A 60,948-nucleotide genomic window follows, 5' to 3' on the forward strand; every position below is an offset into this window, starting at 1 on the left:
TCTATGCGCACTGCCTTGCTGTGCAAGGTGCGGCGGGTGTAATACTCTTCCGCTAACTCTGCTGCCTTGTTTAGCTTAACCTCCTTTAGCCTATCTTGCAGCCAGAGCCGGACATCCTCATCAATGCAACGGTAGAACTGCTCCAACGCGATGCATTCGACAATTTTGTCGCGGTCGTCGTAAACCTCTTCGCCCTTCAGCCATTCCACCAAGTCGGCTTTTAGACGAAACGCGAAGTCAACATTCGACTCCTTGCCCTTTTTTGCATACCGGAACCTCTGCCGGAAAGCTTCGGGCGACAATTTGTACTTCCGCAGTAGCGCTTCCTTCACATCACTGTAGCTCTCAAACGCCTCTTTCGATAAGCAAGTTATTACGTCTGATGCCTCCCCAGGAAGCAAGGCTAACAGATTCTGTGCCCAAAGGGATCGCTCAATGCTATTCCGTTCGCACACGTGCTCAAATTTCACGAGGTATTTGGCCATATCCTCTCCGACGACAAAGGGTGGAAGTTGATCGCGTATTCTTGGAACATTAGAAGTGAGACTAGGCGCTGGCGAGCTATTTCGGGTCTCCAACTCTTTCATTTTAAGCTCGTGCTCACGAATCTCTCTCCTTTCCTCCTTTTCCTCTTCGCGACGTTCCTGTTCTCTCCTTTCCTCCCTTTCCCGACGTTCATTGATACCCGCCAAGGCCTCTGCGGCTTCCTCAGCCGTTACGTCCCCAGTCCTCATGACCTCAAGGATCGCATTCTTTCTTTTGGTTGAGCCCAACTCAATCCCCAACTCCTCACAAATTTCGAGAAGTTCCTTCACCTTGTACTTCTCCATCGTTCACACTGTCCTCCTGCTGTTTACCCTTTTTGAATATACCTGCCGTACGCTACTATAACACTACTAGTAAGACATATGCAAGTATATCACACACTGCCCCGTTTTACCCCCTCAGCATCCCCTGGTTTTCAAAACACTCTTACTAGGCTTGAAACACACAAGGTTATCACAATGCAACACCAAATCCTTCCCTAAGCTACTATAACCTGTGTCAGAGAAAGTCTGGTGTTTGAGGTAAACTTCAGGCACTCACCGCGCCGAGGTAGCTGATGCCGGTCAATCCCGTAGCTGCCATCCAGTGTTATGACATCCCAACCGGTGCCGCCAGTGTTACGACATCCAACCGGTGCCAGCAGTGTTACGAACTTGTACCGCTGCACCACGATTACGGCTTAGTGGTCCCGTAGCGCTCGTCACCCGTTTCGTGACAGAGCGTTGGTAGCGAAGACTCCGAGCCTGGCGTCGATGAGAATAACAAAAGGGACTTTATACATTATATACAGGTTATCATACAGGACATGAACGGGTCGGCACTGGGGCCGAGTGCTCACAACAAACGCGACTGTTCTCGCACGACGACGTCCGGCGAAAACGCGTGACACATCTCACCCCAGTCGGGAGCGACACTCTCTCCCGGTGGGGACGGCGGATCCTGTTTTTCAGGCAGCGCGTTGCTGCTTTTATAATCCCCGAGCACCATTGTCACTCAAACGGCCCAATACAAAGTCAGCACACGACGGTCGTCCGAGGGGTCCAACCAGCGACCGCGCTGGCCACCCGGTTCAAAGTTCGCGCGCGCGGTGACCTCCAGGCAAAGGGAGGCGCGGCGCCGGGCTGTCTGGCACACGCTGACACGTCCAAACTTGCGGCTCGCCGAGGCTTCTCCGCTTCTCTGCAGGACACCGCTGCCTGACGGCTCAGCATCTTGCCTTTTCAAGGGAGAATTAGGGCGCTCGCAGGATAGATTCTGCATCTTGCAGATTCGGAATCCGGGCTTGTGGTAATGGCACAACAGACGGCAATTGTCGAGGCTGTTCGCCGCTCTCTCCGTCGAGAAGGTGGCATCGCTCCCTGAAGTCTATAATGGCGCCAAACTATAGACGCGATGGACGCAAAACAAAAGGTCGTCCTCAAAAACACCGACTCAAGTGAACTGCACGCTAGCATAAGACATATTTCTGAATTCTCCAATATCTCAGTGCTTTTGGACGAAGTTTATTCGCTAGTTTTCGATTAGTTTTACCCGTTCTTTTCGTTTTTCTCTAATGCTTTTTCGCCGGCATTTGCATGGTGCACATCCAACAAATTTACCAGCAATAACTACTGGCATCGAGAGCATTCTGGGTATACATGACTAACTCTTGAGTTTTAGTTGGTGTCACTTGACGCAGCTACATCGTGCCTACTACTTGTTATAACTGCACATTGCGGGAATAGGAAGATACGGGTTAGAGAAAGGACCGGACGTGTGGAAAAGGATCCGCCCAAGCGAACGCGCATGCGTAATGTTCATCCTCTATTTTTCCTTTCCCTCTATTTTGTGAGATAAATTTGTGTTTTGAAATCAGCCTTTGTCCTGTCTTATCATTACCTCATGTCATCGTATTTTTTTTTCGTTTTTCGCACTATGCCGCTTTAACATGCAATCATACAAACTCTCCCAAACTTGCGTACATTTAGATAATACGTATAGAGACAATGCTTCGACCATGCTCTTAGACTCTGGGAACTTCTTCCTGCTCGTTCGCATTCTGTCCACCGATGTTTACCCATGGTAATACAACTGTGCTACACCAGTTGTAGGTTCTAGGCGGAACATGAAAAAAATAAATATGTAAGATGGCGCGTCCTGTTTATGCATAAAGACTGCGTGACTATAGGGTGCTAGCCACAAAAGAAAATCGGAGAGTGAACTAAAATATGCCAATTAACTTTAGGACAGATGTAATTGTGAAATTGAAGCCGAGGAGTAGTTTAGCTATGTTTGTTTAGCAGAACTCTTGAGACTAGCAGCAGCCCCACTTTGCTCGCAGCTGAGTACGCAGAAGAAAACGCTCATCACCTAATTGCAAGGGTGAAAAATATTGTTACGTCCAAGCGCGTCAAAGGGACGCGGGGATCAAGAAGAGGGAAGAAGAGAACAACGAAGACTGTGCAGCGGCCATTCCTGTTGTTCGTAGCCTGCCGTTCCTGCTCTCGCACGCCTAAATAAACCCCTTTTCCCCGTGCTTGTAACAAATTGGTGGACGGTGCGGGGTACACCTCGTAACCACGGAGCCTACGCTGCTACAACTTCGCCGAAGCCGTCGACTTGCCGGACTTCCGCCACCCTCACCTGACATGCCTGAATACGCCTGCCAGACTCCCGAAGGATCTGACGCGGCTTCTAGGCCAGCACCTGGTGTTCCGTGGCAATACTACAGCGTGCCACTCACTTTCGGAGGAAAAGCCGGAGAAGATGTCGACGAGTGGCTCACGAACTACCGAAGGGTGAGCCGGTCTAACGGTTGGAACTCGACCGCACAGTTGTCCAATGTTGTATTTTCCCTTACCGACACTGCGCTCGTCTGGTACGAGAATCACGAAGACACGCTCACTTCGTGGGAGCTTTTCGTCGAGGAGCTCAGAGCGTGTTTTGGAGATTCTAGCGCAAAAAAGAAACGCGCTGAACAGACGCTTTCGCAACGAGCACAGATTCCCGGCGAGACCTGTACGACTTATATAGAAGAAGTGCTGAAACTGTGTAAAATAGTCAACTCTCAAATGTCTGAAGATGACAAAGTTGGACATTTGTTGAAAGGGATAGCCGAAGACGTCTACAATTTTTTGATCGGCAAGGAAAGCTTGGATTCCGTGTCTGACGTCATTCGCCACTGCCGAACCTTTGAGACGCTGAAGATGCGACGGATAATACCGAAGTTTGGTCGCCTGGCTAATGTCACGACGGTGGCAAGTGTAGACCCAAGCTCGTGTGTTGACCTTCCATCCACTATACGGCAGATTGTTCGCGAAGAGTTGCTCCATCAGGAAGAGATGTACCGTTGCACACCCGGCATCACTGGCGCGTACTCACCACACGAGATGAGAAACACGGCCGTTTCGACATCATGGCAACCCACGGTGAACTCAGCGACCATCGAGTATAGGTCTACCCCACAAACGAGAGGGACCATGAGCTATCAAGGTCATGACTACGACCAACGCCCACGCCGCACGCCCGCCTCTCAGCGGCCGATGCCTAGCCATGATGAATGTCACCCACCTACTGTCTATGCAGTCGACAGCAACATGCGCGACTACATGGAAGAACATCGCAATTTGAGGCATTTGCCGGTATGTTTCCAATGCGGTGTCGCGGGCCACATAGCGAGGTTTTGCAATCGTCGCCCAACAACGTGGAATGGTCGATCCGGATCTTCAACAAGGCCCACACCTCCTACGAGGACAACTCAACAGCCGTACACCACCTCTTGGTCAGCTGGCGTCCCTTCTGGCAACGATTACTGGCAGAGAAGCTTCCGGAGCCGCTCGCCGGCATCCGACAGGAGTTTGACGACACCGCCGACTTCTCGTGCACCGCGTTTACGTCAATCTCCATCGCCAGTGCGCCGCTCCGCCTCGCCTTCACAACCGGAAAACTAGCTAGCGCGGCCGATGGGGGTGAGGTCGCTCGACACGTGCTATCGACAGAAATGCCCCCTGCAGTTGCTATGATTAAGAACAAAGTGAATGTACTTGTTGATGGTGTTGCTACAATGGCTTTAGTGGATACCGGAGCAACTGTATCCGTAATGAGTCTCGGTTTTAAAGGTCGGTTGGGGCGTAAAGTTGTATTTCGGTGGGACCAGGCTGCAACGTTTTGTGGAGTGAGCGGCGAGTCGTTGCGCCCTGTTTGTGTGTGCACTGCTGACGTATCCTTGGCTGGTGGAGTTTTCGCGACAGAGTTTGTAGTTATTCCCCGATCAACGCACGAAGTTATTTTGGGCATCGACTTTTTGCGACAGTGTGGTGCGACCGTCGATTGTCGCACGGGGGAAGTTTGCGTCGATGGCCATGTTTCGTCCGGGCTCTTAGAGGAGACTTGCAGTCAAGGTGAACTTTGTGTATCTGCAGATACTGTTGTGCCTGCGTCCACCTCTGTGTGCGTGCCGGTTGTGTGTCGCGGTGAAGTTCCAGACAGTTTCGATGCCTCCGTAGAGCCAATGCATCTAAATTGTATGAAGAAGAACATTTTTGTCCCTCATTGTGTGGTATCCATCGGCAAGGGGCGTGCTGGCTTGTGGACGGCCAACTGCTCGGCAGAACCCATCCTGCTTCCAGAAGGCTTGAAACTCGCCTACTTTACAGAATACTCGTCCTCGTCCGTAGCCGTACTAACAGATCCGCCATGTGAACCTGCTGACCTTCGCCAAGTCCCAGACAAAAAGCTTCTGTCTATGATAAACAAGTCACTCAGCACAAGGGAGCGCCATACCTTGGTGGATACGCTTTCTAAGCATCTGTCAGTGTTTGACTTTGCGCAGCCGGACAAAGCGTTCTCGTTTCCCGAGTCACGAACACGCCACACTATAGATACGGGATCTGCGCGCCCGATCAGGCAAAAGCCTTATCGCGTGTCGCCTAACGAGCGGAAGATAATCGGGGAACAAGTGAGTGACATGATGAAAAATGGAATAATACAAGAGCCCTCGAGTCCTTGGGCAGCTCCGGTCATACTTGTCAGAAAGAAAGACGGTAACTGGAGATTTTGCGTAGATTATCGAAGATTAAACGCCGTGACTAAGAAGGATGTCTACCCCCTGCCCCGGATTGATGATGCAATTGATTGCCTGCATTCGGCCTCTTATTTTTCTTCAGTGGACCTGCGCTCAGGATATTGGCAAATCCCGATACACCCGACAGACAGAGAGAAAACAGCCTTCATAACCTCGGATGGATTATTCGAATTCAATGTGATGCCATTTGGGTTGTGCAACGCTCCAGCAACCTTTGAAAGGTTTATGGACACCATTCTGCGTGGGTTAAAGTGGAACATCTGTATGTGCTATCTTGACGACGTTGTTATATTCGGGCGCACATTCAATGAGCACAATACGCGCCTGGATGTTGTCCTCGACTGCATCAAAAACGCTGGCCTGGTTCTGAACTCCAAGAAATGTAACTTTGGTGACCGTCAAACCCTTGTGCTGGGTCACCTAGTTGACAAAGACGGTATCCGGCCTGATCCCCTCAAGACGGCAGCTGTCGAGGCATTCAGTGCACCGCAGTCAGTGAAGCAACTTCGTAGTTTTCTGGGTCTTTGCTCTTACTTTCGCCGATTTATTCCTGGTTTTGCTGATGTTGCTTATCCTCTGACAAATCTGCTACATAAAGACGCATGGTTTGAGTGGACACCCGAGTGCGATTCTGCATTTCGTCAGCTGAAGTTCCTGTTAACCTCCCGACCTATCCTTCGCCACTTCAATCCTACTGCGCCGACAGAAATCCACACAGATGCTAGTGGTGTTGGTCTGGGTGCCGTATTGGTCCAACGCTATGACGACCGTCAGCACGTGATTGCTTATGCAAGCCGCTCATTAAGCAAACCTGAACGGAATTACACGGTGACAGAGCAAGAATGCCTCGCTGTAACCTTTGCGGTTCAGCGATTTCGCTCGTACTTGTACGGACGCCCATTCCAAGTCGTCACAGACCACCATTCCCTGTGCTGGCTCGTGAACCTTCGCGACCCTTGTGGTCGCCTTGCACGCTGGGCTTTGAGGTTGCAGGAATATAACTTCACTGTTTCCTACAAGAGTGGCCGAAAACACGCTGACGCAGACTGCCTTTCCCGTATGCCGCTTGCCACGACGGACTGCGACGCAGACGATTTTGATCATCTCGTCGCTTCTGTGACACCCGCTTTTCCGGATATCGATGCGTTCAAAGCAGAACAACGGACAGACACTAAATTGGAGCCACTCTTTACTTCTGCCCATTCAAGTGCAACAAGCAGCTACTGTGTACGAGACGGGCTCCTGTACAAAAGGAACTACTCAAGCATGGGTGCACGCTTCCTTCTAGTGGTGCCTGAGCGTCTGCGGCCAGCAATCCTTCAGGCTATGCACGATGACCCTACCTGCGGTCACTTAGGCACTGTGCGCACACTTTATCGCATTCAAGAACGCTTCTACTGGCCCCGGATGCGACATTCGGTTGAGTTTTATGTCGCCAGCTGCATACAGTGCCAACGTCGGAAACGCCCAACCACTGCCCCATCTGGTCTCCTTCAACCTGTGCCGCCTTCCAGTTCACCCTTTCGGCAAGTTGGAATTGATCTGTTAGGCCCTTTCCCAAAGTCATCTAAAGGGAACCGCTGGATAATTGTCTGCGCCGACTATTTCACACGCTATTGCGAGACGGTGGCTATACCATCAGCAACTGCCACCGAAGTGTCGCTTTTCTTACTTTACGCTATTGTTCTACGACATGGACCGCCTGGTGTTATCATAAGTGACCGGGGACGTCAATTCACGGCGGATATCGTGGAAGAACTTGTGCGTTTATGTAACTCGCACCTCCGGCACTCGACGCCGTATCATCCGCAAACGAACGGCCTCACTGAGCGCACTAATCGAACAATCACTAATATGCTTTCCATGTATGTTGCGTCCGATCACAAGAATTGGGATGAAGTTCTACCGTTTATTACTTACGCCTACAACACTGCCAAGCACGAGACAACCGGTTACAGCCCCTTCTTCCTTCTATATGCTCGGCCGCCCCGGTATACGCTCGACACTGTCCTCCCTTTTTACGACCACGACAATCCTACGGTCGCCGATACGCTATGCCTCGCTGAAGAGGCTCGGCGACTTGCGCGTCTTCGGACTTTGGCATCACAAGAAAACTCCAAAGCTCGCTACGACGCACGACATCGGCCTGTTACATATCACCCTGGTGATCTCGTTTGGCTTTGGACTCCCACAAGGAAGCGCGGTTTGTGTCAAAAGCTGCTGGCAAACTACGATGGACCGTATGTTGTCATCGACAAAGTCAGCGAAGTGAACTATACTCTCGCGCGCCTCACGAACACTGGTAGACGTTCTGCTAGGACACAAGTAGCACATGTCGCACGGTTAAAATCATACACGCCACGACAAGCTAGTTGACTCGCCCAGGGGGCTTTGTCTGCGAGGGGAGGTATGTTACGTCCAAGCGCGTCAAAGGGACGCGGGGATCAAGAAGAGGGAAGAAGAGAAGAACGAAGACTGTGCAGCGGCCATTCCTGTTGTTCGTAGCCTGCCGTTCCTGCTCTCGCACGCCTAAATAAACCCCTTTTCCCCATGCTTGTAACAATATGTTTCTTGTAGAGGGCCGGCAGCGCAACCATACGTTGTGAAGAAGTTCTTGCCAAAGTTTCTACACTTGCTAATCCGTCATTACTATGAACTTTATCTTGCCTAACTTCGAATTGGAGCAATGACGAGCCTAGGGCTACTGGTCTAAACAGCGATGCGTATGCCGGAAACGTAGTTAGAGATCAATAATTTTGAAATTTAATTTTAGAACTGAAGGCTCTGTCGGCACCGAGATTAATTACATTTTGAAAATGTTGCAGAGAATGCTGGAGAATCTTCCTAAACATGGCTAACGCCCCCGATAAATGTTTCGGTTTTGGGACACCCGTCATGCCAGCACGTTTTCTAAGTGGGATTCTGATTCCTTCCCCTGGCTTTGTGAACGCTGCACGTTGCATTTTTGACGAGGACAAGAAGGATAAGAGACTGGTGGCGGAAATCAAAGGTAGCAAACGACCTCATCGACCCTTAGGAAGATATTCGTCAAAATATGTTGCTACGCGCTGACTATCGAAGAGGAGTGTCCACTGCGGCGGCAAGGGTCCCCGTTAATGACGCGTCGTAATGTACGGCTCATCGTTCGCGAGCAAGTCGTATGGCGAAGAAGTAAAACGAAAGCACGTGAACAACACAGTCATAAGCACTGATCGCAGCATAATACACAAATCTGCAGCGTCACAACCGTGCGAAGCCAAACAGCCCGTGTTTATCTCCTTATTTACCTCCCCGCGCCAATTGCCCTCCACTTTTCTTCACCCGTCCCGTCCCTGCGTTCGTGTTCCGTCTTTCTTTTTGTCCCCTTTGCGCTTTCCTTGCGCGACGATGCGCTGGGCGCGCGATGCGTGCATGAGAAGTCTCCCGGAAGCGTGGAGCACGACCGCGTCCAATTAACGCCTTCATCGAGAGCCATCTGTTATATCCCCTCCGCAGATGTCTATAAGGGTGTTTCGCGACGGCCAGCCTTTCCACTTTGCGTCCATTTATTCCGTCATCTTCGGGACGAACTCCCCCATCACATCGCAACTGCATCTATGCCCCCTCCCCATCGACTGCATCCTTCTTTTTCGTGCACAAGTGTACAGCTTCGAAGACGAAACGAAAAAAAAAAAATATATGCGCGCGCAGGGCTCATGTGCGTGCGCGCTCGATCCAAACGCTTTTCGGTCGCGCCGCCTGTAGTGAGTGTCAGTGATTGCCCGATCGCGCGCGCGCGCGCGCGCTAGCGGCACATAACACGATCGCTTGCGCCCCCTGACGGCGGCTACGTCGATCCGGCCTGGAGGCTACAATTTGCGAAGCGGCTTTGCCCCGACCGGCGGGGAGGAAAATTACACAGCGCGCGCGCCACGGCGACGCGAGGCTCGTCGACAGGAGCCCTCCCCCCCCCTCCCCCCTCTCTCTAAACGCTGCCGGCGCGCCGCGAGGTCCACCCGTGTTCACACGAGCGCCGGTCGACACGCCCAACGCAACGCAGGAGTGAAATCCTAACCGCAGCGGGATTCAGCGCCTCGCTTCTGGGGCCGGAGAGGAGGGAGGTGAAAAGAAGGCGCTGGTGGCGGGCAGACGCACCCCTCTGGCTTTTGCACGCACAAACAACAGAGGCCAGCTTGTTCGCGCATTACTTTCCTTCGCGTATATTTCGTTCTGTCTTCGTTTTTTTCTTTTGCATCACAACCACTCTCTCGCTTTCCAGCCGACCCCCACATTGTGTATGTATACAACGCCTCGGACGCATAACACGGAAAACGCGTTTTTTTCGACCACTCTGCTCCTTACTTTTCACTTCCTGCAACGTGTAGTTGAAGCCTCCTGTATCTGCTTTGTCCTGTTTGACTTCCACAAACACTAAGACGCACGGACGAGTACTTTGGCAATGTGTTACCCTCTCTCATTTGGTTTCTTGATGCCACCTCCTTTGCGCAATGGAAGCGAGAGCAACAAAACAATGTGCGCGGTCTTCGGGCAAGGCTCGTTTGCGCTGACAGGAGAACAATTCACGGGCGTTTGAATATTGGCTTTTCATTTTATTCCTATTTACATGGCTTCACTGTTGTGCTTTGCGTGCTTCCCTGCCCTTAGCCGCATCCAATCCTCAATTTATCCACTCTGTTATAGGTGTTCTCATCGACACGAGGCATGTATCGGGTCAGCAAAAATAATATTATCGATTATGTTGTAGCTATGGTAAATGATTATGGTGTTCAATGCTTTAAAGTGATTACTCTGCCGCAGTATTATGCGTCTAATAATCGTTATGTTGGCACTCCGTCTACAGGATATCCCAGCAGCTTACGTTAAGCTTTATTACAAATGTGCTAGGAGATATGAAGATGGGACCAACGTTGTTTTGCTATCAATTAGGCTGCACAAACGGAAAATTTGTATGATGTCACTGATTTTCTCTTTACTCATAATTATTTCCTTTCATTTACACTTGCTTCTACAGTTGCGTAAGCTCAAATTTCAAATGGTTCATTGCATTGGAAAACATCATATTCAACGCGCCCCAGCTGGCTACGTCTGCCTGAATTATTTTTAGCATGTTTCAATGTTGACGCGGCAATTCTTGAACCGCTTGCGATTAATTTCCGTCAGTTCACGTAAAATAAAATGTGACGTCACCCCTGTGGGCGAGCATGGGTTGCGACTCCACCACTTAGCACAAAGCCTGTTCACTATGTCATGCAACTGGCCCATAATTTTCATTGCCAAGGCTGGCGTGACGAAATTAAGCGGTGACGTGAAAATCACCGTTTCCTACTCGGGAGCAGCCCCATTAGCTTTTATGGCAGTCGGGCCACTAGCATGACGTCACGGATCGGAGTGAAAAGGCCTTGTGCTACCTAGCTGGTGTTGGTTGCGAGCGAGCTCTATTGAAGGGCTAGTTTCATTACCCCCTAAATCTGAAAAGTGCGATGCACAAGCAATACTAGCAATCAATACAAATGCTTATTTTTCTTCTAATTGGTTCAGTAGTTCCTGCCATCGCCGCCCAATGCCGCTGCGCACTGCTCTACCCTCTGAAGCAAAATTACACATCTTGGATCGTATCTTGCCCAATATACGACCGAGATACGACCCAAAGGGTGTGAACTTTTTTTTAGAATGCACCACCGCCTTTCACTTTCATAAGCGAAGGGTATTCTTGGCATGATTACACCAGTTTACGGCTGTCTGTCTAGCCAAAACTATGGACGGATCCCGATGATAGCGCTGTCCAAAGTTCTGAGCGTGACCTTGCTAACGGCGCCCTGCACGGCAATTTACTTTTTCTTATTACTTCTACGGCTCTGGCAAGACAAGCCCGCGTCACGCGATTTCCTCGAGTACGACATCCAGACACCTTAAAGCGGCTACACCATTAATGTTTTAACGCGACAGCGTTAAAGAGCTGGTGTTGCAGAAAAGCCGGTGTCGTCGGCGTTGGCCGCGAGCGGCAAATCCCGGAAGGCAATTCAAAAATAAAAACAACTTGCAAGATGGGCTGGGTGGGAACCGAACCAGGGTAACCGGAGTGGGAGACGGAGACGCTACCACTCAGCCATGAGTTCGATGGTTCGATCCGGGACAAAAGCGCCTCTAGTGAATGTGGTGTTGCCTTACAAACGTGCCGTAGAATGTTATACTGCGGTGTATATTGGTAATTATGAGCATATAAATTACAGCATAAGCAGTTAAGCGAGTAGCGAACTACGTTTCCGCTACATTTCTTCTGTGCTTGGCGCACACGCAAAGCCATCTTGCGACAAACACAGAAGACCCCCTTCTCGCAATGTACGGCGCTGCCTCGACAGGTGGCGCGCCACTCGTCCGCTTCTCCCCTGCGTCTCGTTTGAGCGCATTGGGGCCGTGCGGGGACCAGTGCGAGAATGCCCCAATACCCTAAGTTTTGTCGCTCTCTCCCCTTCCAACTTCCAGCGTGCGTCACTCGAACCCTCGTGTTTAGGCGACGCGGCTCCTCTTTCCGCTCACAGAGCGATTCCTAGGTGCAGCGTCCGATGCGGAACGCCGCTCACATGATCGCTGCGCCGTAGCGCTCTGGTGGGAAAGCGTCCCCTGCGATGTGTGCCGTGCTGCTGGCGAGGAGTCATGCGTCTGCGCGGTGCTCCCAAGCGGGATAGACGACGATCCCATCGAGGCGTCAGCCCCATGATCGCGTCCGCCTTCATGGCGCGTCGCGGCCCAGCTGTCCGTGCCGATCAAGACGTTTGGCTCGCGTAGATCATTTCTTCCTCCGAGACTCCGAGTTCTCTGGTTCGTTGCGCTTGCTCAGGCGCACGTTTCGTTGCCACGCCGAACGCTGCGTTGCTCGGCGCTCACCGCGTGTCCTTGTGTGAATTAAGAGCATGCCGAGCGAATGAGTGGGTGCTGCGAACGGGGTGCGATAACGCTATCACGTTCCACTCTTAAAGGCGATGCTTAAGCGTCCTCCAAGTTGTTGTTGTTATTATTATTATTATTATTATTATTATTATTATTATTATTATTATTATTATTATTATTATTATTATTATTATTATTACACGAGAGCAACACGTTTAGCCACACAAAGCACTGCAGTTATTTAATGTGACTCTTAAAACATACGCTGAAATGTAGGGCAAGCTCGTGCAAAGGTGTGCCGTAAAGACATCTAGTCCAGCAGTCTTTCTCACGCAAAGTACGCACTGCGAACGTAAGCAGTATATTCCCGAAAGAACGGCCGAGGGTTTCTTGGTGGTTAAGCATGCCTGGTGCCCATTCTACTGCGCCAGAGGCTATGCAGGCCAACAAGAACTTCTTATATATATGGTGGGCTTTAAACATTTTTAAAATGTCCTGCACTAATTGTGCTTGATGTGATCATGATGCGAAATATACGATATGTCGATAAACTCTCATAAAACAGTCCTTGTAAACGCCACTAATAAAATTAACACGGTAGCTTATGCTATAGCCTGTGCATGTGCCGCCCTGGCGTGCTCCCTATATTCAGAACCATCTTACATTTAGAAGACCACTTGCACCAAATATTAAACTATACATGTTCGTATTGTTCGATTCCCCTGCTTACTTGGGTATGTTTGACCGAGAATTAAAGGGTCCAGAGCCACACCTCGAGCGTTGTGAAAAAGACGCATTCTGCGGATACCATACGCTGCTGCGAACACATTTCAGCTAAATTTTTTAGTCATGCGCGGCACATGACATTCACAAGGTGGGAAGGTTACCTTTTTCCCAGACACATTCTTTTCAAATGGAGGCCTTCTGCTCACCCATAGTGAAGCTACCAGCACCTGACGTGCTTCATGGTGCGAATCCATGCCCTTATTTCCCTTAACTCTTTTAGCTCGCGCACTGCTTCTGTTTGTGCAAAACAAGTTCATTTGCATGAATATCTCTTCGACTCTTACAAGAGGTGTAACCTTGTTCCAGGAACTCTGAAGACGACGGCCCTCTACCACAACGTGGAGAAACTCACCCAAGGCCACGAACGCGTGATCTATGGTGACCCAGCCTACCCACTCTGGCCCCTGCTCCTTAAGCCTTTTGGAGGTGCACCTTTACAGCCCCATGAGGTTTATTTCAATAAGTGCACAAGCACAGTGTGGCAGACTGTAGAGTGGGGCTTCGGCAGGGTAGCAGCCAACATTGCGCTCGTTGATTTTCACTAAATTAAAGAATGACACACCAGAGGGTGGGGCGAATGTATAAAGTTACAACAATGCTGTCCAACTGTCGCACTTGAATGTTTACCAGTCAAGTGTCTGCATACTTTGGCAGTGGACCACCCTCCTTCAGATAATATCTGGTACCTTCCCAATAAGTTGCCTGAGATAGTGCTTAGAACGAGAACGAGGTGAAACCAAGGGCCAACGTTTCGACAGGTGGACTTGTCTTTTGACAGGTGGACTTGCGTGCACCATTTTCATACTCCCAACTGTGGGTTCCTGGAGCGGCAATCAATGAACGACCAACAAAAAAAATTCGACTGGGCATATTGCTGAAGGATTCCGTTACATCAGTACGTGTAAGTCAAGTGTTGGAAATTGATCGCTGCTTCTACTTTCAACAGTACTTTCTCGGTCTCTTTGCCATTCAGGTAGCTTTTTTTCGAGCACTTTTCATAGTGAAGACTCGATTGAGTGGATCAACCTCCCCACCTGGGTTCTCCTGGCACTATCAACTTCCATTGGACAGGATGTTCGGTGAGGCAAGATGGAAAAGGAGAGCGTTTTGTAATACGTTATGTTTCTTACAGGGGCCCTGAACCACCCCTCGGGCTTGGTGAAATAACATAGTCTGCGGGTAGCTTGCGCTGCTGTGAATGTGAAGTGAGTGTGAAGTTTTGCTGTCGTACGCGTTGCGTAGAGCTCACAAGCGGATTGTCAAGTCACCTTTCTCTCAAACGCTCTCTTTTCAATAGAAGGCCCTGCCCTTACTCTCTTATAGATATATTATTTCGTCATTCCCTTAGACGGCTGCTACTGGCCACTAGCTGACATCAAGCTGTGGTCTGCTACATGGCGTAGATACCGCGGCTGCTGCGGGGTGCCGTCACGAGTCCCCTGGCTAGGCGTACTGCGGCTCGCCTAGTACAACCGTGTTTGGCTTATGTTTAGTGCATCGTAGGCACCAAAGGTGAAAGTCGGGCCGTCTATCTTAGCATCCAAAATGAAATTTCAACCATGCGCAACGAAGACGTTTAGAAGGCAAAGTGTTGTAGGCACGCCCCACTGCACCGTAGCCTTCGCAGTGCAAGGCATTGAAGAAGAAATCTGAACACAGCGGAGGCCGCGTTTGATTGCCATTAACTTCGCTTCTGCTGAACGCATTGCTGTGCTTTTTGCAGCAATGTATTTCTGAAATAGTTTATTTTCTCTTCAAATGCCTTTCTCGATTTCGATAAAAAGTGGTCTGGGCCCATTAAGTTCCGTGATGCCTTTTTAAAGGCCAATGCTTTATCTGAGTAAAGTATCAGCGGCACTCCTCTCCAACCTAAAGGTATTTAAAACGCTAGGAGGAAGGCTCCTGCTGGCAGCCAACCCGTCAAATGCAGGTTTACAGCTCTGGTGGTGGCACATGTGATTAAGCAGACAGAATCCTTTGCCGTGACAGTCTGTTTGCTTCATGCGTAGTGGTCCTGCAAAGTCAAGTCTAGTTGACACCTTGGGTCACAAAGAGCTAGGAGGGATTGTGAACTTAAGGCTTTCTTAATTTGTTGAAAAGCCTGATTTGAGTGGCATTCCAAATGAAATACTAGTTTAATTTATGCAACAGCTCCATCAGTGGGTCTGCAGTGTCACAGAAGTTCGCAATGTACCCATACGAAGTTGGTCCTCCCCTAGAACTGTTTGAACTCTGTCATGTGTTGGAACCTCACCGATGGCACCGGCTATTGGAATCTCAGCGCTGCCACCAGCTGTTGGAACCTCAGTGCTGACACCCGTTGTTGCAATCGGACCGCTGGCGCCCGTTGTTGCAAATGGGTCGCAAGCCCCAAGGGTAGCGTTGGCCTGCCGGCCTGGGGCACACTGGAAGCATCCGAAGGTCCCGGCAAAGCATGAGTCGACTGCTAACAGAACAACTTGTTTATTCTAGCATCGCAAAAGAGCGGCCGGTCAGGTCGACCGAAGTGGAGAGACGGGAGGGCACGTTACTCAACAGAAGAAATCGGAGCCTCTCTCTTGGCGTCCGGGAGCAGCTGCTTTTATAATCTTGGCGTCGCGGGCAAGAAGGAAGGTCACGGGATGACACCACGTGACAGCGAGGCACGGACGGACTGAGAGACATGTAGAGACAAGGAGGTGACGCATCAGCCGGGCCGGCGCCGGTCAGACCTCCTCGCTTCACACTGGGGGAGCTCCTCTCCCCGGCTGCCGCGCTTTGACAAGCGTGGGCACACACACACACACGCACACACGAAGACACGTGGCACTGAAACATGCCGGAACGCGCTCGGCGGGGATGCGTCGCGGCCGCTCCGAACGGGCCAAAATGTCCGCCGCTTTGAACGAAGCCCCGGCGTCCGTTGAATCCGCGCCGGCTACACCGCGCGTCATAGGCGAAACGTAACAGACCGCCCCGCCGGGGGAAGGAGATCCCGATGGTCAAGGGACTGCGTCCGCTGTCCGGAGGGATGTCGCTCGATGATGCTCATAACCGAAGTCGGTCGTCCCTCGGCGGTTCTTGCGCGCAGCGCACGGAGAAGGCCTCGTTCTCACGTTCAGGTTCACACAGGACACTGCAAAGTGACTTCGGGAGAGTTGCCATTTTTGTTCTCGTTACCCAGCAAGCGTTAGAACTGCGCCGAAACTCAGCCGCTCAGTCGGCAAGCACGGCACAACCCTCACTAAGCCATGCCAGGCTCTTTCCCCTTTTATACTACTGTCTAGTTCCTTACAGTAGTCTAGCAGCATCCAGAACGCGTCCACAAATTGGAAAATTGCACTAGAAAGCACATCATCACTTTGAAACATTACACAAAAGCAATATGTTAAAAATCCTGCCTCAGGAAGAAAAACATCAGTAACAAACAATTTTGAGGCTGATTCCCACTTTAGGGGCTTCGACTTAAGCCATCGGCGTTACCGTTGAGACTCCCCTTTTTGTAACGCACCTCAAAGGAACGTTGTTGCAAAGCGAGGCTCCAGTGCAGGAGGTGGCCATTTGTGAAAGAGATGGTCTGCAGCCATTGGAAAGGGCAGTGATCCGTTTCGAAGCATGCGAAGCGGAGATCGCAGCGAGCGGCCGTACACGAGCTCAGCTGGCGAACACCCCGTAGCGGCATGCGGCGCGGTCCTTAATACGAACATCACCCCAGGCAGAAACAGCTCCCAGTAAGTTTGTTGTTCAAACCACAATGCTCTCAACACGCGCTTCATGACGGAGAGGAGCTTCTCAAGGGAATTCGACTGTGGGTGGTACACTGAGCTGTGTAACAGCTTTACCCCACACCTTTCGAGAAAGGCTGTCGTCAAAGCGCTAGTAAACACTGTGCCCTGATCTGATTGGATTTCCGCAGGAAAACCAACTCGCGCAAATATGGACAGTAGTGCATTGACTATCTCAACTGAGCTGAGTTCTTTAAGCGGCACTGCTTCAGGGAACTTTGTCGCTGGGCAGATCACAGTCAAAATGTGTCTGTACCCCGTGGCTGTTACCGGCAGAGGTCCCACTGTATCAATAACGAGCCGTCTAAAAGGCTCCGTAATGATAGGTACCAACTTCAACGGCGCCCTCGATTTGTCCCCTGGTTTGCCCACCCGCTGACAGGTGTCGCATGTCTTCACAAAGTGGTCTGCGTCCCGAAAACACCCTGGCCAATAGTACTCTTGCAAGAGACGGTCCTTAGTTTTCTTAACTCCTAGGTGTCCGGACCACGAACCCCCATGAGACAAGCGCAACAGATCCTGACGATAGCACTGAGGCACGATCAGCTGATCGAACTCCACTCCCCTGCGGTCTATATACTTCCGGTACAGGGCCCCACCTCTTTCCACAAAGCGAGCATTTTTCTTGGCGATACCTTCCTTGACAATGCAGCGTATGTTTTCTAGGCTGCCATCCTTCTTTTGCTCGGCTATCAAAGCCGACCGGCTGACTTTTAGCAACCTATTAAGTCCGTCTGACGTAGGCGCGATGAGCAAATCTGCAGATAGCTCTTCTAACTTTCCCGCATCGGGCATTTCCTCTCCAGTATCTGGTGCCTTTAACGCTACAGGCTCAATTTTATTCACTTCGGGCATGCTCTGAATATCAGCTTGCTGAGCCTCTGACCCTTTCTCATCGTTCGACAACGTCGGCCCCGCAACTACCGCCTTTGCAGCGAGCTCCCGAACCTTCTATCTGGTTAAGGCCTGAACGCTAGCCTCACCAAACAAAAGCCCCTTCTCGCGCAGGAGGTGATCGGACCTGTTCGAAAATAGGTACGGGTACTGGGGGGGGCAGCATAGATGACACTGCGGCCTCCGTCTCAAGTGCTCCGAAAGGTCCTTCAATAAGCACTTTTGCTACGGGCAGACACACGCTATGAGCTTCCACGGCTTGTTTGCTCCATGCGCACTCGCCCGTGAGCATATCGGGTTCTACGTAAGAGGGGCGAACTACATCCATCGTAGCTGCGGAATCGCGAAGCACTCGGCACTCTTTCCCGTTCACGAGGAGGTCTCGCATGTAAGGCTCGAGAAGCTTCATGTTCTCGTCAGTGCTGCATAATGACAAAAACACGACTTTTGTTTTTGTTTCTGGACACTGCGCCGAAAAGTGACCCGGCTTCTGGCACGTATAACACACGCGCACTTGCCTCGTCTCGAACCGCTTTCTGCGTTCGGCTTCGGTTGCCGCCGTCTCCTTACGTTCGGTCGGACTGCTTTCACTCGCATCCGCACTACGTGTGTCCCCCTTTGCTCTCATGGGCGTGAACTTCGGCCTCTCAAACTTGGAGCCAAATTCACCCTTTTGACCGTCCTTAGCTCCGCGAGCCCGACGCGTCACAAACTCTTCGGCTAGCTCAGCGGCTCTAGCCACCGTACTAACGTCTGGCCTATCCAGGACCCAGTACCGCACGTTCTCAGGTAACCGACTATAAAACTGTTCTAGCCCAAAACACTGCAGAACTTTCTCGTGGTCACCAAACGCTTTCTCTTCTTTGAGCCACTCCTGCATGTTTGACATAAGCCTGTAGGCAAACTCTGTATATGACTCACTTTTACCTTTCTCATTTTCCCGAAACTTCCGACGGAACGCCTCCGCTGACAGCCTGTACTTTTTTAGCAGACTCGATTTCACTTTGTCGAAATCCTCTGCCTCCTCTCTCTCCAAGCGAGCGACTACGTCGGCCGCCTCGCCGGGTAACAAAGTGAGCAAGCGCTGTGGCCACGTTTCCCGAGAGAACCCCTGCTTCTCGCACGTTCGCCCAAAGTTAACCAGGAACAAACCAATGTCCTCTCCAAGCTTAAACGGCCGCATCAGGTCAGTCATTTTAAACAATACTCGTTCTCCTGCACCGTGTGCCTGACTTCCATTACGAGCGCGTTCCATCTCTACCTCGAGACGCTTCATTTCCAAAGGGTGGTCGCGCTGTTCTTTTTCTTTGTGCTCTTTTCGTTCGCGCTCATCTTTTTGCTCTTTAAGTTCGCGCTCCTGTCTTTTTGCAGTCTCCCTCTCCTCAATGGTCTCAAGGCATTCCGACAGCTCGTCATCCTCAGCTCCTAACTCAAGAATAGCCCTTAGCAGTTCTGGTTTTCTGAGTTTGTCTGAGACATCCAGACCCAACTCTATTGCAAGCTCCAACAATTTCGGTTTGCGCAACGACTTCAAATCCATGGCTGCTCTGAATGCTGCTTCCTCTACTGGCTACTATTGTCTTGTGGCAAACTAACCCGGCAGCAACGACAACGACAATTACCAGCTCTGTTTCTGACACTAACAAAAGCCTGGCAAAACTCAGAAGAAGAAAGTCCCGCACTCACCAAACCTCGCAGCCAAGAATTCAGCGCAGTCACTCCGCTGCAGGCAACCAGTCATCACACAGGGCTCGTTGCACTGCTCCCGGATGGTCGTTGTGCTGCTCAGCATACCGTCAACCGCATATCTTCGCTGCTGGCCTCCGTTGTCGCGATCTCACCGCTGGCAACCAGCTGTTGGAACCTCACCGATGGCACCGGCTATTGGAATCTCAGCGCTGCCACCAGCTGTTGGAACCTCAGTGCTGACACCCGTTGTTGCCATCGGACCGCTGGCGCCCGTTGTTGCAAATGGGTCGCAAGCCCCAAAGGTAGCGTTGGCCTGGCGGCCTGGGGCACACTGGAAGCATCCGAAGGTCCCGGCAAAGCATGAGTCGACTGCTAACAGAACAACTTGTTTATTCTAGCATCGCAAAAGAGCGGCCGGTCAGGTCGACCGAAGTGGAGAGACGGGAGGGCACGTTACTCAACAGAAGAAATCGGAGCCTCTCTCTTGGCGTCCGGGAGCAGCTGCTTTTATAATCTTGGCGTCGCGGGCAAGAAGGAAGGTCACGGGATGACACCACGTGACAGCGAGGCACGGACGGACTGAGAGACATGTAGAGACAAGGAGGTGACGCATCAGCCGGGCCGGCGCCGGTCAGACCTCCTCGCTTCACACTGGGGGAGCTCCTCTGCCCGGCTGCCGCGCTTTGACAAGCGTGGGCACACACACACGCACACACGAAGACACGTGGCACTGAAACATGCCGGGACGCGCTCGGCGGGGATGCGTCGCGGCCGCTCCGAACGGGCCAAAATGTCCGCCGCTTTGAACGAAGCCCCGGCGTCCGTTGAATCCGCGCCGGCTACACCGCGCGTCATAGGCGAAACGTAACACATAATATGTCATTTTGGCGATGGCTTCTATATCCACGGAGTTGTTTCGCCGTCTGTGATTGTTCCAAGGAAGCTTGTACTTTCCGGAGATGAGCTTAATTTCAGATGATGAAGCATGCGTTAGGATCAGCATACAGTTGCGAAACGTTCCTTTTTGCGGTACTTCTTGCAGTACACTTTTGATGCTAGACTCTTTCTTTAGGTGCGTTCCTTGTCTACCGCACCAACCACAGGAATGCTAGTCTGAGGTTGCTCAACTGTTGCGTTTCCTGTCGATGTGTCGCGTTGGGCGAGTTGTATGCAGACGATCGATGTCTACTGTTGTTTCCGATGTGCCGGCAGCATGATTATGCGGTTGCTATTTAAGGACTTCCTCAAACGGCCTGGCGTAAAGTATTGCTTTCTCCAATGTGAGGTCTTGTTCGAGCTGTAGTTGTCTGTCACGTTGCGATAGCAGTTTAACCAGCTTACTAAGGTAAGTGAGAGGTGTATCACAGTTATCTCCGAATAAATGCTTGCACTCTTCCCACAGTAGTGCAAGAATATACCAGTCATTATATTTGCTGTTCGTCTCGTCAAATCGCTCTAGAAACTTATACGTGATTGAGTCGCTTTGACAAGTGCTACCCATTGCTTCGAGTCACCAAAAGGACTGCAAAATTTGTAACGTTTCTTTGTGATCAGAAGGATTTGCCACTCATAGTGCACAGACCATCAAGTTCGTATTGCGTTTGATGAATGCTTTGCTTTGACTAGGTCCTTAGAGTGTCCATCCAAAGATGGAATTTATTGGACTAATCCTTGGATACATGTGCTCCATTCGAGTTTTCCGGTCAATATCTTCCAGAAATGAACTGGCCTGATAAGTAAACATAGTCCGGGTTCGGCATCTACTTCAAAGAACCACCGTTTATCTGCAAGAAATGTTTCTTTAAGTCGTTGTTGTCCCACTAAGTTATTGTCGATGGATAGTGCAGAAACGTAGCGGCATATGGCACCACGATTACTTGCACTGCGAGGACTTCAGCATTGTACTAGTTACGCGAAGGAACTTTCACGATTCTCCGCTTTTCAGCGCCTAATAGAGTACCGAAACACATGCACCTGTGTTGAAAGCGATTCTTGTCTCACCAACAACCTTGAGTCGTGACCTTATTGCGAGACTAAGTGAGTTTTACATGACCAGATCTTGACTGGTGAGCTCGTGACATATACCTGAAGCAACGATTGTCTTACAGTAGCTGTTTCTTTTTCTGAGCCAGAGAGAGCTGAGCATCACAGGTGCATGTGGCATGTTATTTGATCAGCAGAAGAAATGAGTATCTCACCAAAGACGCATTATGCATAAGGGGGGCTGCGGTCTCGTGACTTGTCGATGTATGTACACCTCCTGACGCGCGCCGATGATGTGAAGCACTTCGCCTGGCTGTCTAATTCTACCCTGGTAAAGTTGAGCAACTTTTCCAACTCCACTACCACCGTTTGTCCAGAAACATTTCCTGGAGGGTTAGGAATGCTAGGTCCCATTAGCGCCTCTCTGCACTTCTCGTGCACAAGATCAAGTACGTGTTACATGGCAAGGCGTTCCGCGTGATGATACCAGCATTCCCGAAAAACTAAGGGCTGGTAGGTTCAATGCAGTAAGGAAACGAATATACACTTAAGTGGCATGGTACAACTTCTCGAGACATCTTACATCGTGTTCCCGACATGACGTCCAGAAAGTTCCTTACGGTTGACAAGTGACACTGTTCGGTCTTCTTTTGGTCGCCGAACCTTTACTTAAGAAACTCGACGGCATCGAGATTACTTTCAGTGGTCAGTAAACCAGCAATCGACGCTGCTGCCTTATTCCACGAGGTAATTCCGCAAGTAGCGGAACTTGGTCTTGTGCAATAGTGTCTCAGTGAGTTGAACAGTTTTCTTCAAGCTACTCCCAAAATTGTGATAATTGGGGAATGTCTGCTCTAAAAATGTGAATGTTAAGCTTAAGCAATCACAATCCCAAATGCGACGTTGCCATGTTAGTTGCCGCCGTATAAGTTTGAGCCAAAACTGTGTTGCGGCTCGCATTTAGGTCATTCCAAAGTGGCATTATGACAGCGCAATTCGGCCAGCATGCCTATGACCTGATTGTCATAATCTCTGTATTGTGCCTCAAGCACGTTGTCAGCAACGTCCCCTTGAATAGCGGCATTAAGACTTGAATTTCAAGATTGCTGTAATTCAGGCAGTCGAGAATACGTGTGAGATTGGCAATATCAGCGCTCCAGTTGTTGAGCAGCACTTGGACCTCCTGCAGTCTCTTGATGTTCTGGGCACGTCTAGCTGCCCGCTTGTTCTTTATACGGTCATCAGTAAAGTCTTCAGCTGTGGGTACACAAGCGTCCGGCTTCCAGGGTGATGCTTGGAAGCGTTCGTCGGTCTCTCGAACCTCTCCACCCGCAGCATGAAGTGGTCGAGTATAAAGCCCCTCGAATCGTGTGATGGAATGCAGTATTCTGCACGGGGTATTTGGCGCCATCAACCCAGAAGGCTGGCACGCGGATCGTTCATCCTGCGCGAAATACGTGATAAGAAGATCTTAGCCTGTTTCGTAGACGCGGCACAATACCCGACCAGGAAGGCTTTCGTTGCCACCACGATCAATAAGCAAGGTCAAGTCACAAACGCTCTCACAGTCAAGACCCACAAGTCCGAGATAGCAGAACAGGTCGCCATCGCACTCGCGCTCGCAGACCCGACCACCACCCACGTCTACAGCGATTCACGCTCGGCTGTCAAAGCCTTTCAGAAAGGAGCAATTGCAAGCCACTCTCTACAAATATTCAACAGATCCGCACCGCTGCAGCATCACACCATCTGCTGGTTCCCGGCACACCTCGGAGATATCGAGGACGCCCCTCGCAATCTCAATGAGATGGCTCACAGGAGCGCGCGAGACCTAACCCTCCGCGACGCCACCTATTCTGGTCGTGACCATCCCAGCGAGAATCGGGACCCTCCCTCCACATATAACGAGATAACAAAGCACTTTTATCTAGACCGCAGAATATACAGCACACCTCACAATAAGCTCACCAGGCCCCAAGCCCTCACGTTCAGAATGCTTTAAACAAACACGTACCCCACGCAGAACAGACTACATCACTACATGACTGACCTATACAAAACATCATATTGCGAAAATTGCCATAGCACACTAGACGTACATCACTTGCTCTGGCCGTGTGGTCGGACCCACGCAAACAAGGATCAAGACTCCGCCAGGCTACAAGAAGCATTACGCAGCACGGACCTGGCGGAGCAGCTATGGGCCGTCCAGCGAGCCCACGATGCGGCCAGGGAGTTACAACTCCCGGTCCCAACGTGGGAGTAGCCCGCTCTATGAGACCTTGCGTCCCGTAGCTCGCAGGACCTCTCATTAAAGTTATTCAATCCAATCAATCCAATTTGGTGCCGAAAATATAAGGAAACTGAGCTGGCACAGGAAGTCAGACACCCAGCCAATTTATCTTGCGTTCTCAACGCCCTTTTCTTCCCACGTTTTTAGCCAATGCACAATTATTCTTTTCCATTAGAATAGAACAGTTATAGAATTAGAGAGGTTTCACTTGTCCGGTATTCGGGTAAACGGAGACGGACGAGACGTTGGGGTGGATCCGGGAACAGGAGCGGCCTGCATGTTGCGGTCACCTGATGGCGCAGCGCTCAAACAGACAAAAACATCTAATATCGCAGTAACCACATGTATTATACTTTGTTGCGGGTGTAAAGGTTTGGCAGCAACACGATTACGCCAGTGCCCAAAATTTCCACCAGCAGCGAAGTAGAATACTTTTTGTCTGTTTGAGCTCTGCGCCACCAGGTGGCTGCTCCATGCACGCCGCTCACGTTTACGCTTCCGCCCCAACGGCCTCCGCCTGCGTTAATACGAATACCGGACAAGTTAAACCTCTCTATTCTCGTATTGTGCGAACATTTTATTTTGCGACACAATTTCCTGCGTTCCATTTGAATATTTATCCATTCCGTTTGTACCTTCCATTTTGAATTTAACACAACGGCAGTAAGCGTACACAAGAACATGTTTCGTTCCCAACTTTCGAATTTCTTACAAATTTCATTTACTACAACATAATATTCCTCCATTCTGACTGCGTATGACCACACAATAGTTTTCACAAATAAATGACTGCTCGAGTATATTTGTAAATTTGAAAGCGTAACGTGTCTGCTGTTCTTTCATTGCTCACATTTTAAATGATGCGACTTTACTTACCTTTTTCGTGGCAGTCCCTTGGCGGCTGCCACGCTTGATCATATGGCGACGCATCCACTGCTTGCCTTAACTGCGTCCGTTGCCTCTGCGTTTACATTGGGCGTGTATGACGGAGGTGCGGCTTAGCAGATCTTTTTTTTTTCGGTGGACGGGGTGGACGACACGAAGCTTTGAATACAGTTTCAGAGAACATGCAAACGTGCTTTGAAAGTTGATTATGGTATGTTTAAACATCATATATGGTGTTGTTTTAAAAGCGAGACTAAATATGTATTCCATGCTATCCAAACCTTCCACTCATGAATCATGATTAGTGTTTTGCTCTTCGTTCCTTATGTGGCAAATATTTTGAAGCAGCAGCTTGTCACATTTCTGACTGTCTATCTGGTTATTTCTGCCTAAACACTTGCGCTTGTGCTCAGTTCCAATAGATTCGTTCTTGCTGCTCGCGAGGCTTCAAACGTAGCCGGTTGGTACATTGTATTACCTTGTAGCAAGGATGTATTCTCGGTAGCAGCTCGCTTACTCTTGTGGACCGTCACGAAACATTCGGCTTCGACCGTTCGTGCATTATCGGTGCAGTCCGTCGTTTATTGTGCGTATATGGCACTCATATGTTGAAGTGTGTGCCTATTCACTTATTGACACGTTGGCAATAGAGTGGGTGTGAGATTCCGAGCCAGTTGGGGTATATGTTTGTAGATACTGTGCACGAAACGTACTGTGACAGGAAGCGCCGCTACCCTCTTTGTTATTGTTTAACGAGCTGTACTGACTCTTGCCGACATACCGAGGCTGAAGCACTTTCTATGAAGGTTAGCGGTACAACGCAGGTGGATGAGCAAATTTCTGTATCCTCGAAGAAAGCCGTACATCTCGAAGTGCCGGTAACATGTACGGACTACTACAGCACCGGCCCGCTAACTTCCCTGCACATATTCATTGTATTCCTTAGTATGTCAGTCACTACTTTTTGCAGCCACCTACTGCATATGTGTTCAATCCACACGATTCAATCCGGCATGACTAGAGCACAGTGCGTTAGCGAAAACAGAGTTCTGTTTCCGACAGTTGGTCGCACAGGATCAAAGATGGAAGCGGTAATGGTTTCGTATTCGTGCGCTGTCGCTAAGGAGACGTGCGGCGCGCCCCTAAAATCACCATCTCATTTCTCTGCAACAAACTGCTCCGTGAAAAGGGTCAATATAATAAAGTTTACGATGCATGTACAATATTTTCTTTGTTGTTTGTGCGGGATGTACTTCGGCATGTATAACATGAGACCCTTCGTGTATTATATGTGTGTTTTTCGCATCTCTAACTTTTTGCTGTGCGGCTTTTCTTTGGGCATTTTTGTTGTGTAGTGCCTGTGTGCTTCTGGGCCTATTGAGGCTGCTAAAGAGCGGCTTTTATTCCAGAAACCTTCGTCTCAAAGGAAAATAAAGCTAAATTGAATTTAGGTGAGTGAATGTCAGAAGGAATACAAGAAATATTTACAATAATGTTTAACTTGTTGGTCTCTAAACTCTCCGCCGAACTGTTTTGATGTTGAAAGGACCCAACAGTAGTGTTTACATTGAGCAAGTTTGTATTCACAAGTTACTGAAGCATTCATAATCGGCAACACGAAAGTAGCAAAAAAGTTCTAATTGCCCTATGTTGCTTGTATTGTTGTTGTGTCCACAGAAATTGTTAGAATTAAGGTTCACAGGGGAGTTAACACAGAGAAGGCTGCTTAGTAACGTGTTACTCTGCAGAGGAAAATATAACTACTGATCCCAACATGCCTTTCGCTAATGAGCAACTTCATGAAACGCACTTCACTCCCGCCACACAGGTTATTGAGCGTCTGTGACACGCCAGGAATACAAGTTATTGGGGAGTTTTACATTTAGTTGTACAAACTAAAAATAAAGGGAAAACCAGAGAACTAATGATGGACTTTGCATACCATGAAAACTAAGCATCCTGGCAACATGGCAGCAAGACAACGGGCAAACGGCCAAGATTGCTCAGACAAATCATATTTTAATAGAGAACGTAATTCATAATGAAAAGATCGCACCTCAAATTGCAAATAAGTATACACTTCACTGCCTTGCCAAGCCTTCTAAAGAAATGTACATGATTTGTATGGAAAAGCACGGAGCACACGATACAATAAATATATTTTAAATAAACAGAACCAGAATAGCAGAGTTGATGAAAATAAAATAAAAGCATAAAATGCCGCTATTCATCCCCATGGCTCGAAAAAAGTCACAGCAAAGATATTGTACTTCAACCTGTGCAACGTATTGTATATTACACTGCCCTCTCTGAGCATTCTAACACAGTGCACCATGATCTCCGGGAACTAAGATTTCGAAAAGAGAGGGGGAGAGGGAAAAAAATAATCAAGGAACGAAAAATTTATGCATCATGCATTCTGAAGACTACGCATCCTCAACATGTGAGCAAAGAACTGAACGCTTACGATAACTCAATAAATAATCTCTAAATAAGCAGGATTAGTGTGGTTGATGAGGAACACGTGAATTAAACATAAAACGTGACTGTCGATTCTCATGGCATAAAAACATCACAGCAAAGATATTGCACCTCAACCTGTGAAAGGGAGTGTACCCTTCACTACACTCTGAGAACATGCTAAAACATTGCGCAAAATGCGAAAACACCTATGTACTTAGCTTTAGGTACCCGTTAAAGAACTCTAGTTGGTGCAAATTTCCGGAGTCCCACACTACGGCGTGCCTCATATTCAAATCTTGGTTTTGGCACGTAAAACCACATAATTTAATTTTTTTAAAACAGTACACCATGATCTGTATTTACCGAGATTAAGAAAAGAAAGAAAAAGAGCAGAGAACGAGAAATGGGACCGACGTGCATGGAAATCGAGAGTAAGAAAAGAAAGAAAAAAGAGCACTCTAGAAGAAATTGGAGCATCATGTATGATCACGACTATTTTTGGAGCGTTTCAGTTGACGCTTTGATCAATTCTAGCTGCGCAGTGTGGTATACTTGGCTGATCCGCCTCTCCTCCCTCAGCCTCACATTGTGGTCGTGCTGACGGCTTTGGAGCTGCATCTTGTCATCCGGCTGGCGCATCTCGAGGGCCAGTGTCTCTCGGTCAAGTTCATGACTGAGCATGCGCATCCGCATTTCTTGTTCTGACCGGGCCTCCAGGTACGCCAGGGTAGCTTCATTCTGCCCCCGTGTACCTGCACAAATCAACCAAGAAACACGAGGAATGTACTGAAGCGTTTCAGATCTTCATGCTCTGAGGCATAAGCAGTGTTTTATGAAAGCTACAAACGCAGCAGTGAGTACAAGGACACAAACGTGTGTCTTGTGCTAAGGGACACTATAGAGAAACATGATGTCATTTGTATTAGTCAATTAATTTACTACAATACGAAAAAATGGCACCCTTACAGCAAAAAAAAAGGCCAGAAAAAGCTAAAGGAGAAAAGAAGTGTGGTGGTGACATTACGAAATTGTCTACCGAATTTACATCTTGAATTTCCATAAGTTTTGTTGGTTTCTTCTGACAACTGTAAAAAACTCCGATTGTAAGCTCATGAAATTCAGTGACAACCAAAGCGGAGTTCTTTCGGCAGTGGAGCAGTCACAATTGTCATTTTGAGAAATATCAATTTATTCCTGCGATCCTTCAGTTTTCCTTTGTCATGTAGAGAAATATTAGAATGAAATAATGAAACGTGCAGTAGAAGCTGATAAAAGTTCTATTTTCCTAGCGCTGTGGGGGCGAAAATCAAGCAGAAAATGGAGCTTTCAGAGACGCCATCGCACTGCTTGCCATTGCTTTCCATTGATACAGCGCCATATGCGATAGACAAAATGAAAGCAGATTCGTTACTGCTACCATGTCCGAACAGTGAGTGCTGCTATTGAACGACACAGATTTGAATTGCTCGCACGCATCTTAACGTGCATTTGGACAGCAGCAAGCTGTGCATTTGTTTTTCCCAGCCATGTTAGATGATGAGGGTATGATGCATTGATGGCTCGTGTACACTTTGTTAAAAGGGCCAAGGTGCAACGCTGTTTAACGTACAATTAAAAACGAATGAACGGCCATGTCGAAAAAAATAATAGAACAGCCTGATTTGTGTATACCAATCCCCACCACCCTTCTCCTGTCACATGCTAAAAACAACAACCATTTCTGGACGCATCAGAAGCCACAAAGGGGCCAGCAACCGCTGTTTAGCTCAACCAAAATGTAAAATGGAAGTTTTAGCATGGCCCAACTCCAATGCTGCCTGTTCAAATACATTTAAAACGCAAAAACGCTTATTGAAACCATGTATTAAAGTCGGCCACTGGGCCCATCTTTACGAAATTTATTGCATTTGAGAGAAAAGAAGCCTAGTGACTGTTGGAAGCGAAACTTTGATTTAAGGCCTGAATACTTTCTAATATTCAAGAACTTGGTCAGTTTGCAAAAAAAAATATAGAAGCACGAAGTTTACAACTTCGTAGCTCTGCACCAAGAAGAGATATGCAGTTCTGTAAGCTGCACTCAGAGCATTCAAAACAGACAAATCCCACATCAATTTATATTGCGCGTGGATTTTGTACACTGTTTACAAGCGTATTGCGAAAGTCGCACTCACGTAACAATGGTGTATTTCAGAACCATGCGTACTACATCAACTATGTCCGCTGTCTGCTTTAAGTGTATGATTACATGCAATTCACAGAATTGTAATATCGTTTTTCCTTACTGAGTCACATAGTTGTAAATATCACAGTATCGTTTACAGAAAAAATTGGATTTTACCCATTTTTATTTTAAAAATTGACAGCATAAATAAAATATTCACACCCACAGTCAGATTTAAACTGTTTCTTTGAGATGCAACAAATTTCATCAAATTCGGTGCAGTGGTTACGAATAAAATGATCTATGTTAATATGATTTTATATTCCTTGCTTTCTGTATGTCTCGGCTCTGCTCGCCTTCGCATTTTTTTAAGTGACAGCTCCTTCTTGCACAGCATTCGCAAAACCAGATGGTCATGCCATGGAACCAGCCCAATCCTCAATGCATTCACACTAATTTTCATAATTGTCCACTCATACATGAATAACATTCGCAGTTGCTACAATGAAAGTAAAAGAAAGCAGCATGCAGTTCGAACCCGGTGTAACAGTGCAGGGCCACAAGCCCGACTATGGTCGGAATATGCAACTACCTGCAAACAAGTGCTGAACTGGCAATTCAAGAGCCTATCCTATGCGCCAATCCAGCTGACGAGTTTGCATGGGCCACCAGAACCGAAGACTTAGGTAACAACATCACGCAAAAGATACTTGAGCGTAACATGAAGCCCTCCATTGCACTGTCGTGTTGCTACTCCCAGACTTAGCCATTAAGGCAGACAAGCGCTTGTGACACTAGGTTCTCTGTGAAGAAACTGCAGCTTCCTTATTTACCTCTCAGTTGCGTCCTTCGTACACGATGCGTCACTGGTACAGGGGCAGCAGGTGGCAATTGTCTGTTGCAGCTGTTGTTGCAACAAATGTGAAATTTTGCATTTGGAGGCGTTCCTGCAAATTCAATGGAGGCCTGGCGTGGGGCTTTGCATGGCAACAACAGCTGCAACAGACAATTGCCACCTGCTGCCCCACGCCAGGCCTCCATTGAATTTGCAGGAACGCCTCCAAATGCAAAATTTCACATTTCCTGAGTGTGCATTTATGAATTCTGTAATATCAGGCTGTACTGCCACTAACTGCAGTAAAGTAGCGCTGACAATTGGCTTATCACTTGAATTTTAGAGATGCAGTATTCACCAGGCTAATGCAACTTTGCTGACTTGTACATACTACAAACAGTATGACCATATAGCGGTGGCAATACTTTTATGGCCAGGGGACAGTTATATGACATATACCAATAGTGTGTTTAAAAACTACCGTCATTACCAATGGGGCCTCACATGATGATGATGATTATTTACGCAAGTGTTGGCAGAAAACATTCGGAATGTGTTAAGTAGGCAGTTGGCAGCATCCCATGAGTCATATTATTTAAGTATAAAATGCTAGCCTTACTTATACTGGCTGCACTGCTAGTACCATCATGTGTACAGCTTGTCTGTGGTTCAAGAGGGAGTGAAGCGAATTAGTTACCTTGCACACGGGCGGGATGTACGTGCACATTACCAGCTGTGCCCACTGGTCACCTCTATGTGGGGTTTTGGGTTGAAACGCCACTGGTACTGGCGGGCTGCCCTTCAGGTGTAAACAAATGGAGTATAAGGTTTGCACGTGAATCAGGTAATTGCCAAATCCGCATTGTACAATCAAACTCTCTATGTGACTTTCATAGGTTCAGGAATATAACTTATAATATTTGTTTCTCGTGTTTAGTATTTTAACATTTTCATGTTATCTGCATGTTTATGGGTCAAAAAAATTGTTTTCTTATATTTCAGAAGTGCTAAATCTGCCCCTCACAGTGGCAGTTTTATGTTACTGACAATTAATAATTGCAGTGTCTGGCAATATTCTTTTTCATTTATGCAGGACTACATTATTTATTGCAATATTGGTCACTATTTTCTGGGATTGTATCCAAAATAACCTATCGCCCATACTCATAGCAAAAAATGTCGACCTACATTCATGAAGAAGCTAGCAATATTTATGAACTAATGGCATTCCTTCGACGCGCAGGCCATAAAGTCAGTCTAGAGATTATCCAGATTGGGTACAAGAAATGCCACTATGCAACAAACTCGATCGCAATGAGTACGTTATTTCGGGTACCAAGGATGCCTGGAACTATGCGATAAGGATGACTTCTCAGGCATTCCGAACAAGGATTCAGTTTAAGGCATCGACTATCAAGATTTAATAGCCGAACTTACAGTAAAGAAAGGGGTGTCACGCTCGAAGTTCGTAGTTTTGCTAAAACATATGAGTTCTCTTTGGTGAATTTATTATTTCTGTACAGCGGCATCAATATATAGGAGTAAACTTATACACAAGTAATTACTGTACTTGCATGAGCTCTGCAATGTACTACAATAAAGGACGAGAAAGCTTGTGGACAATTCTCTTTGATGACTAAAAGCATGGGCAATCTTTTTTGCAAACATGTATTTTAGTATTGCTATTATTTCGAAAAACATTATTAGTGGATTTCAATAACCCTGCACACAGTGACATCTCATTCAGACAGTTTCAAAACAAAATCATAATTAAATGGAAGCAAACTCAATCCACATTACTACAACACAACGTGGAACAAATTTACCGTTTCAGAAAAACGATAATACAACACTGTTACAGATCCAATGCACAGGCTTGCATGTTACTATAATATGCACACGGTCACAGTTCACGGTCTCAATCGTGGAAATTTTTTATCCTCCTCATATGGTAGCTTCAACGATACACATTCTTCAACCATGTCCTTCCACCTGTAGCAATCTATACAGGCAAGCTATGTACTAGAGGGCTCAAGTGTTTCAAACTTGCGGGGATTTACTTGAGCTATTTCTTTGCCTTGTCATACTTCTTCACATTGGCAAGCTTTTAGGGACTATGTACATACTTGGTACACCCAATCGTCATTTTGGCTTGAATTAATGGCCAACAAACCATCCCTATGGCAGACCTTATAAAAACAAGCTTGCCAGCGAGCTGTTCATAACAAAGGCAATTTCACTAATGCCGCTTGGGCATTGTTTAGATCTGCTTCATATATAATGGGAGTCTTGACATGCTGCAATGTCGTGTTAGTTTTCACATCAAAATTGGCTGACAACAAAATGAAGATATAAGGGCTATACGAAATTTGTGGGCTTAACTTGTTTTGTGTTGTGTTTTCTGCTACCATCACAAAAGTTCATGCAGTGAGTCAGCAACAAAGTCACGAAAACGCGATAGTCCAGCAACACATTATTTAATAAAGTGGGAGATGGTATATAGTGGAACCATATGCTCATTTTCTCTCCACTCAAAAACACCCTGTAGGCCTTTGGTACGAACTGAACCGCTGTAAGACAATCGAGAGTTTTTTGTGTGCCGTTCTTTGTCCAACTGAATTTCTCTGGTTGAAATTGAGTGTGAAGAGCAGATGGAATAAGAGAATGAATATCAAATTACTTGCAAAACTAGCCAAGAGTGGAGAAACAATTCATGAAACGTTGCAAGAGGCGCACGGAAATAACGCCATAAAGGCAAGCACTGTGTTCAAGTGGGTCAAGTATTTTTGGGGTAAGGCGTCGAAGACCCCTAGGACGATGCAAGATATGGATTCCACTCCACCTCGTGCAAAATGAAAGCATTGTTTCTGTACGTTGTCTTGCGTTCCGTGACTGGCCAATCACTGCTGGCAGAAGCACTTGTTTTGGGAAAGTTGTATGTTCACCAGATTATGATATAACATTTAGAAATGACGCGTTTGCAACAAGATCGTGTCAAAACAGATGACTCCTGTGCAAAAGTTTGCGCAAGAACAATGTTGCATTGATTGTAAGCCTGAAGTTTACAGATGTATTTTAGTAAACAGTTGTCATCGGCAGAGAGACGAGCTTTCAAGTATACCTAGCTGAAGTTGCAGAGGAAAAGGTGAAATAATAAAAGTCATGCTGATTGTGTTTCCAGATTGCCATGTAATGGTGCACCACGAATTTGTATATGAAGGTCAAACAATCAAAGCAGCTTTCTACATGCAGGCCCTGAAGCATCTGAAAAGTTTGTGTGGCAGCGAGTGAACTTTACAGTCAGAAATAGCGCGAAGCATCCAAAAAGAATGCGTTCACAATGATCAAATAATGTCCATGCAGCCTATTCAATGCACTGGTAGGGAACTACCACTACTGAACAGTTTGATGAGCTCACAGTATGGGCAAATGCACAATTAGCAGTGTGAGGGAAGTTTCACGAAAGGAAAGAATTGTGTTATCCACCTGAAAGTAGCCTAGAGCTACTAGAAAACCCATTCTTTTCTATAAAGAAAGCTGCACAGTTCCAAGAACATTCATCATGGCCTTCGTATTGAATCTTGGCCTAATGCCTTTCCAGGACAGTTTCTCCACCGACTGAGCTAACAAGAGGCCAAAAAGAGGACGAACTAATTGCTAGCTTGAAGCACCAGAATTCTGGAAGAGCAAATGAGTTCTGCGGAAATCCACAAAGTGGAGCCCATCATATCAGCACTATGACAATGTCTTCATCAAGACAAAAGGTAACAGGTTTTTTTAAGAACCGAGTACTAGAGGTACTATTTTACTGAGCTTTTATCATATGCATTGAGGCTCAGGTACTTTTACATACGACAACATGGCTCAGGCGACGCAGGCCATCCACATGAACACCACCCGCCTTTGTCGTCGATCAGTTCTGGCTCCTGTTCCGCAACAGGTGTCAGCACATCGCAGTTCTTCCCTACAGATAGAAAAGACAATAAAATTTTGGGAAATATAAAAGATAAAACCAGCAGCTTTGCTAACACTTAGGGCAGGTTACTTGTACAGGTTCCCAACAGTTCAATGATAGGGATGCGCGTGTGGTGAAATGTTTGCCTAAAGAACAGGTGGGAGAAAACCACTTCAAAGAAGAAGCATCAGCACAGTTCTACATGGTTTACACATTTTTAAATGCAGTTCCTTAAAAAATAACGGGCTTGAGGCATTCAGATTATGGTAATTACGGTAATTACTTGGTTCTCATGATTCAAAACTGCCGCTACACGGCTAAATAAAATGAACATGGTATGCATACTGGAATGTAAGCTTTCAGGAAGCCATACAGTGACCATCTCAGGTGCGAAATGAATAAATATAGCAATACATATGGTACGCCAAAAGGGCACGCAGCATTGTATCTAGCAATTGAATTCAGTGTTAACATCTCACGCACGTCACTCTCCGCCTTCCCCCGAGAGAAGAATAAAAGAAAAAGTGAAGTCACAAGTCTCCTACCAAAATCCGTAGATGAGGCGGCGAAGACCTCCAAGGACGCTGTTTGGCGGGTGTTCGGCTTGCGCTGTTTTAGCCGTGCGATGCTCGCAGCAGCGCAGGCAGGCCGGCCCTTGGTGACCCAGCGGCTCCGCACCGCTGATCTCAGCGGGTGGTATCTCCATTCAAGTGCCAGGTCTGTTAATTGCTGTAGCAGCATGTGAAAGACCTTGTAGTCTTCCTCCGTTGCTTATCTGATAAACAGGCGCATTTAGAAAATTTGGGCGAAGCGTGTTAGCTTAGGATATGAACGAGTAATTAACGTCTGAAACACGTACTTTCTCCTGTTTTGCATGTCCTCCCGCAAGCACTGCGCCCGGAGGAGGTCCAACCTTCCTTCACGAGTTTTTCTATGACCTTCAGCCACATCATGATATCGTCGAAAGGGTGGAGCGATAATACTTATTTTATTATAACAATATCGTCACTCGGCATGTATCACCTGCGCGAATGGACTACAGGCGGGGCAGCCATCTTGTAGCTTTTTTTTTTCTTTTCTTTTCGTTTTTTGTTTTTTTTTTGTTTTCTTTTCTTGACTCGGCTTATTCGGTCGCCGGGATAGACGCGCTAATCTGGCCACCTGGGCCGGAGCGGAGGGCATCGGGTGGATCCGGCAATCTGGTAATGCAATCCGACATCCAGCAAAGGCACGCGCATGCGCAGTTCACACCCGGCAAAACGCCCCAGCCTTTTTGGACATGTTAAATTTCTCTAATGTTAGTAATCTGGTAAAGACTGGTCATCTAGCCACACACTGCTTGCATTGTGGCTGTAAACCCTTCTTCGATAAAACACAACTGGTATCCAGAAACCCGGATCAAGCAACTTGGGAGGTTATCGAGGCGTGCGAAAATATTAGAAGCAATAACTCTGTAAATTGGTCATCTGTAACTCCTGTAACGACTGAGATAATGCAGGAGGAGACGAGAGAGTTCGCCACCGTTTGAAGTCCGTGCAATATGGAAAGAAATCAAAAGCAATGCTAATTACAAGTTAACAGCGAGTTATAGCGTCTCCACTATTCCGGCAAACGCGGGCGGTATGAGCGGTTACCGCATAGTAACTGTATTGATTGCCGAAATGCGGGGCCGTAAACGTGAGCGGCTGGAGCGCTGCAGTCACCTGGTGGTGCAAAGCTGAACCAGACAAATACAAGGCTAATACTGCAGTATAGTATAGGCTTGGGCTGGTTGGTAATACATAGTTGCACTGGTAGCATAGCGCGGGAAGGACGATCCACAAAGACTAGATAGGCAAGCGCTTGTCCTGTCTAGTCTTCGTCGATCGTCCTTCCCGCGCTATGCTACCAGTGTTAATACTGCAGTAACCGAGCATATTATCGTTACCGTTACGAATTTTTGGCAGTGGCGTCATCGTGAACAGAATTACGCCACTGCCAGGGCCGGCTTTTAATCGGGGTTGGCTTATATGCTAAAGGTCCACGTTGATTCCAGTAAATGCAATATCTTGATGCCTATCACGCTAAAGAAAAGCACAAAAGGCTGAATAATGCTGATATATTCTTCCCCATTCTGCTATCTCCTAGCGGTGCGACCCTGAGACCTCAGTTTGTGCTGCTCGCTGGTCTACATCACCCTCCATATTAATACCCCGGGTTGCTTCCGCTTGTCAGGCAGCACTATACGGCCCTTTCCACGCTTCGGGACACTCCACGGCTCGTAGAAAGACGAGCGAATGCAAATTAACGATAATGTTTGCCATGTGCTTTAGAAACAGACTAAAGGACGAGTAATTTCATCCCCAGTGCTAATTATACACTCGAGGTTATGCAGAAATGACAACTCGGCATGTGCCACCGATTGCCGTTCTCTCCTGTCGCCGTCAGCAGGGCAAAAGCTCTGCAGCTTGTGCCAACTCTGCGACTCACACGAGCACCGCCGCGGCTTACACGTCACGAGAACGACGACAGGGGACATAGTGCTGCAGCTGTTGCAGTCACCCAGTGTTAGACGGCGAAGCCTTCCTTCCACGCGGGGTCCGTCATCCGGGGTGAGAGACGCCGCCATTGTCCGTGGCCGTCCTCCCCTTCGCCAGCCGTCAAACTCGGAAGGCCGGATCGGCGGGGGTTTGGAAGCCGATTAACGCGACCGCACAAAGGCGCTAATCCCGAGCGCCTCGCAAACGCTTCTGGAAGCGTGCGCGACGGCGCTTCACAGAATGCGCCCGCGGCAGGCCAGCCACAGTCAAGCCCAAAGTCAAGCCGGAGGAGTCAGGCTTGTCGGATCGTGCGGCGGGAAGGGGGGGGGGGGGGGGGGGCGAGCCCGACAGGCACGGGTCGCGGCTGGACGCTATAATCTGGCCTTTGTTGGGCCGTCGCGTGTTTGGCTAGACGAGAACCAGGGTGAGAAAATTCCTAACGCGCGCTTCTGTATAGACCGCATGCGCGTTGTTAGCAGAGGGCCGCGCTGTCTCGCATTTTCTAAAAAATAATTTTTCGTTTTATTTCCTGCATCACCACTTCTACGCGGTAATGCTCTGTCTGGAAATCTCGGTTATCTCGCGGATTTGTCTGCAGCAAACGCTGCCGTGAGGCAATGAACGAGATGAAAGACCAAAGTGCCCGATTTTTATTAGTCGTATCATAAGAAGCCACCAAACATTGACACCAAAGACAACCTAGCGGAAATTACGTGTGCTTAATAAATGAAATAAGGAAATGATAAATTATAGGAAATGAAAGTGGATGAAAAAACAACTTGCTGGAAGAGGGAAACGATCTCACAAGCTTCGCATTACGGCGTGTGATGCTCTACCAATTGAGCAACCGCTGCGCCGTTTCCCCGTCCCCTTTCTTGGGAGTTTATTTTTCCCTACTAGAACCCTGGGAGTGTTAGCCGCTGCCACCACTCACAAACCTTGGCGGCGGAGGTTTTTCTACATGTAAGGGCATCGTCAGGAAAACTTGCCTTTGTTCTACGACCATGCTTGACTTTAATGGTGCTCTCGGGTAATGTTTCACACTAAATACAAGGCAAGACTATTAAAGGCGTCTGAGAACTATCGTTCCGCACACGTTAAGCTGTTTGTGTGTTACTTTGTTCTTGTATCATTGTCCTTTCTTAAAACTCGGAGCACAAATGTTTGTGCTCCGTGGACTTGTCAACACTTTGCTCTAAAACAAGCGCTTCTGTGTGTAATATTTATTTGTAATCTTCGTGCTAAGCTACACCCAGCCTTTTCTTTTCTTCTTCTTTTTTTTTTTGAATATTGGGCATGCTTCTTTAATGCAACATATAGCACCGCCACAAAAAAATTGACAGCCGAAACCGGCGGTCCAAGTTGACGGTCCCTCTCGAATAACTTCGTTATACGGCTGGAATGCACTGCTCGCGGCACAACAGCGTCGCTGTCGGAAAGCTCAGCACGCGCTCGAGCGCGCATGCACTTGACTCACCACGCATTTCGCGCGTCACACGACGTCTCGCCGACCGACGGCTGCGTGTCCCGAACACGACCGCGCCGCATGCAGCGTCGCGGCTGTCAGAGGTCGCTCCGCGATCCATCGATTGGGCCCGTGATTCAATCCGGGGCCAGCCGCTCTCGCCAGCGATACAGCACAGCGGCGGTACGCTCCGATATACCCGAGGGCGTCAGCCACTTCACGGCTTCTTCTTCATCTCCCCCATCCTCTCGAACACCCCCTCGCGCCTCCCCCTTCCCCCTCTCGGTAATTTTCGACACCACGGCCGCTTAATCTCTGGGCGGGTGCCTGCGATCCCCAAATTATACGCTTGCCTGAGCCAGCCGGGCAAGCCGATCGCATGAAACATGCAGCGCGCGAGCAAGCACGCTCGTAAAGCGGCGTCTAACTTGTTCATATAACACCCCCCCCCCTCCGCGTCCCCCTTGATCAGAGCGGCAAGGGAGGGGGAGGAAATCGCCCTTTAGGTCCCCCCCGCCGTCGCCGAGCCGAGCTGTGAACGGACCATTAGGCGATGCGCCGGCGCCTGAACTGCGGCCGTTGCCGTCGGTGCTCTCTGGCTTGCCTAGTGGACTGTTTTGCCAGGCTCGGGCATCCCTGCGGATGATGGGCCAGTCCGCGCTTACTTGAGACGGAAGAGTGGAAGATACGTCTGGGCGCAAATCAACGTATTCATCATGAAGGATAACGATAGCAGTGTCGCGCCGAAGGGAACGCCGCGGTTGACTAAGCCTGCAATTAAAATGCAAGGATAATTTGCGTGAAGGCGGCGTTTTTGTTTACAAGTTTCATTTGAAATCACAAGCTAACTGCAAAATCTCGTTACGGAAGAGTACGTCAAGTACAAGATGTAAATTTACTGAGGTCAAACTTTATCACGCAGGTCACCCTGCAGCAAGGTGACTCTCACTGCTAACGTTTTACTATCATCATTTTGGTTGCTCTCTGATATGGACGTAACATGCTTGCGCTGACCCTTCCATAGTTGTAACACATTTGTGTGGCTACAGGGGCAGTAGAACTCAGTGTTCCGCAATGAAGCATCTATACAATAATGACAACACGTCGTAAATATTTCTGTACTGAATGAGGTTTTGTTCCTGTATCAAAACGACTGATCGGTCGGGCGTAATTTTGAAACAAAACTGAGTTTAGAAACAACAGGAACATACATAACAAGCTTACGATAGGACAATTTGTGTAAAGTATCATTACTGCCAAGTTTCGCCTCAACTTGCAAGGGCAGTTCTCAGGAAAATATTTGTACAAATACCCCACTAAACTTCAAAGCCAGAGGAGTTTTGTAATTTTGCGCAACGCACGTGATTGCACTACAGTTTTGCTCCTTTGCGAAGGCATGACCATTGACATGCCAAATATCCTCCTAAATTTATTTCTGTGCTCGTAACTACAGCGGTTCTGTCGAATCTTTAAGTGCCATTTGGCACATTCGTGGAACACTCGCTGGATTATGAATAAAGCACCATATTCCAGAAGGACTAACTGGTGACTAACTAACAGACGAGGACGTTGTCGTCAGTTTTATGTGTGTGTATTTGTGTAATTTATTCGAGCATAGTTTTACAGCCAGCTTAACATTTCATTCGAAGTTCGCTTGCGCATCATTTAACCGAGGAACAGGCACTTCGCAGATGCTTTCGAGTAGCCTGAAGCGTATAACGCGAATCGCGAATCAGCATATAGACCATCTGCCCCAGACATGCCATCTGGTCTGGGCCCAGCACCTCATACCGCTACTTGGTCCACGGTTACCTACAGCCGCCTTACTCGATAGGGAACTTTTTCTATTGGAAGGCTCTTGAACTAGATGGACCACCTACAACTATCCGCACATGCAGCGTTTAAATATGAATAGAGATAGGAATGAATATATTTGAATTCTTTCTGTTTGCTAACTCAGTAAGATGTATCTGTTGTTATTTCAAGGCTACCAGCTTAGTCGCTAAGGCTTAGGGCTTCTCAGCTCGAGGTCGTGGGCTTGATCCCGGCCGTGGCGGCCGCACTTCGGTGGAGGCAAAATGGAAAAACGTTCCTGCACTCATATTAGATGCGTGTTCATGAATCCAGGCGGTCAAAATAAATCTGCTGTCCTGCTCTACGGCGAGCCTGACAGTGAGATCGTGGTTCTGGCATGCCAAAAACACTCGGTCTTAATTTGTTGTGTGAAGGATAAAAACCAACGTTACACACATTTCCAGCGCATAAAAGAAGAGCTCGCAAACATTTACAGGCCTGAACGTTGGAAGAAATCGTCGCACTGTCAGTATTTCTGTCTGCGTGCCAATGGTATCTATGGGATGGCTGCCCAGTGATGGCACATTGAGTACGGTGAATTTCGATATCCTTGACTGATTATCAGACCTGTCTTGACCCACCATTGGTACAACCAAGCATGTTTTAATTTTACAACAGTCTTGGGTACTACCATGCAGCCACGCAGTCAAGGTTGGTCCTGCATTGATCCTGCATTGGTTTATACTGCAGTTGCCGACATAGAACTATAGGGGTGTACAATAATGTAGAGCTTTCCCAAATGTCCCTATACGGGGGTGATGCACGTGTCTCTATTTTCCAACGTTGGGCTGTGTTTGGCCTATTGCTGGTGTTTGGCCTAGTGCTGCGTGAGACATCAAAACAAAAGCGCAATGTTACAATGCTCAAATTCGAATGTTTCAAATAAAACGTTGACACTTGTTAGAACAGTGGAAATATGGCACAGCCATATTTCCACTGAGTTAAGTTAAGGTAATCTATGTTAATGGCAAAGTAATACAGAAAACGCGCCTGTCTATGGCAGTTTGAAGCCGAATAAATAAATATCCACATATAGACCGCATATTTCCGTTCTCAAATGTCCACATATTTCCGTTCTCAAAGTAAACGAGCGAATTATTATTGCGTGACATGAATTTCTGTTCTCAAAGTAAACGAGTGAATTATTATTCCGTTCTTAAATATTAGATGACAATATTACTAAAACGTGAAATAGTGATAAAAATAAAGACGTAACAATAATGACAAATTCTAATGCAATTTTAGCGTCTCATTTCACACAAGTCAATGAATGGTGTCATACCATATCGGCTACACGTGTGCAGGTACGCGTACGGAAGTCAGCTCGTGCACGCTCCTCTTGAAAACATACAAGCCCTTGTTCATTTATAAGCCTTCAATGCGCATGTATTGAACTTAAAAAATACATGATGTGACACGCCAAGAAATTAACAAGTTTCCTCGCTTTACTGTGTGATCAAATATTTATAAGCTTGCCAATAACAGATTCCGGGAACGGTGTGTATCAGCTTTCTGGGCCAGTCTTGAGCTTCAGGAGGCACATATCAGGACAGAAAATTTTTGGGCCCCATTGCTCCCAAAGTAACTCCGCACAGAAGGCTATACGTAAGCTGCTAAAATTTGTAAGGTCGTAGGCCTGCATCACAGACTTTGAGGACACTGCCTGCTATGCAGCTAGATTATGTATGCCGGCCTTTACGTCGTCTCTGGTCCTTTCGTTACCTTCTCCCCTTATACAGAGTAGCCACTGGTAGCTCCCTATATGTGGTTAACCTCCCTGTCTTTCCATATATCTTTTTTTTCTGTTTCTGTCTCTACGTGACACACCTGCCTTGTACAGGAATCAAATCTTTCTGTGACCTAATTTCATTTATGTATCGAACAGGGGTCCTATAACGTAAAACTATTCCAATACGTTTTTATTCAGATCTCCTTACGCCAAACGTGCGTACCCACCGGCGCAAGCATCGGGCGGTCATCCGCAGGGTTGTCTCAACACACCAATCAAACGCTCTCCTCGTTCATAGGAGGTCACTTTTGTTTACTTGAAAAACGAATAATATTGCCTACACTGCGCGGCTTGCCTTATCTAATTGGCTCACAAGAGGCGAGAAGCACGCTCAAGTGGAGAGGGATTCGATGAGGCTGAGCCACTGCTCTAAAAATCGATAAACAGATGAAGAGGGTAGTGCCAGCGTCTGTGACTGGGCCGCTTCCCTTATTTAGTTACGGTGGCTCGTCGACAATTGGGGTGGCATGCAACGGAAGCTTAAGAATGACGCTAAAACAGATCCTTAGCAAAGAAGAGTTGGCAGAACGAGGTAAACGTGCCGAAACTGCTCGAAAAGTTTACACGGCCGCGCAAAAAGTTTTATTACACGCAAATAAACCTATGCTCTCCAGCAGGTGCGAGTATGGCGGTGCCTGAGCGGTCGGCGGCAACCACCTTTTATTCCTTTCGGAACGGGGCAGCCTGCGTCTATTCAGAAGAAAATTCAGTTTTGTTCGGCTTATTAAACCATCTTTAACGCGTACACGTCACTTTGACGCGGTGAGTTTTTGCGGTTTTGTGACGTCGCGGGACAGGCAGGTGAAGTGTGCAGCCCGAAAACGTTTGATCAATAGCCGAGGGCTAATGACGAAAAGGCGTCGAATGAGAAATAACTATATTTATTTTGTTGGGTCAAATCATGCATAATCAGTTTGTAGATGTCATATGAATTGGGGAGCTATGGCGGTTTTCGTGAGTTGAGGGTGAGGGGGGGGGGGGGGGGCGGGGTTCCAAAAAAGTTTTTCGCCAATCGCGGAGGGCTGATTGCAGAATTGGAATACAAAAGTTTGGAATAGTTTTACGTTATATCTCCCCAGCACAAGTTTCCATTAACGGAAGATCCGAGCATTCCAGGCACTAGTTCGAGCCCGGCCCTATATTACGCGATGGAAAACATGGCGCCTATTAACCTAACCGCTCCCATATTCTACGCCCATGGCGTTTATGCGTTGTCCAGCATCTAGCAACACGAAGGCATCTTCTAACTCAAGTCGACACTAAAGGTCGGGATGGATTTGAAACGGGACGCAACGTGTCGGCTGCGCGTTCTACCGTGTGAAGTGAAGTGATTTTTAATGAGAAATGGAAGAGATAAGTGCAGTGCCGTAACTATCTCTCACTGGAGGACACCTCAACAGCACTGCATGGGGAAAGGGGTGTGGGGAGAAAAAGATGGAGATAGTGACCGGAAGTAAAAAGGAGAGAGAGACCAGAATAGCAAAAAAGAAAAAAACGACAATGTAGCTAAGCGTTTGCGGGGCCTACAGCCGCGCTCTGAGGTGTGTTGCTTCACAGAATTCCATCAATGTCGAAAATGCACGCTTGGCGATGGAACTGGGAGCATTGGGGAAGAGTAGGCACTGCAGGGTGGTGGATGGCCGCACTTGTAAGCCGTGGTTGCTTAGTGTATGTTGGGCTGCTAAGCACGAGGTCGCGGCATCGCATCCCGGCCACGGCGGCCGCATTTCAATGGGGGCGAAATGCAAAAACACCCGTGGTGCTTAGATTTGGGTGCACCGTAAGGAACCCCAGGGGGTCCAAATCTCCGGAGTCCACCACTACGGCGTGCCTCATAACAGGTTCGTGTTTTTGGCCCGTAAAACCCAAATTTTTACCGCACTTGTGGGACGAATATCTCGGGCCCAGCAATCATTGGCCACATTGGAAGGCCAGGTCCACCAGCAGCTAGCAACATGTGTTCTCGTTTTCCTGCGCTGTCCTGCAAGCGAAAACTGCGTCGTCGCCCTAATGTTTCGGATTCGAGTCGACAGAAAGTCAGGAACGTCACCACGGATCTTGTTAATGTAAACGTTTGTGCCTTTCATACGCTCGTCGCAACATACTCCGAAGGCGTCCTTATCGAGGGAATCTTCAGAATATGTTCCGACTCATGGCTGCAGGGCCGCCACTGTGATCTTTTCACACTTATCTGTCTATAATCTATTTGTAGTCTATTCACGGCCTTCGAAGTTTATTTTCTCTTGAAATAAACATGTGGGGTCCTGTAGCTATAACGCAAAACTATTACAATCTGCTTTCATTCCAATCTTCTGATTTGCTTCTAAAATTTACGTAACCACCAGCAAAAGCATCGGGCGGTAACCAACAGCGTTGTTTGAAAAACTCCATCAAATGCACCCCTCATTTATAGGAGGTCACATATTTTTCTTTCAAGGCGATTAGGATTGCCTACATGGAACTGTTTTTCATATCTAATTGTCTAACACGAGGCGAGGAGCACGCTCAAGTGACGCCGCGTGAAAGACAGGAGAAAAGGTGGTGGTGGCTCGAAAATCTTTTGAACAATCGTGGAGTGCTGATTGCACAATTGGAACAGATAAGTGTTGAACAGCTTTACGTTATAAGCGCCCATGATCGATACTGTCGAGTCTACGCAGCATTTCTTACAGGCTTTTATTTTATGCCCCGTAGAACATGGCAATGGCTAGTGAGCGCGAGGCAACGTCGCCGATGTTGTGGAAGAATGACGACAAGTTATTCCTAGAGAAATACTCAAGAACTTGTCCAAATACTATTAAACTTCTAATGTGATGTCATGGTATGTATTTCCTCCTGATAAGCATTACATAGGCGTGCCTGCATGCAATTACACGTACTGCACTTATCAATCTACCACCGGTGAATTTCCAGTTAAGCGGCTTTATTGAAATTAGTGACCGCCACGCCTGAGCTGGGCACCCGTTTTAGTTATTTATTTCTTTTTCGTCGCTCACGCCGCTCGTGCTCTTAAGCGGCAAAAAGGGAGAGCGCTAATTGCGCCGGAGGCCCTAGCCCGGCCAGGCAATTAACTTCACGTGCACCGCCAATTGCCCCCGCATTACCGGCAAAGGCGCCCTGAATAAAGTGTACAAACAGATTTCGCAAACACAACACGTCCCATGCGCACTGCCCCGTGAGCCGCAACCAACCCGTTTTTTTTTTCTTTCTTGCCTTTTTTTTTCGCACACCTATCTCTCTCGCTTGATTCACGCCCCGCTCCTTCATCCATCCCGATAGGAGGCGAGCGGGGAGGTAGGTATTATTATAGCTCGCCATCACGAAGCGTATAGACAGGCGTCTCGTCCGCACCTCGCGCATAAACGCGCGCCGAGAATGCAAGCGACCAAGACGAGGCGCGTGCAACAGCCGGTCGGCATTCGAGGAGGAGCCGCCAGCGAGAAGGGATGCGGCGAGCGGGTTTGTCTTGCCGGCATTGCCGCAGAGCTTGAAGGTGTAGACGCTATAGCAGTCACGAGGGGCTGAGGGGGAAGGCTTCGTCTGGCAGAGACCTGGCCGGTGAATCCGGCGCTGACAGGGCAATTTGGGAGCAAATGGGCCGGCGCGGCCCTTTACACGTTCGCCGACCGAAGTGGCACATCGACAGCTCCCGGTTAGGCAAACAGGGCGCCGACTCCGCGCCTCCCGGAGCCAAATTACAGGGTTGCTCGCTCGCGCCCCCTCGTCGGCCGGCCGCGCTGCCTCGGCGACGAAGAAGCGGCGGCGGCGGCGGCCCAAGATGGACGGTCCCTAATGGTTCCCGATACCCCGGCCCGAGCGACACCTGGGATACCGCCGCGCCGGAGGTGCGAGAACAAGACGAGCTTCACCTTCGCGCCTTCGCCTCTCTTGTTTGTTTGTTTTTTTTTCCTTTTTTCTCGGCTTGGCGTGCGTGTGTGTGCGCGCGTCGAAGTATACACGAGGGTCACGGCTGGAGGTGGGTGCCGGTCGCGGGGGCAGCGGGTGCGATCATCCTCGCGGCGCAGAGGATCGGGCTGTCGGTGTGAAGGGGAAGGAAAGTAATGATAAGCGTATACGGAGGTGTGATACCGCGCTCATGAATGAGTGACCGCGTTTGAGCGCAGCGCACGGACACAATGGCGCGATTAATTTCCATAAGTTTGTCGAAGCAAACGCGCGCGGTGTTGTGCTCTTCGCGAGGGATTCGGTGAGAGAATGCGATAAGCTGTCGCCATAGTGCTTAGCGTAGAAACAACGAAGAAGACATGATTTTCTGTTATCTTTCCCAAGATAGCTGCATTAAAAGAACGCGAATCGCATCAACGAATAGCGAGAGGATTGTAGATGTTTCAAGCTTTCCACAGCTACTCTGCCTTTTGAAGCCCGGAGGCATCTTGATAAGGTTATATGACGCATATAGTTTCCGACTACACGCCATGGGAACGATTAAGTGCCGGCCTTCGCCTTCGTAGAGACCCTTACAAATAAATCAAGCGGTATTTGTTGCATATGGAAGTGTCCACCCATAAGATGGGCTACGCAATGAACCTTTTACAGATGAGCATTGTGCGCGTGCGCAACCGGCTCTCACGCCTATATAACATTGGAAGGGTTGCGACGCCATTAGGCCTAGTAACACGAGTACTGTGCTGGATTGCGTACCTCTTCCCCACCCGCAGCGCTCTTCCGAGACTACGCGCGTTGTGTCCGGATTCGCGGACCAAACCAAAAAAACGTCACGCTGCGGCCAGCTGTGCGAATGTTTCAGGAAGGATACGAGTACAAGAATGCTCATGTCTATTGCAGCGATCGTACAAGCTTCCAAAAGAAAAACAAAATGGCGCCGATGTTGCTTGACTGCTGGTCCGACATTGTGACATGTAGGGTTGACGTCAAAAAAGAAAAAGAAAGAAATTCGGCAGCACACATTTCAGGATGTCTGTCGACGATAATGCGTTATCTTTGAATCGTTATAACAACACACCGTACTGCCACCATCGAGCCAGTTCCACATGAGGCGTGTACAGCAGCGCGACGCCTCTTTGCCGCGTCCCATACGAACACTCGGCGGCATCGTGCGCAGCCGCTGCGAAGCTTTGGGTGGCCTCCGGAGTGCTTGACGCACCGGCGCGCGTGCCAACGAACGTATGAGAGCCACGCATGTTGGCATATACTCAGTAGCAGAAGTTGGTCCAATGGCTTGTTTCGAAGCCTGTTAGCGCAACACAGCGGCCTGATGAGCTAACCATTCGACCACGGACTACCCGGTAACCCAGGTAGGCGGGAAACCGGCTATATACAAATATACATACCTACATGCATACGAACATGCATAGATGGATAGCGCACCGGAAAGTGCGTGAAGCACAAGAATGCGAACGCATTAAAATGTTGCAGTTTCGCCCTTTGGGCGAAGCATTGACAGTGATTGCAGGCTTTTGCCTTGCCCCCAAACTCCTCGGCCGGTGCTTTAGCTACAAGCCGGTGCGACATGGCGCGACGCATCACGCAAGGCAACAGTTGCTGGGCTTCAAGAAGAGTGCCCTGGAGGCTCGGAGAATCTCAAGAACCTAGGGTTGGTGAGGAGTGCCGCAGATGCGGTGCTCCTCATCATTTTATCAAAACTTCCGCGCGACTGGCCCCTCGAGGCACTTTGGGTGTATTCGCGGGCTCCTTTCACGTTCGAAAAAAAAAAAAAAACTTTAATGTAGCATGCATTTTTGCAACAGAAAGCTGTATCGGAAGTTTTCCGTGTTACTCTGCAATTTCCTCATTTACACTTTTCATCTAAATATCATATTCGAGAAGTCCCTTATTTAATTAAGACTGATTATGTAATTAGGTGGAACGCAAACAATAATCCGAGTATCTCCAAGCGACGGAAGACAACCTTACCGTGGTTCTGTCGAGCTCCGTGGCATCTGGATATTTAAAATCTTTGTGCATGACACGAGGGCGAATCAGAAAGTGTTTTACTGTCTTTTTATTAGCCAAGATAAAACATACAGTTAGTTGCAAACGTACGTACCTTACAGGTACCTACGTACATACCTTACACTATTTTTCTACGTATTCCTAGCACCAATTCAGGCTCTTGTCCCATCGCAGCACTAAATTTGACATGCGCCTGTGGTATCGTTGTTGCCAGTCAGCGACGCACGCGACCTCCCCGAACGCTCGTTGTCATGCAAGATTTCACGGCATTTTGCGAACTCACAGCATCGCCACCTCTCACTTGTGAGACCTCTTTCGCCATACATGGGCTGCATTTCCCTGCGAATTTTGATGGGCGTTCGTCCCCTGCTCCATAGAAAACAAATCACACTTCTTTGCTCGTGCGCCGTGGACGTCTGAAGCGCAACCGCCATCTTCGGATGGATGGATGGATGGATGTTATGAGCGTCCCCTTTGGAACGGCGCGGTGGCTTGCGCCACCAAGCTCTTGCTACTATACTGCCTAATATTCTACCTAGGTTAAACAATGAAAAAAGAAAAAAAACGCTATGAACTACCACGCCCAAATTTTCTGATCCCCTATTGCGAACTGTGCTTTTGTACGTCTCCTTTTGTCGTTTCCCTACTTTTTTTCCACCAATCCTCCAGTCGCCTCTTACTAATGTCTATTGCGGACATGTTTGCTTTACCACTGCTCCCTCTGAACCCAAGGGCTTCAAGGAGGCCAGTGGTGCCTAAATCGACCGCTGGGTAGACGTCTTCACATTCTAATAAAACGTGCTCCGTAGTTTCCCTATAGCTTTACCACAGCAAGCACATGCTTCGTCTTGCTTCTTATATCTCGCTTTATAGGTGCGTGTTCTAAGGCATCCTGATCTCGCTTCGAAAAGTAATGAGCTTCCCTTTGAGTTATCATAAATGGTTTCTTTCCTGATTTCGTTTTTTCCTCTTAAGTAACAAGTGACAGCAGCGCCGTGCCGCGGAGCTACCGGCAGATAAGGCCGGGTCGGTCCAAGATACGTCCCCCGCTGGGAACGGATTGCGGTTGCTTGGGTCCCGGCTGGCTTTCTTAAAGGAGGCAAGGCATGAGCAACTGGCGCAGTTCGGCAACGGTGCTCAAAGAGCACACAGCTAAACCACATTCTTGTAAATAGCATGTGAGCGTTGTTTATTAGGAACGTTGTTACTTTGTACACTGTTGCTGAACAACGCCACGTGCTCCTTCTGTATTTCCATGTTCATTATTGCTTTTTTTTTAATGGGTGACAATGCAAAACAATTGACCAAGCAGCTCAAATACTTCGGCATCTAAATGCGTGCTCATGCACGCACGTTGAAACAAAGTGCGAAATTGTGTTCTGATGTCTGTGACACAGTTGCAGAGGTCCAAATGGAGTTAAATGAACTGAGGCATGACCTAAAGTTAGCGATGGAACATAACCAGGTGCTGAATAAGGGAAGCCAAGGACTGTATGAACGTGTGGATGAGCTTGAACGTTATCAAAGTAGAACTAATTTAGGAATCAAAGTGTGCCAGAGCTGCCACACTTTGATTGGCGGCAGCTCTGCCGCGTCACGGCAGAGCTACCGCAGCAGAGCGACGCGGCATTGTGACCTGTGACGTCACGCTTCTGTTCCAACCGGCAATAAACGCTGTTCTTCACCGACAAAAGAAAAAGGAAGATGCCGCGTCACTGGCAACTCTGTCACACAAAGGACTGTGTCAAAATTGTGTCACACAATTTTTTGGGGTGAGACATCTGCAGTCAAAGCAGTTGGAGAAAAATTGGGTGAACCTCTCGATGATATTGACATTGACATATGCCCTATGGTTAATGCCGCCACATCAGGAACCAAAAGTATTGTTACGGTGCATTTAGGAAGGACCTTGCACACAAGGGAAAGACGAAGAGAAAGTGGAAGACTGCGTACTTGAGCTGTGAGCTTTGTACCAGCCTGCGCGTTTACCACTAACTTTTCGCCATGTCAGTAGTTGTGCATACATATATGCATTTCCTCTGCGCAACATTTGGTGGAAGTGCGGGGTAACGACTAAGCACGGAGCTTCGCAGTGGCCGCCACTTCGGCTCCTCATTGTAACTGACGTCGCATGAGACGGCGCCTAGTTCGGTAACGCTTGCGTCCCCTGCCGTACTCACGCATCCGCGTGATCCAGGAACTTTCTGAAGCAACTATGGCGCCGACGTCGACGACTGGCTGGGGATGTGGGAGCGTGTGAGCAGCCGCAACAAATTGGATCCCACAGTGATGACGACGAACATATGTTTGAGTTTGCGTGAACTGAGCGAGTGTGGTTTGAAAACGACGAAGAACTCCATGATTAGGAGACCTGTAAGAAGAAACTGCGAGATCTTTTCGGAAAACCACTGGGTTGAAAGGCCGTCGCCAAGAAAGAGTTGGCATCACGTGTTCATATGTCCACCGAAAGCTACGTCGCCCAAGACGTGCTGGCTCTCTGCTGCAAGGCCGACACTGAAATGCAGGAGTCTGCCCAATTCGGGCATATCTTAAATGTTATCGCCGACGACGCCTTGAATGTACTCATTTGTAAGAACTGTACTTAGGTTAATGATACTATCACGGAGTACAAGCGTTTCGAGCAGGTGAAAATAAGCCGCGGGATCTACCGGTCATTTGCACGGCTTCCCAATACGGCTCCAACGTCGTCTTGTGAAGAGCGGCACGACTCTTCTTCGCGGCAGCAGCAGTCTTCTGAGCAGCTGACGAAGATTGTGCGGCGTGAGCTGGAAGCCATGTGCACCGCAGTTCTGTGCCCTCCTGCGAACAATACTTGCGTTCCTATAGTTCCCATTTTTTCGGGCTATCCTGCGCCACGGAGTCACTAATATCAGTGTTCAGTCAGTTTGCACCATGGTCAGTTCCCGGCCAACCAAACGTCCTTCGCTCGTGCACTCAAGGTCAATGGATCTGTCGAGGTTTTCGCAACATGTCAGAGTGGTGAACACCGGATGACCGATGCATATTCTTTAGTTGTCGCCGCTTTGGTCACGTCGCCCGATGCTGTCGCAACCGCGAGCCGTTCTCGAACAGCCCTCGTCCAGGCGGCGGTTTTCGCTATATCTAGTCGCATGCCGAGCCGAACCTGCACGCCACCAACGGTACGAACGCATGGCACCGTCGCTCACCGTCGCCAAGCAGTCGCCAGTCCCGTTCGCTGCAAGGTCCTCGCCCATCGTCCGGGTCACCATAGTCCTGTCGCCGTCATTTCGACCTGGGCGCATACCTTCGGAGAACTAAAAGATGCCGCTCACGGAGGTAACGCTGCATTGTCGACGTCTCTGCCAAATGCTCTCACGCTACCGAAAAGACGCAGTATAGTCGATGAAGAAGTTGACGGTGTATTAAAGCGATAGCTTGAAGGGCAGGACCCCATGTCGTGGAAAATCCGGCACCATGGTGCGGTGCATGGCCGTCGCTACCACATGTGACGTGGCAACGCACAAAAAGACCACAAGAAACACACTCGCCTGAGATGCTTAGCTACAATAGGGAGCCGTGGGAGATCACCCTCGCCCAGCCGGGGCTGGGGGCCCAAAGGGGCCTCTTGAACCAGAGGGAGAGAGTAGCCAGGACCACTAGTGGCACCAACGGCATTACGAGAGTAAGTTCACGAGGTTGGAAGGAGAGCAATGGAACTACCACGACGGAATCTCGACCAGCAGCAACTACCTGGCGTCCCAAGGAGGTAGACAACTTGAGCTACAGGGTTGGCGTAGGAGGTGAGTTCACCGTGTTCACTGAAGTCCAATAAACACGGTGAAATGGTTGCAGTACGTTAATGCATGTTGTCTATTGAACTCTTTAACATCGTAGGAAGCACGCTCATTTTGAAACGCCAAGTTCTACACGGGATGTACGCGATATAATAAAGGCTGTCCGTACGAGACGAGGCCCAGAATTTGCAAGTGGAATAACGGTGAAGTAGATTGTCCAACATGCAAAAGCGACCTGAATTCTCACGCGCCACCAGTATAAACGCTTCAGAGGAAATACTTCGCAAGATTTCATAGAGGAAGTTACCCTCTATTGATGAATAGGGGAGTAGTATTTAAATTTTGAGAGTCCGAACTTTCTGCCAGTATATGTACTGCCCGTATCTTGTTGAAAAGGGGGGAGAGGGAGAAGCCAGAAGGGCCAGTTAGCTTAACAAGATGCGCGTCTGGTTTGTTAGGCTACACAGGGGGAAAGAGATAAAGGTGTGCAAGGTGAGAAAGAAGCGTATTGACAGAGACAGCGCCAATCAGCGCGCACACCTGAAGGTGCACACTAAGTCCAATAACGGTCGCAGAAACCTCTCGACTTGAAGTACTGTAGCGGCGCCCTCGTTGCTACTTGCGCCAGACTCGCACGGCAATGGTGCAAGGATCTTGGCTTCTGAAAGCAGTCTTGAGTCAAGATGTTTTAATGCTGTCCGTAGAAGGCAGCACTGGTCATCATATAAGGAGAAGAAAAACCACAGGACGTGTTCAGTATAGTTTGTTCGGTCTCGCAAGTGTCGCATGTAGGTGAGTCAGCCATTCTAATGCGGAACGAGCAAGCTTTCGCGAATGCCACCCCGATCCTGAGGTGGCGTAAGAATATTGCATTGGAACAGGAAATTCGTGAAGGCAGTTGCAGCTTTAGAGAAGGATCTATCACTATTATAAGAAGTGGCTTCAAACACGGCGCCATAACGTGCTACAAGATTTACAGCAACAAACGTAGCCGCAAGACGTTGTAATCCCATTGAGCCCGAAATAGGGTGGCTGAACCTTTATGCTAAATTAAGAACACGAAAGCGCTGAAGTAGAGGGCTATCCGATATGGAAGCCCACTGCTGAATTTTAGTCACCAGAATCCTTACAATCATCTTCCATCAGCCCCGCTACCCTTGAGCGTTTTTGGTCTGACAACTTTGATACGACATTTGTCTTCAGAGGTATAAGTGCTTGAGCACGATAGCAGGTGAGCTCCAATTCTCATGTTAGCCAACGTAATTTTCTGCTTCAGTGGCACAGTACCGGCCTGGTTTGATACCAGGAAAGAGCTCATAAACTGGAAGCAATGTAAATAAAAACTGCGCTAACTACTCGGCAAGCCTGTTAACCGAGAATAAGCTATGGGGAAAAAATATAGGCCTTGTGTACAGTATATACGTCTATCTAATCAGAATATCAGGGTGGCGTTTTCACCTTTTGCCGCACTCTGGACTAGCAAATGCAAGAAGGATATTGGTAATTCCGTTCGTAGCGCACGATGCCTTAAACCTTTTCATGTATCAGAAGTTTTCTGTCATCAATGACGTCCTTAATAAATTCCGGCTCCTCCAGGAAACAAAAGGCCATCGCATGATGATCTTTAGTTTTCATGACGAAAGCCCGCATGTGTGCCAAATGCGTCGCTGTAAACTGTCATGCGAGGACCTTCATTCCGTGCATCAGCCACCCCCGCCTGAGAGTCTCGCGCGCGTTTCGCTTAGAGATCGATGCCGCTGTGCTGATATCCTTCGGACCATGGTCAATTGATAATTTGTCTCATTCGGTGCATCTTCCACGAATAGCACGGCAGCCTTGATATTCACTCCCATTTCTCTGTCAAACTATCTGACATTCGCGGATTTAATTGGATCTCTCATCCGCGGAGCTGGCCGTGCTCTCAGCTCCTTGGCCACCCAACTGTATGGCGAACACCCATTGACGAGCCGATTTCTTTCAACTGACGGCGTGATGGTCAGCAGCAGCACGCCCCTCCCCGACACCCCCACCCTACTTTCGATCCGCATTCCCACTTTGTCGTTACGCACCGGATATAATCGCCCGCTGCCGGAAGGCCCCTACAATTGTACAGAGGCCTTCCCATCTTAACAGGTGAAGTATTTAGCCTTCGCTATCCCGTCCTTTGTCTCACTGGCAATATCATTTGCTCTCCAGCACCCATTTGGCGCTAGACTGAAAACTGACGGCTGCAGATACGAAGGGGGATGCTGCACAAAAAACCGCATTGCGATTCCTCTACTTTGCTTGCCATGGATGGGAATTTACGTGAACATGGATGCCGTTCCTAAGGTTACTTTAATTGATAATCGTGCGTATACCTCTGCTATGAGCGAACATTTTCGATGACACCTTATAAAACATCTTCATCTTGGTTAAGACCTGTGTTGTATCGGGTCCCTCATGGAAATCAGGCGAATAATAACTACGGGTTGCCTGCATCAGCATCGCTGACCTCAATACCTGTTCTTTGCTCTCTTCCTCAAGATGGTGGGTCTTGATTTTTATCAGTCCATTCAGCCCTTATGAACTGTTTTAGCAGTCTTGTTCAGCTTGATTTACCTAGTAGTGCTTCGTCTCCAAGAAATGTTCCGAGCAGATTGGGCTTTGCCGAATACGTGTGTTCTCTTTCGTTTTCTCCACTTGTGTATAATGGCAATCGTTTAATCGCTTTTCTAACGTCCGTCACCCTGGCCGATTACATTGCTCTTTGTCACTGTCCTCACTGTCGCAACCAACTGACCTGCGTTAACCTTCTGAAATTACTAATAGTGTATCGAAAGGTATGCCTTAGGCTCGTGGTCCTGTTTTCAGCAGTGCTACTAATGGCCTTTGACTAGTAATAATACATCGTCGTTCTTTGGGCTCTTCACCTTCCTCAGACTCTGCCTTTGCCGCCTTCGCGAGGATGCATGGTCACGCCCTATATTCTTGCTCACCACTTATATTGTCCTCACCCCCCCCCCCCCCCCACCAGTGGCGTTTTTGCTTGAAATATCGACCCGTAGGCTAGAACTTTTTGACAACAGTGCAGGCGTCTATAGCATGTGTCCTCAAATTAGTGAAAAACGATTCTAAACAGCAGTTGATTAGGCGCTTTCTCCCTGAGTCATTTAACCATATCCCAGCCGGGGGTACCCTGCGGACATAACTGAAATGAGCAACACCTGCTCTTCGGCATGGATGGTTTGCATCTGCATAAGACCACCAACGACGAAGAATTTCTGCTTTTGCCACACAATGATGACACTCTCAAGTGCGTTCATGGTGCGAAGTATTTTAATACATATTATTTTTCGCTTCATTCGAAACACTTGATAGGCAGTTTATCCTCTATGCCCTTCATGACATTCTTGATCCTTTCAGAGTCGCGCATGGCGAGATTACTGCGCCGACAAAGGTCAACTACGTCCTCTATGTAGCTGGTGAAGTTTTCACCCTTTTGTGGAGCGCGACCATGCAAGCGTTGTTCTGCGCGAAGCTTGCGCACAGCGGGGCGACCGAAGACTTCTTTGAAACAATGGAGAAGTGCTGTCCAGGGAGAAAGGTTGGATTCATCATTCTGGAACCAGAGATTAGTGACTCCAGAAAGATAGAAGATGACGTTAGTCAGTTTAGGTTTGTCATCTTATTAGTTATGCGCACTCACGCGATCCTATGACGAGAGCCAATCCTCCACGTCATGGTCGTCGTTGCCGCTGAAGACCGGAGGATCTCGTTGGCGTAGAGCACAGGAGCAGACGACAGGCGATGCCAGGAGAGGATCGGGCTTAGCGGCGTCCTGAGGCACGGCAGAAACGGTAGGGAGCGTCCGGCTGTGCAGTTCCAGGTTTGGGAAGGGCCAAGCACGTCCACTAAATTTCAAGAGGCGTTATAGTTCAATTGATGAAACGCTCAGATAGCAGAGCACCGCAGCGAGAGGACACAGAGCTTCGGCAAAACAGGCACAAGGCTCGCAACTACACGTTGTCGTCGTCTTTCTCGAAGCAGTGCCTGCTGCTCGTTCTTCTCCAGTACATCTATAAAGACTCTGTGGAAACACAGCGGTGGCCTCTTCATACAGCATGTGTCTCGTGTGCGTGAGTTACTCTGTTCAAAACCCGGTGCAACCAGAAAGCCACCCGCTCTTCTAATGGGTAGAGCTGTCCCTAGGACTAGTGTTCGGCTGCAAGAGGGGGGTTCTCAACCCGAATGGAGCATATAGTTGCTCTGGCGGACCTTCCGCTCGTTTGCTTCCAGGTCTGTGGGCTCTTGATTACTGTCGGGCAAAAAATGGCTTTAACTGGCTGGGAGCGTAAATGTCACACAAGGCTGCCGTGTACCTAGCGGCAAAACAGGTACGATCATGCTCCTGGCAACATGCCCGCCTTTGAAGGACCTGAGCGCTCGAGGCAAATTTGCTAGAAGCCTCACCATCTTGTATATCACAGATGACCATGGATTGAGGCCCTACCATGGCTTGTGGTCGGGTGCATTTAAGTGGTCACCTATCACTATTGTGTAGTTATGTCCTCCTACCTAGCGATCTACTATCAAAAGAAGAAATTGCATCTGAAAGCTGTGTCCGTGGCTCTACCTCTGATTACAAATATACGTTGTAGTTCAGATGCTGTGGCTTCACTATGTCCAACTATGTGCCTTGGGTAGGGTATCTGCTGCTGGCATGGAAAACGTTCCTTAGCACAGGCGTCGCATGTACCTACCACTAATGTAGCTGCAAGCGCGCTTCCTGGGTTGATATTCAGCCATTTCACGGGGATTTAAACACTTGGGAAGAATTCCCACCTTTCGGCATATCGCTGGCATAGAACCGGCAGGAATCCTTTTAACATGTCATCATCATCATCAGCCTGGTTACGCCCACTGCAGGGCAAAAGCCTCTGCCATTTACTAATTATGGCCATGTTGTCCCTGCAAACTTCTTAATCTCCTCCGCCCACCTAACTTTCTGCCGCCCCCTGCTACGCCTCCCTTCCCTTGGAATCCAGTCCGTAATCTGTGCATTACTTACGTAACCGGAAGTAATGCTGTGGCACTTAGCAGGCAATGCCTGCCTCCAGACTGGCTTACAAGGCACGAGAGTTTTGTTTAGATACAGTGACCTAAATAAATACTTCCTCGCTCTCATAACAAGAAGGAGCAATAGAAGCAATTTATCAATAAAGCATAAAAATTAAAATTTTCTGCTGGATTTGAATCTTTCCTTATCCTTACACTGGGTTTGGCTCCCACCTGCGACAAGTTATCTTTTCGTCCACTTTCGTTTCTCTTTTCTTAATTATTTTCTACATTCCAACTTAAACCATAGTTAATTTCCGCGATGCTTTCCTTGGCTTCGTTGTCTGTTGGCTTTATGCGTTCACGATTCACAAAAATCGAGCCCCTTAGTTCTCTTACACTCTAAGTAACTTTAAGTAGTTGGATGACATGTGCAAATTTTAGTGGTGTCTATTGAGTTTCGTTGGCAAAAAGTGCAAGAGTCATGCAATTGTAAAATTTAATTGTTCTTTTTATCTCGTTTTAATGACCATCGGTTATCTTCCCTCCTCATTACATGTCCTGTCCATGTCCATTTCTTTTTCTTGATTTCAACTAAGATGTCATTAACTCGCATTTGTTCCCTCACCCAATCCGTTCTTTTCTTATCCCTTAACGTTACACCCATCATTCTTCTTTCCATAGCTCGTTGCGTCGTCCTCAATTGAAGCAGAACCCTTTTCGTAAGCCTCCAGGTTACTGCCCCATACGTGAGTACTGGTAAGACACAGCTGTTATATACTTTTCTCTTGAGGGATAGTGGCAACCTGCTGTTCATGATTTGAGAATGCCTGCCAAACGCACTGCAGCCCATTCTTATTCTTCTGATTATTTCAGTTCCATGGTCCGGATCCGCGGTCACTACCTGCCCTAAGTAGATGTATTCCCTTACCACTTCCAGCGCCTCGCTACCTATCGTAGACTGCTGCTCTCTTCCCAATCCTGCTCTGGTGAGACAGTGCGTTACCGCTTCTGGTCACCGGGATCAGGCCGCACTCCAAGCCTGTTTATGCAATTTTATCAACACGCGGATTTTTTTTTTCTGGTGGAAAATTGCGTGGCACCGGGATTCGAACCACGGTCCTCTTGCACGCGAGGTCGATATTCTACCTCTTCGCCACCACAGGAGTTTAACATGTACTTATCAGTAAATATAGGTACAAGCGCGCTACCAGCCAGGTGCTCAGCAATACGGGAAGCACGTCCACTTTATGAGAATTTTCCGGAATGGGACAGATAAACAGCCTTTCTTGCACAACAAGCAGTGCGTTCTGCAGTAATGTCTGTCTGAAGCAACGTATCCCTTTAAACGCGGACGCTTCGTTTGGCCGAGGGGCTGCGCGTCTCCGTCTTATAAACCTGTAGGTTTGTGGCGTAGGCGATTGAACCAGGCGCCTTCCGCAGCCGAGTCGAGCGCCCTTCCGAATGGATCATAGCTCTGGTTTGGAGAAGTGGCGGTAGTACTTGACGTACAACGAAGGCGACAACCTGGTGTATACAGCGCGCCATTCCAGTACATGTGCTCCCATTACGGAGCTTGTGGGATGCTCTGGTGTACTGACCTCGGCCAGCTACCACGGTTTTTTCTGTGGGTTGCATGTGTATATTGTATGCGGTTGTGCAATATGTACCTGCTTCATGTATCACGACAATATGTAGTTAATAAATGGGTCCAGCTGGTGTAGGCAGTGAAATAGAAGAAGTCGTTGTAACTACAGGCCGGCAAGCATTTATGAACACTGGTCTAGTCTGGCGCCCTCTCTGATATACCCATTTTGTAGAGAAGATGGGACAACTAACCAATTTTAATTCTGCAGCCGATCATAAATGCAAGAAAACACTTTTCGGAACAACATTTATAGAAACTGGAGCAGACCAACTTCCCGAAATTATTTTTCTCGGAGCCTGCTCCCTTGGGCAATGTCACAATGATGCGTGTTCAATCGATGAAGAGATCAATGTCTGAAAGAAAATTTTAAGGTAAATTTCCAATTCGTTAAGCTATGATCTATTCCTTTGTTTCTTACCTAATATTTTAGCTGTTTTCTTGTCTTACAAATCACCGTCTTCTAATTCCATCCGAACCTTGATCAATCCCCTACAGTGGGTATGCACCCTAAGCAGGGGCAAAGAAATCGTAGCCAATACTACTACACGACTTCTGAGTTCATTTTTTCATATAGCCGCTACCGTCTAAGCATCTATATTTTGGTGCAGAAAACCCGCGTGCGAACCTGTCCTTCCACGCACGCATTACCAGACTCTACCCTCACTTCCTGTCGCTGGTGGCGAGGAATCAACTGATCGCGGATGTGAAGATCGGCACGGGTGCAAGAACAACATTAGCCAGCTTTTACTGCTAACCTGATAAAGGCAAGCAATCTACGTGAGCGGGCGCGAAACACTGAGATCACTCAGGAATCCTGATCATTGCTTGATTCTCCTAATGTCAATATCGCGAAACTGTTAGGTGTACAAGATCGTTTCTTCGCTAGCAGGGATAAGCCTTCGTAGATTAACATCTAGTTTGAGGGGTATATTCCGATCTAACGGCTCGAAGACGAGTATACAGCAGCAGGGGCATATAGGGATCAGGAAATTAGCCTGTTTGGAAGCATCGTTGCAGAATCGCCTAACTAAGAAAAGCACACAACATTCAACCGCAAATGTCAAGTGCTGAGGGCATAGCCATATCACCCACCAGCTGTGGGGACATCAACAACATGGTGCAATGGCGAATGAGACACGTCCTGTTTGAATCCAGATCAAGCCATTTTATTGTCATGGCCGCAATATCCACAATGGATCAACTCTTAAGCCTTTCCACTCGGCGGAAATTTTACAGAGGAGTCTGTATGTGGACGTCTTGCTTATAGAAGCCGAACATTTTGATAAAAGACTGGATGTATAGTACAGGACAAGGTTGAATATGCTTGACGCTGGACTGAACCTTCGGAAGGGCAGGACACAAAAAGGCCAACTACAGAAATTTCTTAAGAAAACGAGGAACGTCAGAAGTATTTGACAGCAGTGCAGCAGCCATCCTATTAGGCATGGAGTGCAATACCAAACACGACTACTTGTAATGTTCTTCAAAGTTAATCATGAAATTTCTAGCTTCGGTCAAGACGGACACCAAGCGCACAATATGAAGAACAGCTTCCAGTATAATCAATCACCTTGGTATTCACTCACCATTCACTGTAATTGCCGATCTGTCATTCCAGAGGGTGTTGTCTCCGGGAATTTCGTACGCAGCCGCACGACCGAAGGAAATTAAAATCACGTTGACAGAGTTGTGCACTGAAGTCACTCAGCTCAGAGTGATCAAGGTCTCACAACGCATCAGAATTCAAAGGATAGGAAAAGACAGGTGAAGAGTCGCGGACTGGTTGGAAGGCTGTGATCATATCCCTTGCTTTCACCAATACATATTCACAAGCATATTCATATTCGCAAAATGGTCATCCTGCTTTCTGGTTCGGATTCGATCCTCGCCAGATCTGTTATTCAGAAATTTGAGCACAATCAGAGGCTCACTAATCGTCTGCGATAACAACGGGAACAATGAAAAGGGGAATATGTTCGGGAATTAAGATTCCAGCATCAGTACACACGAAGGTCTGAGCAATCTATGAAACGGCAGGACAGTGTTTTACTCCAATACCTCAGAAATAACCCAAGTATTTCGCAAATATCTCGAATTCTGCAAGCAGATCCTGGCCACGATGGATTGGTGCGGGCGTTCTGCATATAAATGCAAGCCAGCAAAGTGCCTAAAGGGCTCGTTCAAGTTCTGCATTACCTCGAGATGCCAACTGATCCTTTGGCGAGGCGAAATGTAAAAAAAAAGACGAAGGCAAATAAACGTCGCCAGTCAGTGTAGGCAAAGAAAAAGAAGATTGTGGAACACGTGGTGCTGCGCCACGTCATCGGTCTTAGTTTTCCTTATCCTATTGCCATCTAAACATCCACATCATGCTAGGCAAATGACAGGCGAAAATCGCAGCATCCGTTAAGATAATAGCGATCATCTACTGCTGAGTCTTCTTTTACGAGTGCGCCAATTTGGCGCGAATGTTCTAAACTGGTTGCAACAAATTCATTTTGTATTGTCTTTAAAGAACTCATTATGCCATTTTAAGCTCTGTGGACATTTCAGTCCACATTCTCTGCTGATATCATCGAGCTGTATCTCGTGAAAATGGCCTCTTGCGTGATGTCTGTACGTCCTGATGAATCAAAGCAATTCCTGCCACTTGTGCACGTTGCGTCTGTCTGTGTGAAGTTTTCTTTCTCCTTATTTAAACTCCCGCGTCTGATTTCAGCCT

At 48.2% G+C, this 60,948-nt stretch overlaps 1 long non-coding RNA gene across 2 annotated transcripts; it reads right to left on the reverse strand.

The window, feature by feature from the left end:
- Positions 1 to 24,822: 24,822 nt before the first annotated feature.
- LOC139059624 (uncharacterized) lies at positions 24,823 to 55,546 on the reverse strand. 2 transcript variants are annotated; one of them, XR_011514250.1, is made up of 5 exons: positions 55,230 to 55,546; positions 34,750 to 34,933; positions 34,103 to 34,213; positions 27,839 to 28,005; positions 24,823 to 24,866 (listed from the first exon to the last, which is right to left on the reverse strand). It is a non-coding gene; the product is annotated as an uncharacterized lncRNA (long non-coding RNA). The 2 variants fall into 2 exon arrangements; XR_011514249.1 differs by lacking the exon at positions 24,823 to 24,866 and having other exon boundaries at positions 27,577 to 28,005.
- Between the last annotated feature and the right edge of the window lie 5,402 nt (positions 55,547 to 60,948).

Source organism: Dermacentor albipictus, chromosome 4 (assembly GCF_038994185.2).
Source record: "Dermacentor albipictus isolate Rhodes 1998 colony chromosome 4, USDA_Dalb.pri_finalv2, whole genome shotgun sequence".
Lineage (NCBI taxonomy): Eukaryota > Metazoa > Arthropoda > Arachnida > Ixodida > Ixodidae > Dermacentor > Dermacentor albipictus.